General features: G+C 32.2%; 2 protein-coding genes and 2 long non-coding RNA genes across 18 annotated transcripts; all 4 read left to right on the top strand.

The window, feature by feature from the left end:
• Positions 1-2,815: 2,815 nt before the first annotated feature.
• On the top strand, positions 2,816-6,856 carry LOC131594460 (uncharacterized). 14 transcript variants are annotated; one of them, XR_009281395.1, is made up of 5 exons: positions 3,021-3,157; positions 3,265-5,588; positions 5,723-5,828; positions 5,921-6,440; positions 6,684-6,855. It is a non-coding gene; the product is annotated as an uncharacterized LOC131594460 (long non-coding RNA). The 14 variants fall into 14 exon arrangements; XR_009281393.1 differs by having other exon boundaries at positions 3,265-5,633; XR_009281390.1 differs by having other exon boundaries at positions 3,265-4,761; positions 5,153-5,225; positions 5,460-6,440; positions 6,684-6,852.
• A 25,157-nt stretch (positions 6,857-32,013) lies between these two features.
• On the top strand, positions 32,014-32,616 carry LOC131598788 (uncharacterized). Its single transcript, XR_009282390.1, has 2 exons — positions 32,014-32,289; positions 32,403-32,616. It is a non-coding gene; the product is annotated as an uncharacterized LOC131598788 (long non-coding RNA).
• Positions 32,617-37,474: 4,858 nt separating this feature from the next.
• On the top strand, positions 37,475-46,138 carry LOC131594458 (extra-large guanine nucleotide-binding protein 3-like). 2 transcript variants are annotated; one of them, XM_058866598.1, is made up of 8 exons: positions 37,475-38,739; positions 38,892-39,029; positions 40,108-40,212; positions 40,326-40,511; positions 41,841-42,018; positions 42,618-42,859; positions 45,008-45,177; positions 45,266-46,138. In XM_058866598.1, exons 1-8 carry the CDS (start codon positions 37,678-37,680, stop codon positions 45,840-45,842), a joined length of 2,658 nt encoding a protein of 885 aa, XP_058722581.1. In that variant the 5' UTR covers positions 37,475-37,677; the 3' UTR covers positions 45,843-46,138. The 2 variants fall into 2 exon arrangements, with proteins under 2 accessions (XP_058722581.1, XP_058722580.1); XM_058866597.1 differs by having other exon boundaries at positions 42,615-42,859.
• A 9,087-nt stretch (positions 46,139-55,225) lies between these two features.
• Positions 55,226-56,981, top strand: LOC131598787 (U-box domain-containing protein 21-like). Its single transcript, XM_058871357.1, has one exon. The coding sequence runs from the start codon at positions 55,509-55,511 to the stop codon at positions 56,823-56,825; it is 1,317 nt and encodes a 438-aa protein (XP_058727340.1). The 5' UTR covers positions 55,226-55,508; the 3' UTR covers positions 56,826-56,981.
• Positions 56,982-72,089: the final 15,108 nt, after the last annotated feature.

Below are 72,089 nucleotides of genomic sequence, written 5' to 3'. Positions count from 1 at the left end.
GATAGTTTTTGTCATCTCAAAACTTTCATTCGATCACAGTTAGCAATGTAGATGAAAGGTTTTTCGTTATGGATTGTATTCACATCGCTAGAGTAAAAAAAAAATATTTGTGCAATATTTGTGATCAATCTAGTTTAGAGAAGACAGTGCAAGATGACTTAATCATTATTTATTTGAACATTCAGTGTAAAAACTTGACATTGTAACATAACAAAATGTAAGTCTAATGAAGATATTCATTACTATATTATAAGCAATCATAAGAGAATATGATAACATAATAAGAATTGTGCACTACAAACACAGACAAATTCTCTTAGCGATAAGGGTTGTGGCTTAGAGAAATCTAAATAAAAATAACTTGCGATACAGATCCTAAAAATTTCATGTAGAATTTTTTTGTTTAGCATAGAGAAATTATGCAAAGAAAACAACTGTTACAAAAATATTTAGCATAACAAATTTGCACTATTCAGAAAACACATAGAATGAATAACAACCCCATATGATGTCTACTTTAAAACTCATCGAATCATGTGACAAAATGCATAGGAAGTATAGGAAATATACTATTTAAGTCTATAATTTATTTGTTAGTGTACATTAAATTTATAACAGTAGTGTTTAAGTTATCATTAAAAGTAGAAGTGTCAAATTGTAGTTTGTGTAAATTTCTATTGGCTTTTATTTTAAACTTTCACATTTGTTTTATTTCATTAGATTTTCTATTTAAGGATTTAATTGAGGTATTGGATTTTAACTTTAAGTCTCTTTGGGTTTTAGCATAGTCCCATGAATTTTGGATCTTTGGTTATATAATACTCTTTCTTTTAAATATATCTTTTACATATTTTGTCATTCAATAGAATATTTAAAATATCTATTTAATCACTTTGCACTCTATTTTAATTTATTTTTTAATAACTTTTTTTGTATTATAATAAAAGTAGATTCTAACCTTCTGTTTCAAAAACCGTAAGACATCATCTATAATGTCCTCGGTTTTAAAATAACCTAATTAATAATAAATGAGAGTTGAATACACTTTAATAACTATATTTGAAAAGCTATATTTGAAAAATTAAATTTAAAAAAATATGACCTAAATAACTAAACATTTTTAAATCCAACATTCATTTTTTCATTATGTTAATATAAATACAATAGTGTAATGGAAATCTCGACGTCTTAGGTTTTAGTGGATTCATTCGAAATGCTGATGGTATTTAGGTTTACGAATTTACGAGTAATATTGATTATTTCAGATTCTTCATGCTGAATTGATAGCACTATATCATGATTTATGTATGACATAAAAATTTGGCATCAAAGACCTGATATGTGTTATTCTGACTCCAATTCTCTATCAAATTTCTCTCAGAGTATGTTAATGTACGACATTACTATATGTCGTGATTCTTCACAACATTAAAGAACTTCTTTTTAGGAAATATCAAATTCAAATATTTCATATTCTTATGGAAGAAAATACTTATGTTGACTATCTAGTAAAGTATATGGTTGATAATAATGCGGCGTGTTGATCATTTGCAGAACCCCTTGATAGAATTGTCACTTTTATGATAACTCTTGCAGAACCCCTCATTAGAATTGTCACTTTTATAATAACTCATGCTAGTGAAACTTTATTTTCTAGATAATTTTCTTTTGTTTTTCTTCCTTTTCTCACTTGTACCCAATAAAAATACAATGTTGTAATCCATTACTAATTATTCTCATGTTCTTGCTCATGATAACACACTTTTATCAATGCAATTTTCATATTTGAAATGTAATAACTTTAACCTCGTAGTTACAATCTAATTTTTTTTGGTTGGACAGACATTTTATATTGAATTTCATGTTCAAATTCAGGTAAACATATTTCCTTTTCTCTAAAATATTTATAGAGAAATGATATTCTTACATATATCCTTTTCTTTAATATTTTGATTTATTTTCTTTTTTTTAAAATCACTTTGGTTAATGAAATATCAAATTTTGGTTAATACAGTTTAGAGTTTGGTTAATATATATTCTGACATAAACAAATAGTTTTAAGTTATATAGTAAAGTTGATTAATTGAGTGTTATAAATTGGTTAATATAGTTCATAATTTGGTTATCGAGTATTCTGATATCAAATATTAAATCTTACGTAGTAAACCAACTTTGGTTAATATTATATATAAAGTTGGTTAATACAGTTATAACTTGGTTAATGAATTCTCCAAAATATAAAAAAATAGTAAAATAAAGTTGGTTAATGAAGTGTAAAAGTTGGTTAATACATTTATAATTTAGTGTCAGAACATGGTTAATAGTATGTATTTTATTGGTTAATGTAGTAGTGAAAGTGGTTAATGAATTACAAGTAAAATAAGTGGTTAATGACGTGCATTTTTTGTAATTAATACAATTGTGAATTTGGTTAATATTGCAACCTTATTTTTTTAAAAATAAATATATATTTTTTAAAATTTTAATAAAAAAACATTATTCACCGCATAAATATAATGAATAATATATATGATGTAAGTATTTGGACGTAAGAAAGAGTGTAAGAGTAGCATTGCTGTATTTATTAGTATATGTGTTGAATACTAGATTAATAATAAAATAACAAAAAAAATATTAACATTAATCCTATGGTCTTTTCATTGATAAATAAATGTGTTTTCATCACTTCATTACGTTATTGATACATATTATTTCTATTCCATTATTCATTATTGTTGATTCCATTTTCAAATTCTTTTCTTACATATTTAAAAGGCTAAAATATAAACAAAAATATATATAATGAAGTTTCATAATTAAAAAAGAAAAAGAGAACTTTGATGATAATACATATATTTATGTCAGAGTGTTATAAAGGTTAAGTGATCAATTGAGTAAGTTTAAGGGATACACGCGACAAATTATTTAGAGATTATTAACATTAAATTTAATTTTGTAAATTGCTTTTACCAACACCTAAGAGCTGAAAATTATTAAATTGAATTTAAAAAATATTAATTTTTACTTATAAATTGATGAAAAAAACTCTATTAAATACAAAAGAGAAAAAATATGACTAAAATACTCATGTTTGTTTATATTTTGATCATCTTTTTTTCTCTATTTCTTGTTGAAGCTGGTAGAGGTGGAAGTGGATGTATGTTGTTTTTCATTAAAAAAAATATTTTTCTAATTTATCTTATACACAATAAATATTTTATTTCATTTTAGTAACATTTATTTTTGTTTTATTTGACAATGCAGATACAACCATTCCTTGTACTGTTGACACTTATGAAATAGATTGTCCAGAGAAACTTAATTGTATTCGTAGGTGTGTTGCAGGGTTTTGTGACTATTTGAGTACGAGTATATGAGACTTTCCCAAGTGTTTTAATTTGAATTGACTTTATGAAAAATTCATGTAAGATTATAACTCGAATAAATATGTTAAATATCTATATCACAAATCTATTGAAGTTCATATAAGAATAAATATTTAGAATAATATGTTTTATTCTATCTCCACGAATGTGTGCCTCTTTTTATAGAACTATGAATGCAATATTATTTTCATAAATTGTTGATAAAATTATTCTTCTAATAGACAAACCACGCAGAGAGAGATTATAGAGAAAATAATAACAAACATGTTCTCAACACAGCATTCATCAAAACAACGCAAATACAGTTTGAAATTAAACGTATATATGCTATTGAATATGGTTCTATAATTTCACCATCCCTTCTTAACACTAGAAGAAAAATGACATATACCAACCGCATCTTTTACTAACTATTTTTCAAGTCGTTGGTACAGGTATAATTAACCGTAGGTATAGGAGGTATAAGACTGGGTCAGCACGCGGGAATCTTCCCTCCTTCATTTTGGTTTTTATTTTTCATTTTTGGCAAATCCAAAAAATAAATAATTTAAGATAAAATTGTTCTTCCTATCGTGAAACCCTTCTCTTTAGGTTACGAGCTCCACCAAAATATCTTCTCTATCATGAAACCCTTCTTCTTTCATCTTCAATTGGTAACCCTTATTATTATTCCATAAAAAAACTCACCCATCAGCCACTATTTACCCTTCTTCTTCCATTGTTACCTTAAAACCCTTGTTTCTCAAACCCTTCAAATCTCAATTTCTCTCTTAAAAAACATAACCCTAAAAGCTCCTCCCTCAACCTTTTCCTTCATCTCTTTAGTTTTTCGATAATGTTAGATTCTCCGTTCCTCTAGATCTAATCTCCGTCTTGCTGTCAAACTCTGTTTCAGCGATCTCTTTTGACGTACTCTGTTTCACCATAACGTGTCACAGTATTCCGTTTCTCTATACTATCTCTGTGTTCTCTTTCTTTGGTTTGCATTTGTGTTGGACTATTGGTGGAGCTTTGTCTCTCTATTCTTGCATTTCAAGATGATTCATAGTGAATAAATGGATAAAAATGATTTTGGTTATGATATGTCATGCTTCAAAGTTGTACTGAAACATTTGAGTGGATGCATCAAATTATGTTTCACATTTGGCTTTTTTCATTTCTCAAATTTTGAGTTTAACAGTGTGATTGATAGTAAGTTTGTTTAGATTTTATTTGCAGTTTCTTACATATATCATGTTATTCATTATGTATGAAGTTTGGTAGATAGTAGATACCAAAGACAAATCAATTTTTTGGAATCATTGGAGACAGAATGTAAGGTCATTCTTGAAGATGTTCAGCCAAAAGATAAGCATTATTGAAGGCGTCCAATGTGGTGAGGTTTTTCCTATGATCTTATTCTATTGTGAATCGTTTCACTGTGGTTAGGAAATCATAGTATTATGGTTATCAACAAGGAGCAAACACTCTATGTGTTGAGTCACCTTGTGTTGTCAAGTCTAGCTTGCAAATCACGATTTCGAGATGTTTCTGTTTAAATGTACAGCAAATTTTTCCTTTCTGTTATATTGCTTTGGGCCTGATATGTTTCTCTCACTTTAATGAATTGTGTTGTTCTTTTTAAATGAGTTTTTGTTAGGTGATAGTTCATATGATGATTTGGTTCAGTTTCTATGGGTGCGGCCATTAAAATAGTTGATTTATACTGTCATGCTTTGTAATTTGGTTCTTATAAATGTTTTACTTTGATCTTTCTTTGGATGCAGTTATATGTAGATCTTCAATTTCGTAATGAGAAATTGACTATCTTATGTATTCTTCAATTTCCTATTTGCAAAGGTATTCTTCTAGTTAAGGTCGATATGTTTTGTTGGTCTTTGTAAAGCCTGGCTGTGGTATATTGTTATAATGTTATACAATTCCATATCTTTCCCTTTATATATGAGATCTCAAAGTTGAGAGATGACAAAATGTTGGAAGCTAAACTGTTTTTTTCTTTGACTCGAAGGTTCAAAAGATAAACTTTGGCTTTGATATTGCTTGTTCTCTAAGTGATTTCATTTGTTTGTTAAGGGTCTTATTCCTGGAGGTTCTTTAATTCACATTGATGCTAATTTAGATGCAACTTTGGATGTGACCGAGCATTATTGGTTCCCTATGCTGGCTGGTTTATCTGATCTAACATCGAATCAAAGACCAGAGGTTAGAAGTTGCACACTTGATGTCTTGTTTGATTTGATGAAAGAGGTAGCAAGTTCTCTTCATCATTTTGAGAGAGTATTTTTAATTTTTTATCTTCATCATTGAGTTCTATTTCTAATTTTTTATCATGTGAGACATGCTGGAAAAGAAGGTTTTGTTTCTAGTGATCATGATTGGTTTCATGAAACAAGCATACATTCCCTTTTGCTGCTGTGCAACCTTTTCAGCACATTCTATAAGGTAAAGTAAAGAACTAAAGCAATATGTTTTTTCTAATCTTTAACTTTGATTTCTGATTGGTCTAGTAACCTAACATTAGTATATGTGACAAGGTATATGACAGCTTCCAGGATCTATATGGTGAAATTTTGCTCAAAACCTAAGTACCACCTATAAGATTGAAATATAAGTCTTGAACTTGGAAGCAACATTTGTTTCTTGGATTTGAGTAATATCTCTAGATCAATATAACTGGGGCCAACAATGATGTTTCTCGATTACCTATGTTGACGAGAGGAAAACATTATCCTTATTGTTTATACATGTTCACATGAACTTCATATCTTTGATTGTTTAAATGATTTGCATCCTGGTGATCACATAGAGATTTAGTGAAGGAAAAACAAAGAATATCCTTATGGTCATTTCATTTACCATAAATAATATTGATATTCTTCTAAATTTTCTCTCTAATACCATGTTAATTAATAATAAAAGAGACTTTGTTTGATTCAAAACCTTATATCAGTTAGTAGATCATTTCTATTGTTATGGTAGGTTGGTGGAATGGTTTTGTAGGTCACTTGGAGTCATGTGATGGGAATGAAAACCATTGGTACTATCATATTAGTGGTATGTTATCAATGTTATTAAAATATGCTGATTTGTTGATTTAATATTTTAAATGTAGAAGTTATGTAATCCACCATTATCAAACCATTGTATAAATCAATTTTCCTTACTGTATTTTGATGAAATACACTAATGTAAGGATCCTTCCGATAGTGTATCTTTTAGGGCCTTAAAATAATTTTAGATGTAATATTATCTATGTTGAATTGTGTTATTATTTATCTTCTTTTTAATATCTTGCAGGTAAAGATTAAAGCTAATATAGAAGATTTGAAGATGGAAACTTGAAGATGAAAGTTATAGGCTATTAAGTAGGCACAAGTTGTTTTTAAGTTGAAACTTGTATGTTTATTAGTATAATCCTTTACAATAGTTTAGGATTGACATTATTTATCTATCACCAACTTTAAGTTTGTAAAACTGAGTTATTTATATATATATATATATATATATATATATATATATATATATATATATATATATATATATATATATATATCTATGTTTGTTTACTCTGTATATCGTTGGAATATATATAAAAAATATACAGGCACCTTTATTATTGAATGCTCTCTCTATATAAATTAGCATTGAAAGTATATATCAATGAAATAACAAAAATTGTAAAAAAAAAATTAAAAAAAGTTTAGATCTATACCAACAGAAATTGTCGTTGGTACAAGAAATTGAGACGGTAATTTGTCGTTGGTATAGCGAATTATAGTTGACGGAAGCAACTGTCCGTTGGTATAGGTTTTTTTACTTTTACCAACGGTTTTTGGACCTTTACCAACGGATTTTTGCCGTTGGTAAATGTCAATTTTCTTGTTGTGTAAGAGTAGTGGATCTAAATTTCCCTTGAAATATGATTTGAAAATTTATTTGACTTTCTTAACTCCATTTCCCTATCCGGGATTATAGGTCAGAGTAAGTTATTATAACTTATTTCACATCTTAACCATTAATTCTTTTAAATCTAATGGTTGAAAATAATAAGTAATAGTTTCTCTACACATTTAATTACTTATTTTAGGGGCTTCGGGAGGTATGGTGATTTTATGGAGGAAAGGATCTCTTGTTGTAAATTATAGTTTTGTAGACAAAGGATATGTGGGTATCAATATTTCGTGGAAGGGTGTGGAGTATAACTTGGTGAATGTTTATGCGTCTTGCAATAGGGCGAATAGGCTTTCTCTTTAGGAATCATTGTTAAATAAAAAAAAGTAGAAATCATGAGGAATGGTGTGTGGTGGGAGATTTTAATGAAGTCTTGAGAAAAGAATAGAGAATTGGAGAGGGAGGTAACCGACATTGTAAAGGAATGGAGGATTTCCGGAGCTTCGTTGAGCAAATGGATTTAATAGACATTAATTGTGTAGGAGTGAAGTTTTCTTGGTTCAAAGACAATGGTAAAGCAATGAGTAGATTAGATAGATTTTTACTCTCAAAGAAATTGGTAGAGAAGTGGAAGGTGGTTGACCAAAGAATTGAAAAAAGAGATATTTCAGATCATGCCCCAATTCGTCTCAATGTGGGAAAATTAGATTGGGGGCCAAAACCTTTTTGTTTTAATAATTCTTGGTTCAAGCATGAGGAGTTCAAATCTTTTGTTGTTCTTGAATGGAAGAAGTTGGAGGTTAGAGGGAGGGGGGATTTTGTTCTTTATGAAAAACTAAATGTTTAAGGAGCGTCTTCGGGTGTGGAATAGGGAGGTGTTTGGTTGGATTTATTTGAAGGTGGAGGATGCGACGGAGAAGATTAATATTCTTGATAAGGAGATTAAGGCGAATATGGGGGGCGATAACGATGATGAGGTTAATGATAGAAGGACGGCTACCAAAGATTTTTGGAATTACTTGAACATTAAAGAATGCATGCTTAGGTTAAAGTCTCGAAATCTTTGGTTGAAGGATGGAGGTAAGAACACTAAGTTCTTCCATAATTCTCTAAAGGAGAGACATAGGCGTAAAGCGATAACTTCTTTGGAAGGCGTTACCGGGAGAGTTGAAGGGATTGATAATATTAAAGAGGAGGTTAAAAGATATTTCTTTGAGTTCTTTAAGGAGGAAGATAATGAGAGACTGGTTCCGGATGGCCTTGATTTCAATGTCTTGGAGGAGGGGGATGTGTCTTGGTTGGAGAGGAGGTTTTCGGAAGAGGAAATTAGATAGGAGGTTTGGTCTTATGACGGTTGTAGCAACCTGCCCTGAAAATTAAAGTTTTAGAGTCGCCACCTATTCTGAAGGGCGAATAAGAAACCTTATGCAGCTAAGAGATCGGGGTAAGATTATTATAATCAGGTCGAGGAAAGGTGTTAGGCACCCTCAACCCTTTCCTATGGCTTTGAATCTAAGGCAACAGTTTATGGCTAAAATAATAGGATTTAATAGCTAAGGAAATGAATAGGGCGAAAATTGAGATTTGAACTGAATGGAGGTTTTAGGGAAGGGGACTCGCCTTGGTTATCCAAGTGCCTACGTATCTCCTTATGGAGAATCAGAGTCAACGTAGTTCGGGGACAGGGTTGTACGCCTTAGAATTTGGAATTTGATTTGATATGTTTGGAAATTGCTTCAAAGGCTTTTTGAATGGCCTATGATAATCTGTAGTTTGGTACTAGGAATTTGAAAAGGTTTGGGAAGTGTTTTAGGATTTGGCGTACAACCCTGGTTTTAATTTGTTACCATTAGTTGCAATAATCAATAGGTTTGATTACCATGGCTAACGGATTAAAGGGAGGATTGCTAACCACTATAATCGATAGATTCGATTATCACGAATAGCAAATGTGCGTATTTTAATTATCGTTACTCCTCATAATCGATAGATTCGATTACAAATAATAACGAATTTTTAAAAGTGATTTAATTATCGTTAATTATCGTTAATTATCATTGATTCTTGACCCAAGTGATGACCTAAAACTGATATAGCAAAAAGAGAGAAAAGAAGTTGTGTGGTTTTGAAAGTCAATTTTGAACAGGCTTATGATAGAGTGAGTTGGAATTTTGTTAGATATATTTTAAAGAGGATGGGGTTTGGTGCTCGGTGGATGAGATGGATGGAGTGTTGTATATTTACCAATTCTATGTCCGTCCTTGTTAATGGGAGTGCTACCAAAAATTTTAGTGTGGAGAAAGGTCTTAGGCAAGGTGATCCCTTGTCTCCGTTTGTGTTCGTTTTAGTCATGGAGGCTCTTACGGCCTTAATGAAGAAATCAAAGGAGCTAGGTGAATTCTGTGGCTTTAGATTCAAAGGTGACAAGAAGGTGGATATGTTATAATTTGCGGATGATACTATTATTTTGGCCGAAAGAGATACCGCGAATTTATGAAGTATGAAAGCTATCCTTAGAGGTTTTGAAATGTTGTCGGGCTTACGGATTAATTTTCACAAGAGTAATCTTTATGGACTTAATGTGGGAGATTGGTTTTTGGAAGCGGCTTCATCCTTCTTATCTTGCAAAGTGGGATCTCTTCCGTTCAAATTTCTTGGAGTGAGAGTAGGTGATAATCCAAGGAAACTTTCGATGTGGAAAGATCTTTTAGCAATGCTTAGAAAAAGATTAAATGTGTGGAGAGGTAAATATCTTAGTATGGCGGGTAGGGTGGAGTTGGTTAACTCGGTTCTTAATGCAATCCCGATTTATTCGCTCTCTTTCTACAAAGCCCCTAAGAAGGTGTTGAATGAGATTAAATCCATTCAAAGCAAGTTTCTTTGGGGAGGAGTTGATCTTAAAAAATCTATTCATTGGGTGTGTTGGGATACGGTATGTAAACCGCGAAAGGAATGAGGTTTGGGTGTTAAAAATGTGGAGATTATGAATGTAGCTTTGCTAAGTAAATGGAAGTGGCGTATTCTTACGGACAAGGAGGCGGTTTGGCAAGATTTGTTAGAAGCTAGATATGGCAATACGAAGCTTAAAGTGTTGATAGGGGATGTATCGGTCTTGAATAAGAAGGATTCTTGTTGATGGAGAGATTTAATTGTTTCGGATAATTATGAGAAGCTTCTCTTCGACCATTTTACGGGTGCAATTAAATGTAAAATTGGTAACGGGGCTTTTACACCTTTGTGGTATGCGTCTTGGGTGGGACAACAATCGTTGATGGAAGCCTTCCCCGATCTATTCTTTTTGTCAGAAAACTATATGGATTCTATAAATCTTGCAGGGGCTTTTGATGGAGGATGTTGGCGTTGGAATTATGCAAAGTGGTTCGGGGAGGGGAGTGCTGCAGCCAACGCTACAGCCAGGTTCGAAGAAACAGGTTGGTCGAATTCTGTTGAGGCGGGAGAAGCTGCTGAGCACGCTTCAGTTGGTGTTGGCAACAGTCCTGGTTCGGCCACAGCAGCCGGTCAGCCGTTGGCAGGTTCTCTGCAGCGTTTAATTGTTGTCCTCCAATAAGTTTCGGTGCGTGAGAATAGTGAGGACAGTTTCTCTTGGTCTTTGACTTCTAATGGGTGTTTCTCGGTGAAGTCGTGCTACGACCGCTTTATGGTAAATCTGTCCGGGCCTCCTATGGATGGTAATAAGGTATCGGCTCTAAACTATCTTTGGAAGTGCAAAGTTCCTTCGAGAATTCTTTTTTGCGGTTGGAGATTTATTCTCAATAGAATAGCCACTAGTGATCAATGGGTGAGAAGGGGTGTTTTGGTGGAAGGTCTTGATTCTTTATGTGCTTTATGCTTATCGGAGGAGGAATCTTTAGCGCACTTATTTTTATCGTGTGATATTACTTCACGCATTTGGAGAAGGGTGTATATGTGGCTAGATGTAACCGAGTTCATGTCTCTTGAGGAGTTTGGGGATTTTTTTCATAATTGTGGAAAAGTTCTTTGCTTTAATAAGAGAATGATCGCGACAATTGTTTGGCTTGCTACGGTTTGGTCTATTTGGTTAAAGCATAATGCGGTGATCTTTAAAGAGGAGTCTTTTAGTTTTACCGAGTGTATGTCGGAGATTGTTCATAATTCGTGGAGGTGGCTTTGTTCCTCTTATAAGAAGGTGAATCTTTATAGCTTTTATTATTGGAATATTCTTCCTCTCGAGTGCTTTGAGAGGTAGGAGCTTTCCGTTTTGTATCGGGGTGGAGCATCCCTCTTCATATATATATATATATATATATATATATATATATATATATATATATATATATATATATATATATATATATATATATATATATATATATATATATATATATATGAGACGTATCAAATGAGAACTTTAGCTATTATGAGAACTGAGAACTTTTAATAATAACCATACGATTTAAAATCAATAATGAGATTTGCATTGGTGTGATATGTATTTAAACCAGAATCTATGTATTAATTATTGTTTGTTAAAATTTGAGTGAAATCTAAGGCATTGATTTTAAATCGTACGGTTATTATTAAAAGTTCTCAGTTATCATAATAGTCAAAGTTCTCATTTGATACGTCCCCATATATATATATATATATATATATATATATATATATATATATATATATATATATATATATATATATATATATATATATATATATATATATATATAATTGTGAGATTTTGGATTGAACTCTAGTCTTGACAAGGTTAGCTTCTTGATTCGATAGAGATTAAACATGGTTGTTGAAAGAGGTTGGTTGTTGTTATTCACTTGTAATTATTAAACCCTTATTGAGTAAGTGAATAGTAAAACAGTTATAACCAATCCTGATTTTCTTCTTTTTCTTCCCTCTTCTCTCTCTATTGTGAAAACCTAATAAGGTTTCTTGTGTTTGTTCAAGAAACTCAATCTTTTTCATAGTTTTGGTTTGTTATGCTGAGAAATGTAGCACCCTTTGTATTCTTTAATTACGTATGCTTTATAAATTATGTGTTGAGGTTTAGGGTGTTACATTTTAAACCATGATCAAAGAAGAGTTGTGAAGTTATCTTGAGGCTCATAAGCAGAGAATGGAGGAGAGGAATGTTGACAAAGCAAAGGTTAAAATTGCTTTGCAGGCCCGTTTCGTTGGAAACAAAAGAAGGTGAAGGGAAAATTTTCCATGAATAGAGGTAGAGGAAACTATCACAACAATAGTGGAAGTGACTCCCAAAATTCCAATTCAACATTTTTAAAAGGTGAAAGCAATTGCAACATAGCTGGTGGATCAAACAATTCCAACAGTGGCAACAATAGAGGAAGATGAGGAAGAAGGAAAGATGATAAGAGCAATGTCAAATGCTAAAATTGTCAAAATCTTGGACATGCCTCCTATACACCACCATGTGGCTAGGACTGTCGATACAAGGGAGTTGGTTCTTCACTCGAACCAACGACTTTTGAAACCATTATTGTGGAGGACATTTGACGAATATGTGTTGTATCTCTCATAAGGTGTATTGCTCATAATAAAATGTCCCAATGAAAAAATGTTCTCTTATGTTGACCCCAAATTAATGACCAAATAATGGTATCATGGGCAATTGGTTCGAGTGAATGACTGACTCACTTGTGTCAAAAGTCCTCCTTGCATGGTAGTAGGTAGGAGACATGTCCCATTGAAAAAGTGGCAACGGTGGTACAAGTGTATGTGGATGAAAGAACTTGCGCTTGAGAGAAGGTATCGTGGATAAACTCACACTTGTGGGGGAGTGTTGAGAAAAATAAGTGTGAGTTGGAAGTGTTGAGAAACAAGTGTGAGGAAGCCTCACATTGATTACAAAAGTAAAGATTGGGCATTTTATAAGTGACAGAACTCACACACCTATTACTTTAAAATTTTGGGTGAATATGTGGTATGTATCTCACAAGGTGTGTCGCTCATAAAAAAAGTCCCAACTCAAAATGTCCCCTTATGTTGAACTTCTGAATTAATAATCCAGAAAGAAGAAAAACAATATCAACAGTAAGATTCATACTTTTTGTCATCTCAAACCTTTCTTTCGATCACGGCTGGCAATGTAGCTAAAAGATTCTTTAGCTATGGATTTTGTTGGTATGGACAGAGCAAAAAAAATCATTTGTGCAACATTTGTATCTAGTTTAGCGAAGATATGCAACATGATTTAATCATTTGCATCTTAACATTGAGTGTAAAAAAATGACAATGTAACATAACATAATGTAAATCTAATGAGGATATTAATCACTATTATAAGAAAGCATAAGAGAATAAGATAACATAATAAGAAGTATGCATTACAAACACAATCAAATTCTCTTAGCGATTAGGATTGTAGCTTAAAGAAGTCTAAATAGAAATAGCTTGCGCACAACCTAAACATTTCATGCAGAATTTTTTGTTTAGTATGGAAAAATTATGCATAGAAAACATCGGTTACAAAAAAAGATTTAGCATAACAAATGTGCAATATTCAGAAAACACATAGAATGATTAAGAACCCCATATTATGTCTACTGTAAAACTCATTAAATCATGTGAAAAAATACATATGAAGTGTGCTATTTAAGTCTATAATTTATTTGTTATATATTAAAGTTATAACAATAGTGTTTAAGCTTCGATTGACTTTTATTTTAAGCTTTCGCATTTGACTTATTTTCTTGGGTGTTCTATTTAAGGATTTAATTGAGGTATTAGATTTAGTCTTATGTTCGAATCTGACAATACCATACCATAATGAAAAGATACAACGGCCCGAGTGTGAGAGGAATGAGCTCGGTTTCAGTGAGATTTGTTCTTACTTTAAGCCTCTTTAGGTTTTACCATACCATATTGAAAGTTTTATGACATTCAAAAGAATATTTAAAAGGGTTACATATATTTTTAGTTCTTCTAAATATATCAAATTTCACTTTTAATCTCTCAAAACTTTTTCTTTAAAGAATGATCACCCTAATATTTTTTATCCACATTTTTTGTCCCTCCTACAAACGTCTGTTAAATAGAAGCTGATGTGGCGTGACACGTGGCAATGCCAACTAGGAAAAAATGTTGACATGGATGTCAGCTGCCATTTTGTCACCATTTTATATTTTTTATATGAATTAAATTTATAACAAAAAAAATTCGTCACTAAATCTGTCGCTAACATGAACATACAAAAACATAGAAATCATAGCTTATCTATAACTAATCCCTAGATAATTCAAACACAACATTCTTATTACCTAGACTTAGTCTTTTTTTTCATGATTTTTTTCCAAGAATGTTCATCACATTATAAGGATTTCTCTCACAAAAATTTAAGTTTTTTTTATTGAAGATGAATTAAATATCAATTTTTTAAAGAGTCAATTTTTTATGAACCGAAAACCAGAAAAACATTAGCATATCATTGAATTTTGAACTATTATTTTGCAGAGACTTATCTCACGACATATATAAAGTATAAAGTATCTACAAAATTTCATTGCATTTTGAATAAGTCTCGATTTATTTTAATTTTTCGATCGAAACACATATATGTGTTTCAAAGAAAAAATAAAAATAAAGCAAGACTTATTTGAAATACCATAAAACTTTGTAGATCATTTTTATGTGTTATTATGTAATTCCTTGTAAAATATTAGCTAAAAATTTAATCATATATCAATGTTGCGTTATCTCTGTTTCATGGAAAATCAACGCTTAAACATTCTTATTTAATTCATCTCATGAAACAAAAAAATATCAATTTTTATGGAAGAGGTCCTTATAATTTAATACAATAACATAAAAAAAATCTTATTTATTTTTATCTAAAGTATGGATGAAAACTTTTAGAAGGATCTGAAATTCTGGACTCAGACACGCGATGTCTTACAGGATGTCACGACATCACTATCTGAATGTTTTTAAACAAATGAACAAAGTGTAAACAGAAAACAACACAGGAAAATTGTTAACCCAGTTCGGTGCAAACACACCTACATCTGGGGGCTACCAAGCCAGGGAGGAAGTCCACTATAAGTAATATCAATTCAAGGTAATACAACTCAATATTACGCCTTTCACTTAATATCTACCCAATGCAACTTCAATCTAAACAACTTAGACCAGAGATCCTACTCACTCCCCCTCAATCACAGCAGTGATGAAGAATTAACAGACGAATAACAAAAGAAGACACTCTTCAAAAACACGACTTGATCTTGCTTAAAAGCTTTGATCAAGTACAATAGTACTCTTGCTTAAAAGCTTTGAGTACTTCTTACAACTCAAAACAAAAACGCCTAGACCAAGACAATCATCATGATGATTGTTTGGCTTACAAGAAAACTAAATCAAAAAGAGCTCTAACAGTTTCTCAACCAAAAAACCCCTGACTGCAACAGCAGCACCTGCACGGATTAAATAGCCTTCAGACAATACAGCAACTGGGCCTTGGATCCACAAAATAGTTTTTGCCCTAATTAAAACAAATCTCCATTACACAAGGAAATCATAATAGCAATCATCCAAGACGTCCTTGAAACAGATCAGAATCCATTATTACCAAATATAGCGCATAAGGTCTTATCAGATCATACAATCATAAGTAGTAATAGAAAATAACGAACAGCTGCGAATGTCATGACATCGGCCCTGACATCAGGTAAAGGCCTGCATAATGAAGGACTTCACAACAACAGAAAGCATGTCATGACACTGTTTTTGACATGATAGAACCACAATTAGTTTTACCAAAAATTACAGCCAATCAACAACATCTACAAACTCCCCCTTTGGCAAATTTTTGGCTAAAACACTAATAGATGCAAAACAGATATCAGAGCATACAGCAGCCAACAACAGAAAAATAAATTCTGTAAAAAAAACAGCAGCAACTTGATTCAACTTGATTAATCACCAAAAACCAACTACTTAATCAATTGTTACAGAAACCACTTGTCATTGTCAGGGAGAACCAGAGAACACCCAAATAAAGGGAACCAAAAAAAACCATGTCCAAGAAAAAACCAACAGATCATCAGAACAACAAGACAATCAATACAACCATTACAATCAACCCAGATCCTACAGCATCAAAACAACAAACACACATTACTCCCCCTTTTTAGCCACAAAAGGAGCCAAACATCAGATGAAGATTTAATCTTCATAGCCAGCAGTATCATCATCATCCTCCTCACTCATCTCTTCATCACTGGAGCTACTAGACTTATATTCATCCTCACTATCAGCATCCATATCAGCATCCATCTTCTCACCATCACCACCAGCAGCATGATCATCATCACTATCAGCAGACTGCTCAAGACTTTGTATAAGCTGTTCAAGCTTCATCTTCCTATTTTCCAGCTCTTTGCAGGTCTCCTTCAGCTCAGCTATAAGAGAGGCTTTGGTCACAGACTTGCTAGTTTGAGATGTTCCAGCAGATGTTGAGGCATCAGTCCTTTGAAGCAGCTTGTAGTGAAAAGTCAAAGCACTTTCCCTTTTGCAGACAGAATCTTTAGCTTTCAAGATGCCAGGGTATTGCTTTAGGATGATTCCACATATTAGGGATGGAAAGGCAATAGGAAGCTTAGTAGCAGAGGTACCTGCATGTCTCATAGTCTGGTCAAAAATATAGGTCCCATAGTCAAACACAGTCTTGGTCCCTATAGCATAAATGAATCTACCTAAACCAACAGCAATGGTAGAGGTGTGATTTGTGGGCACCCAATTGGCAGAACCAATTTTATGCTGCAGAGCATACTTGACAGTCAAGAGACTAGCAGACAGTTTGCTTTTGATGGGCCACTTTTTAACCTTTCCCCCAGTGATGGTGTTGCAAACCTCATTATCAGTTACTTCAAGCTCAGGTTGAGCTTCAGCACTTCTACCTAGATAGTGATTTATAGCAGTAGGGGAGAATTCTATGCATTTTCTTCTAACATAAACTTTATGAAAATCATCTGTTCTACCATCAGCACAGTCTTGGGACAAATTAACAATAAACTCCTTCACAAGCATTTCATAACATTTAGAGAATTGAGAAACAGTCTTAATCAAACCTGCAGACTTGATGAGCTGCATAACCTCTTGATTTTCCAGAGCATCATTTGCTAATTCTGTTTCTAGGGCCAGCCTTCTTTGATACACAAATTTCCACTGGATTGCATTAGAGGCATAGTGTAGATATATGTTATCCAAAGGAACATCACGAACCTTTGTAGCAGATTTAGTAACAGCAATCTTCTTCTTGGAGGGGATGTCAGGGACATCACTTGGGACATCAGCTTCAGAGTCAGAAATGCTTCTTTCCTTCCTCTTCTTCACACTAACTTTGCTTCCAGATTTTGAGGGTCCAGTAGGAACTTTCTTCATCTTTTCTTTAGTAACAGTCTTCAGAGGAGTAACCTGTGGCTTGAGAGAATGTTGCTCACAGACTTGTTTTCCCTTACGAGCCTTGACCCTGTTGGAGATGCTGGAGATGAGGTCATCATCAGCAATATCAATAGGATCATCAAGTTCATCTAGATCCACCACATCATGCACATTAGGGTTTTCATCTTTCTTAGCAGGAACAACAGGAACCTCTTCATCTTTCTCAGGAGCAAGAGTCTCATCATCTTTGGAATCAGATGCTTCAACATTGATAGCTTCAGATGTTTCAACATCTTTGGCAACAGGGGTCTCATTAACAGATGTCTCAACATCTTTAGTAACAGGAGTCTCATCATTTTGCACACCTTGATCATCATCGGAAGCAGGCATTTGGGCTAGAGGAACAGAAATTCCTTCAACTTTGTGCCCTTCATTCAAGATTCTGGTGACCATATTTGCAATCGCATTATGAACATAGGAAGAGCCCTCTCTACCCTGGACAGAAAAAGTTTCTGGAACAGATCCTCCGGTTGATTTTCTTGCATGCATCTTTCTTGGTTGACTGCGAACAGAATCGGAGGCAGGAATAGAGTTCAAAGGCACAACATCCAGCACAACATCTTGATCGCTCACAACATTTGGTGCCCTAGAACCTGATGCTGTTTCAGAGATAGGAGAAGATTTCTTTGAGGAAGAACTCTGAGACATGGTGAGAGAAAATGAGAGGCTGGGTAAAGAGTGATGAATGCAGAGACACAGAGAGATAGCGTGAGTGTGGAAGAGAGGTTTTGGAGGAATGGAAACTGTTTGGGTAACTTGCAAAAGGGGGGGAAAATGCACTTTAATGTGTAATGATATCCAAGATTTGGAGAGAGAAATAATGCTGGCCCCACCCCCAATTAATTGCTATAATCCTTCACAAAGACAAATGCCTAATTTGTTTCTTAGATTTTCAAATTTATTTGTATCTAAGGCTTTTGTAAAAATGTCAGTAGGTTGAAGGTCTGTAGCAACATGTTCCAAGCCAATTCTTTTGTCCTCAACAAGATCTCTAATGTAGTGGTGTCTAATATCAATATGCTTGGTCCTGCTGTGCTGAATGGGATTCTTTGAAATGTTGATGACACTTAAGTTGTCACAATATAATGTCATGACATCTTGTGTGACATTGTATTCTGTTAAAATTTGTTTCATCCAAACAAGTTGAGAACAGCTACTTCCCAAGAAGGAACATCCTCCTGAAGTACTTTTTCTGTCATCACCACTGCCTGCCCAGTCTCTTAGATAAAGGTGACCAAGTTTTTGGTGCCATAGCTTTGCTTCTTCTTCTTTAGAGCAAACAGTAGAATAGCTGGATTCATGAGAGACCCACAAGTAGCAGTTATCTTTGGATCTGACACCCCTCATTACAACTTCCTTTTCTTCATTAATAACGACACACTCAGCTTTGGTGAAGTTGACTTGGTATCCTTGGTCACAGAGTTGACTGATGCTTATGAGGTTGGCAGTCAGGCCTTTGACCAACAAAACACCTTCTAAATTTGGCACTCCTGAACAATCTAATTTTCCAACTCCTTTGATTTCTCCTTTAGCTCCATCACCAAAGGTTACATAACTAGTAGAATGACTCTTGATATCAACAAGCAGATTTTTGATTCCAGTCATGTGTCTGGAACATCCACTATCAAAATACCAGTCTTCTTTGGCTGAAACTCTAAGAGATGTATGGGCTATTAAAGCCATACTTTTAGGTTTCCATTGTTGCTTCTGGATGGGCATGATCTGCTTAGGTTTGTAAGAAGGAGCTTGAACTGGATATCCATATAGTCTGAAGCAGAAAGGCTTAATGTGTCCAAATCTTCCACAGTAATGACATCTCCATCTTTGAAACTTTCTCTTCATTTCACCTTTCTCGTGATGTTGAGTCACATGTTTTGACATCGGCTTCGACATCTCAGCTTCAGGTTTAGTTCTGCTACTATCTTGGACATATTTCTTTGCACCAACAAATCCTATACCAGACATATCTCTTGAATTTTTTCCGACCTGCAAGATCTCCTCCAACATATCCGTGCCACTATTCAACATTTTTACTGATTTTGACATCTGATCAAGTTTGGATTGTAGCAGGATAATTTCACCATTCAGTTCAGATATAGTTTCATTAAGCTCTTTGTTATTAGCTTCCAACTGGGCTATGTATTTCTTCTGCTTTTCACCTTGTTGACATACTTCAGCACTTCTGATACACAGCTTTCTGTAGGACATTGCCAGTTCTTCAAAGGTTAGCTCATCTTCACTAGCATCTTCATCAGAATTGCAAACTCCAGTAAGGGCTGTGACATGTTTGGCTGATTCTTCTTCAAAATCACTCTCAGAATCTTCATCAGACCAGGAGACTGACAATCCTTTCTTTTGTTTCTTGAGATAAGTAGGGCATTCAGCTCTAATATGTCCATACCCTTCACATCCGTGACATTGAATCCCTTTACTGTGATTGTATTTTTCTTCTGGTTTATCTCTTTTGCCAGAGTCATAAGATCTACTGATGTCAGATGAGATGTTCTTGACATTAGGTCTTGGCTTCTGATCCATTCTTCTTATAATTTTGTTGAATTGTTTGCCAAGCATAGCTATAGATTCAGATAGATTCTCTTCTCTACTTTCCTCTACTTCCTCTTGAGAGTTGGACACAAAGGCTATGCTCTTGTTCTTCTTTTCAGAATTTTCACTGATTCCCATCTCAAAGGTTTGAAGAGATCCAATTAACTCTTCTACCTTCATTTTGCTGATGTCCTGTGCCTCTTCTATAGCTGTAACTTTCATATCAAATCTCTTAGGTAGGGATCTAAGGATTTTCCTCACCAACTTTTCATCAGACATTTTTTCTCCCAAAGCTCCTGAGGTATTAGCAATATCGAGTAAATTCATATGAAAATCCTTAATACTTTCATCATCCCTCATCCTTAGATTTTCAAATTTTGTAGTTAGCAGTTGAAGTCTTGACATCTTCACTTTGGGGGTGCCCTCATGAGTAGTCTTTAGGATATCCCAGACATCTTTGGCTAGTTCACACTGGTGAACCAGTCTGAATATATTTTTGTCAATTCCATTGAATAAAGCATTTAGAGCTTTAGAGTTGCCAAGCGCCAATGCCTCTTCATCTTTGTCCCAATCTTCCTCTGGTTTAAGAGTTTTGTTGCCATCTTTATCAGTAATAACAGGATGTTCCCATCCTTTGTTCACAGCTCTCCATGCTTTGCTGTTCACGGATTTTAGAAAAGCCACCATGAGAGGTTTCCAATAATCATAATTAGAGCCATCCAGAATGGGTGGTCTCATTATAAATCCACCACCTTCTTTGTCCATCGAACCAGAAAATACTTTCCCTAGATCTCACCCAGTAAAAACAGGCAGGGTGCCTGCTCTGATGCCAATTGAAATTCTGGACTCAGACACGCGATGTCTTACAGGATGTCACGACATCACTATCTGAATGTTTTTAAACAAATGAACAAAGTGTAAACAGAAAACAACACAGGAAAATTGTTAACCCAGTTCGGTGCAAACACACCTACATCTGGGGGCTACCAAGCCAGGGAGGAAGTCCACTATAAGTAATATCAATTCAAGGTAATACAACTCAATATTACGCCTTTCACTTAATATCTACCCAATGCAACTTCAATCTAAACAACTTAGACCAGAGATCCTACTCACTCCCCCTCAATCACAGCAGTGATGAAGAATTAACAGACGAATAACAAAAGAAGACACTCTTCAAAAACACAACTTGATCTTGCTTAAAAGCTTTGATCAAGTACAATAGTACTCTTGCTTAAAAGCTTTGAGTACTTCTTACAACTCAAAACAAAAACGCCTAGACCAAGACAATCATCATGATGATTGTTTGGCTTACAAGAAAACTAAATCAAAAAGAGCTCTAACAGTTTCTCAATCAAAAAACCCCTGACTGCAACAGCAGCACCTGCACGGATCAAATAGCCTTCAGACAATACAGCAACTGGGCCTTGGATCCACAAAATAGTTTTTGCCCTAATTAAAACAAATCTCCATTACACAAGGAAATCATAATAGCAATCATCCAAGACGTCCTTGAAATAGATCAGAATCCATTATTACCAAATATAGCGCATAAGGTCTTATCAGATCATACAATCATAAGTAGTAATAGAAAATAACGAACAGCTGCGAATGTCATGACATCGGCCCTGACATCAGGTAAAGGCCTGCATAATGAAGGACTTCACAACAACAGAAAGCATGTCATGACACTGTTTTTGACATGATAGAACCACAATTAGTTTTACCAAAAATTACAGCCAATCAACAACATCTACAGGATCATTCCTTAAAAAAAATATTTTGAGAGATTAAAAATGAAATTTGAGATATTTAATAGATCTACAAATAAAAAAATTCTAATTTAATAATATCAAAAAGGACAAAATTGTTTCTTATAAAAAATCGAACCCAAGACTTTTAAACAACATCTTAAGTCTTTACCACTAGGCCAATACTCATTCATGACAAATAATTTCTAGTAATACTAAATAATTCTGAATTTAAAACAAAAATTACAAAATTTGTACCAACGGGGTCTCAAACCTAAGTCCGTTAAATGATAATCACTATACAACTAGACAAAAGATTAATTTCTATTGTTAATATTCTTAATGATGAATACTTAACTTAATAATTTAGAACAAACATTTATTTATTTCAAATAACATAAAAATAAATATTTACTAATTTCAAATAATACACAAATTTAAAAATAAAATTATGTATTTAATCCTATAGAAATAAATTATATTATATTTAATTGAAATTAAATAACAAATAAACAAATATTTACTTATTTCAACCAAATTCAAATTAAATAATAATTAATTAATGTAAAAGTAATTCAATTAACTGTTAAAATATTTAATCAATTTTAATTAAATAATCAATTAATTTTTAAAATTATTTAGTTAATTCAAACTAAATAGTGATAAATTAGTTTAATAATACTTTAAAAAAATATTAATTTATTTATTTCTATTTGATTAATTATATATAGGAGTAATTCAAATTGTCATGAATCAATATCTTCTAATCAATAATGGAATTTCTTAGTCACAAAATAATACCCATGATTTTTAGTAATATTAAATACTAAATATAATTAATCAAATAGAAATTAATTAATATTTAATTGAATTTTTATTTAACTAAATAAATAATTTTAAAAATTAATTAATTATTTAAATTAAATTGATTAAATATTTTAACAATTAATTGAATTATTATTAATTTAATTAATTATTATTTAATTTGAATTAGTTTGAAATAAGTAAATATTTATTTATGTGTTATTTAATTTCAATTAAATATAATATAAATCATTTATATTTGAATAAATATATAATTTTATTTTTAAATTTGTGTAATATTTGAAATTATTTAATATTTATTTGTATGTTATTTGAATTAACTATTCATCATTAAGAATATTAACAATAAAATTTGATTTGTCCGGTTAAATTTATGTTTTTTTGATATTATTAAATTAGAGTTATTTGAAAATGAAATTAAAATGACCAATTAATTTAGTATTTAAAAAAAATCCAATTTGGTCCGGTTAAATTTTATAAGGGTTTAAATCAGATTTTTTAATGAGAGACTAATTTTAGTTGTATAATTTTTGTGAGGGATCAAAATGAGTCTTCACTTTAAAAATAATAGTATTCATCCTATAGTCTTTTAATTTATAAATAAATAGGGTTTCATGACTTATATACGTTATTGATACATATTATTTTTGTTCCATTATTCATTATTTGTTTCCATTTTTGAATTTTCTCCTTAGATATTTAAAATGCTAAAATATGAAATTATATATATATATATATATATATATATATATATATATATATATATATATATATATATATAAAAGACTTTGATGATAATACATATATTTATGTGAGAGTATTACAAAGGTTAAGTCATCTGATCAATTGAGTAAGTTAAAGGGATACACGCTACATATTATTTAGAGATTATCAACACTAAATTTAATTTTATAAATGGCTTTTAGCAACACTTAAGTAGGGGTGCTCAAAACCAAACCAACCCAATAGAAAACCGCAAACCAAACCAATCCGAAATCGCAAAAAACCGCATTTGGTTTGGATTAGTTTGGGTCATTTTTTAACAAAACCGCACGGTTCGGTTTGGTTTGCGGTTTGTATTTTGTAAACCGAACCAAACCGAATCAAACCGCATTATGTTATAACCTAAATTTTACTTAACTCACATCCAACCCAAAATTAAACCTATTATACATTAGCCTTATGAATACGAACAACTTTCTCATCCTTACATATATAATTTCAGTCCCGATCTTCTCAAATCTCTAATAACATTATTTCACCTTCTTTGCTACATACATCTTCCCTCTTCTTCTATAATCTTTACTCTCCTATATTCTTTCTTTTTCACCTTCTCATTTTTATGTAAATGTTCTGTATTTCAGTTTCATTTTTATCGCACATCTTCTTCTCTAATCTCTCAACACTTTTTCTTTTTCTTTTTCACCTTCACTAATCTTTCGTCTCTTCTATTTTTTTGTTTCATTATAATAATTTTATGTGTATGTGTATGTATGGCTCAATAAAATATTTCGTCTCTTCTTTTTCACCTTGTCATATATATGTGTATGTATGGCTCAATAAAATATTTGTAAAAAACCGAACCAACCGAACCGAACCAAACCGCATTAGTTTGGTTTGGTTTGGTTCGGATTTTTTTTAAAAGTCAATCGAACCAAACCAAACCGCACTATTTTTTCTCTTGCGGTTCGAATGATTTTTTTCGTCAAAACCGCCCAAACCGCACCGCGAGCACTCCTACACTTAAGAGCTAAGAATTAATAAATTAAATTCAAAAAATATTAAATTTTTACTTATAAAGTGATGAAACAAACTCTATTTATTAAATACAAAGGAGAAAAAATATGACTAAAATACTCATGTTTGTTTATATTATGATCATCTTTCTTTCTCTATTTCTTATTGAAGCTCATATAAGTGAAAGTGAATGTATGTTGTTTTTTTTATAAAAAACAATTTCATTTTTTAATGTATCTTATACATAATAAATATTTTATTTCATTTTAATAACATTTATTTTTTCTTATTTGACAATGCAGATACAACCATTCCTTGTACTGACGACATTTATGCAACTGATTGTCCAGAGAAAATTTACTGTATTCGTAGGTGCTTTAAAGGGTTTTGTAACTATTTGAATATGAGTAAATGAGACTTTTCAAGTGTTTTAATTTCAAGTCACTTTATGAAAATTCCTAATCAGACTATAACACGAATAAATATGTTAAATATATATTTATATCACTAATCTATTGAAGTTCATATAAGAATCAAAATTTAGAATAATATGTTTTATTCTATCTCCACTAGTGAGTCCCTCTTTCTAGAGAACTACAGATGCAATATTATTTTCATAAATTGTTGATAAATTCATTCTTCTAATATATAAATCACGTAGAGAAAGATCATGGAGAAAATGATCATAACAAGAGAAATAATCATAGCAAGAGAAAATAATAACAAACATGTTCTCAACCTATCATTCATCAAAACAATATAAATACAGTTTAACATTGAAAGTATATATGCTACTGAATATGGTTCTATTATTTCACCATCCCTCACTATAAGAAAATTTATTATAGTGACAGACAAAATTCGTCACTATATATGATTAAGCCATCGGTAAAAACTGAATTGTAACTTACCAACGGCCATGCTGTGTGTTGCGCGACCAGCAACGTATTTTTGTGTGTTTGGTTGGGCCATGCTACCGATACAAATACCTTTACCTACAGTTCTACTTGTCTTTCACTATTTCTCTTAGAAAAGTTAACTTTTTTAGCTATAACTTCTGACAGTAGATATTATTTATAATAAAAAGAAGAAATTCTTTTGTTGCAAATCTTGTAAATGTTTTTACTCAATTATAAATAAATTCTTAATTAATATTGTAAAAAATTAATAGCATTTGCTTTAAGACAAAATTGATAACACATACATTTTTTTACAGAGAAATAATATTATGACACCAAATATTACACCTATACTGTAGTTACTGTTCACAAATACAGTGAATAGTAACTTTTTATTTTGACTTTTTTATAATTTTTACACTAAAACAAGTTTGGTTAATAGTATATAAAAATTTGGTTAATATAGTTTAGAGTTTGGTTATCGAGTATTTTGAAATCAAATATTAAATATTATATAGTAAATCAATTTTGGTTAATATTATGTATAAAGTTGGTTAATCCAATTTATAATTTGGTTATTGAGTTCTCAAAAATAAAAAATAATTAAATAGTAAAATAAAGTTGGTTAATAACGTGTAAATGTTGGTTAATACATTCATAATTTAGTGTCAGAATATGGTTAATAGTATGTATTTAATTAGTTAATTAAGTAGTGAATGTGGTTAGTGAATTATAAGTAAAATAAATGGTTAATGATGTACAATTTTGTGGTTAATATAATTGTGAAGTTGGTTAATGACACATCCTTATATTTATGTTATAAAATAAATTTTAAAAATAATATTATTTTAATTAAAAAACACTGTTCATCGTATAAATACGGTGAACAGTGTATACGGTGTAGTATTTGGTGTCATATTTTGGTGTCAAGGTAGCATTACTCTATTTTAAAAGCAATTACGATTTAAAATGTTATTTCAAAGTATGTAATAACATTGGACAAATTATAAAAGCACAATACCCTTTTGGCCCTATATGTAGAGAAGATGAAATTCAAAATTTTGTTTGACGGGGATAGACTTTTTTCTATGTGTTCGTCTGAATTCGAAATGCTCAATTTATAGGGCAAAGTGACGATGTTTCACCAATTTGTGACCCTTAATGAAACACACACTTTCAACAACACTTTTAATAAATGTTGCGTTGTTTCGCCTACAACATTTTTCAAACATTATATTGTTTTGCCTACAACAACATTTTAAATGTGTTGCCTATTTTGACTGCATTTTGTAACACTTCATAAAGCATTGCCTATTTTTGAATTCAAAATAGAAACTGCCTACTGTAACACTTCAGTACAAGTGTTGCCTATTTCTAAATTCAAAAATAACTTTCATTTAATATTTTTTATATCATTTTAGAAAACACCCATGGTGATTAAGTATTATTAATTACAACAATCCTCCACTTGTTCTAAATTGACAAGATCAATTCTAGAAAAAAGAGAAACAACAAATGTTAATATAGTTAAGTATCTTTCGATTTGAACTTAACCCTAGCAAGGAAAACATAAAATCCTAATAAAAAATTTAGGTAGAAATTCTTTGAATCGTTATCCCTTGTAATTAGACCGGCGTAACCTTACACACATTCTTTAATGGTTCTTCACCTACATTTATCACATAACACTATTTATGGCCATGTGTTTCCTGTTTAGTGAATTTTTCATGAGAGAAACTTCAATTCTCACTTTGAGACAACACCATCTTGAAATTTAAATAGGTGAAGTTCATATTATATCTGTCTTTCTTGAGATACATATTCTCGACAATGAATTTCATTAAGAGTTTGAAAACTCAATCCTCAATACGCAATAGTCAACATTGTCACATAATGTTGTACAAACATCCAAATTAACGACTTGATGTTACCCATGGAATCTTAGTATAAATTTTTTTAACTTCAGATTGGGTTGCTGTCGTTGTTGGAACTTCTATTTAAAGATTTTCAATCCCTTACCTCTTAAGGTAGTCTTTACTAAATATGTAGCCAGTGGTTTAGCAAAAGGATCAACCAAGTTATAGCTCGATCATATATATGTGAGTGAAATGATTACATCTTTAATCAACTTTCTCACAAAAAACTTTCTAAGTCCTAGTTCCTACACTTTCCATTATACACTTCGCTTAATTTTCTAGCTAAATTATCTTGACTATCATATTGTATCAACATCTTTGAACTATCGTCTTTTACCAATGGAACTTCCAATAGAAGGTCCCTCAACCATTTAGCTTCTTGGCCCACGCAAGCAATAGCCACAACCTTAGATTCCATGGTCGAAAGAGTAATAAATGTTTGTTTCTTGCTCTTCCAAGGAATTGTACCTCCAATTAGTGTAAATATTCACTCATTTGTAAATTTATAATCTTCAACACTCAATATCCAACTCGCATCGTTATATCCTTCTAAAATGGAAGGAAACATACCACAATGAAGGTTAAGGTTTTTGGTTTTCAAAATATAATCGAAAATCCTTCTGATGGCCTTCTAATGCTCACCATTTGGATAACTAGTAAATCTACTCATTTTACTAACTGCAAATGATATGTCGATTATTGTACATTGCATCAAATACTTTAGACAACCAATTGCACTTGCATATTTCAAATGAGTCACAACTCTTCCATCATTCTTTAGAAGTTTGGAACTACGATCAAATTGAGTGGACACTTCCTTAAAGCGTAAGTGTTTGAATTTATCAAGTATTTTCTCACTATAGAGTGTTTGACTAAGTTCATAACCACCACTATTTTTCTTTACTTTGATCCCTAAAATTATGTCTACTAGTCTAAGATCTTTCACCTTGAATGTGAAATTTATAAACCTCTCTTTGTTTCTAAAATTTCATTCATCTTGTTGCTAATGATAAACATGTAATCAACACAGACACAAAGGCATGTCACAGTATTCTCACACAACTTTGTCTACAAACATTTGTCACAAGAATTAGATGAAGGAAGTTTTTAGATGATCATGCATGATGATGCTAGATGGTTTATTTAAATGAAGTGAGAGATGAAATTCTAAGCAATTTAAAGTAGTATAGAATGAATAACAATTAGCACCTTAGTTATGTTCACTTGTCTCTGAAGGTAGAGAAAAATACAAGAAAGGGGGTTTGAATTGGGTTTTCAAATTTTTTCCCTTTTAGAAGTGTATTCGTTTAAAATAAACATTAGCGAATGCAATAAAGAGAAAATATTTTGCGTTAGAAAAGGTTAGTCCTGTCAACCCACCATGGTGATTTTGCCTTAGAAAATGACTTAATTCACCAATCATAGAAATGATTACAATTGCACGGACAAACTATCAGTGACTAACAACCAAACATTGATAAATTCTGTTAGTGATCCCTTAAGAATTCTGACCCAACTAGTCCCCTAAAGAAGATTTCCCATGATGACAAACAGTCACCGTCTTCTTGAATATAAAAACTAAGACTAGTCACTCAAGGAATAATCAATATAAATTGATTATCAGTTGTGTTTATAAGAGTGCTTCTTAAAAGCAAATTACGCAAAAGATTTAAGTACAAATACAACACGAAAGTGTTGAGAAAGATATGAGCAACAACTCCTTGCTTTTACAAGATTCTATATAAATGTTTATGATGAAAGTTAAATTGCATCTTGTAGTAATATTCTTTCTCTTCTTTCTTTGTCCTCTTCAGCTTCAGCCTCATAATGTTGCAAAAACTTTCGCTTTGCTTTGATTGAGCTTTGGATTATTTGCATTTGTAGTAGCATTGCATCTTTAGCATTTGCGATGAACAACATCTCCAGCTTTGGCATTTGCAACTAGAAGCATATTTGGATCTTGTAGTAGCAATCCACAGCTTTGGCTATTTGCCTTACAACAGCTTTGGTTGTTCACCTTCCAGCAGCTTTTCTTCTGATCTTGATCTTCAATTATAGTCTTCAGAGAAAGAGACGTTGTGAGGATATAAGAGTATTTTTCTTAAGAGCCAACGGTTACTTTCCAACGGATATAAGTGTAGGTGTTGGATAGTAGAATACGTTACTTCCTTAGCTTGTTGCTTGCAGCATTGACATGATGGCACGGAAGACAACTTTTGAATAGTATGAATGTCTTGATAATCGTGAGTTGTTCAGAAGACCCTTGTACTGAATCTTAAGAAAGTTTCTTGATTTTATCTTCAAATGATGTACTTCTGATTCTGAAGTAGTAAGCTTGGAAGAGTTCATTTTCTTTTCTTTGTTCTTTTGACGATGTATCTGATGAGTAGTTCAGAAACTACTTTGTTATGATAGAATGAGAACATTAGAGCCAATAGGAACATAACTTTGTCTTTCATAAATAATGACAGCAGCCTTTCTGAAGTACGACGCATGACTTCCTAGATCTAATTTGTATCTGAAGAGATAATTGATTTGTTGGTGAGAACACACAAACAGTACGAGCAATAGTATTAGAGTCTTTCAGAATAGAACAATGTCTTTAGTTAAAAGTGCAACAACATATCTGAGGAACACGTCTTGTATCAGCTGATCTTGACTATGTCTTTAGAGTAACGAGCAACAACTCTTCTAACGAACATATCTTGACATGTGATTTTTGAAGCAACAACTTGTGCTTTGATGTAGACTTTGTTTTCTGATCCTGAGATACTTGAGACTTCTGAAGCATCATCTTGTTGATAATTACACATGAGATCCTCTTTCTGATTAACATTCAGCATTCCATAGCACTATTGATGTTTCTTTAAGAGTGAAGTAGAGTTGTCTTTCTGACAACAACATTTCCGATGATTTTTTAGACAATAGTCCTAAATCATACAGAGCTTTGATCTGCACACTCAAGAAAACATTAGAAAAAAATTGTTTACATATAAAATATATGTGTTATTATCATCAAAGCTTAGAGATAAAGTGTAGAACCAAATCTTTTTCTAACAATCTCAAATCTTCACTTGAATATATGTTAAACTTTCTTGATCAATTTCAACATTGACGTGCATGATATTTTAATTTTTTCCTTCTTTGATAATCTTTGTCTTTGTCAAAAACAAAATTGTGTGTCCCCTTAAATTGTGTATCTTGTAATGACAAAGTCAAACTTTTGATGTCGTTATTTATGTGCTTGTTTTAATCCATACAAGGATTTGACAAACTTCCATGCTTTTTGTTTATTACCAGAAAGCACATAACCTTCGGATTACTCCATATAAATCTCCTCATTGAAACTCTATGTAATAACTTTAAACCCGTTGTTACAATCTAATTTTTTGGATAGGTAATCGTTTTATATTAAATTTGTGTTCAAATTCGAGTAAACATATTTCCATCTTCTAAAAAATGTTTATTTGTATATGTGTTGGTTAGTAGATCAATAATAAACTAATTTAAAAAATAGTAACATTGATTTTAATTTATTTCTTTTTCTAGGAGGGAGGCCTAAGCCAAAAAAAAAAAAGACTACACAAAATGATTCCTACGAAAGGAATCTCCTTTGATATCAAAAATCACTAACTGCCTAATGAATTCAGGAACAACCACTCCGAAAACCATAAACTCCCCACTAGAGGCACTATGAACCAAATTAAAAACTTGAAATTCCTCCAGTTTCTTCATGATTTGCTTCACCAAGGAGACACTCTCCATATCTTTGGCTATCCCTGTCTTTAACATTCTGATGAATATCTCTGAATCCATATTAATCTCTATTCTCGTTATGTCCATCTCTATCGCTAACTTGATGCCTTCGAAAACGCCCCACAACTCAGCTTTGACAACACTACAACTGCCTATGAATTTAAGAAAGCCACCCTTACACTCTACACTAACATCTCTAATTATATTAAAAGTAATAATAATCATCCTATTGTCTTTTAATTTATAAATATATGTGTTTTCATCACTTCAATATGTTATTGATACATATTATTTCTATTTTATTGTTCATTTTAATTTTTATATTTTCTCCTTAGACATTTGAAAGGTTAATATATATATATATATATATATATATATATATATATATATATATATATATATATATATATATATATATATATATATATATATATATAGGGCATATCATATGAGAATGCCATATTTATATGAGAATGTGAGAATGAATCTAAACCATTGGATTTTAAAATAAATGGTGGAGATTATTGGTGAATCTTTTTTTCTCTCTCCTACATCATTTATTTCAAAATGTAGGAGAGAGAAAAAAGATTCACCCATAATCTCCACCATTTATTTTAAAATCCAATGGTTCAGATTCATTCTCACATTCTCATATAAATATGTCATTCTCATATGATATGTCATATATATATATATATATATATATATATATATATATATATATATATATATATATATATATATATATATATATATATATATATATATATATATATATATATATATATATATATATATATATATATATATACACACACACACACACTAATAAACTAATAAAGCTTCATAATTAGAAAAACCTAACTTTGATGATAGTAATCAATTGAGTTAAAGGATACACACGACATATTGTTTAGAGATTATTAATATTTTAATTTTAATTTTATAAATGGCTTCTGGCAACACATAAAAGTTAATAATTATTAAATTGAACTTTTATTTATAAAGTGATGAAGAAACTCTATTTATTAAATACAAAAGAGAAAAAATATGGCTCAACTATTCAATTTTGTTTATATTTTGATCATCTTTTTTTCTCTATTTCTTGTTGAAGCCGGTAGAGGTGAAAGTGGATGTATGTTGTTTTTCATATTATTTTTTAATTTTTTAATTTATCTTATACACAATAAATATTTTATTTCATTTTAGTAACATTTATCTTTTTCTGATTTGAAATTTGAAATGCAGATACGACTATTCCTTGTACTGAGAACACTGTGGAAAAAGATTGTCCATATAGAGTTAATTGTATTCGTAGGTGCGTTTATGGATTTTGCGATTACATGAGTACGAGTAAATGAGATTTTCTCAAATGTTTTAATTTGCAGTGACTTTATGTAAATTCCTATGAGATTACAACATGAATAAATATGTTAAATATCAATATCACCATTCTAATGAATTTCATAAAAGAATAAAAATTTGGAATAATATTTTTTTAAGCAAGTTTCAATAAAAGAGAATAAAAATTCTCGAACCCGATTTCAAAAGCACCGAGATACTACTCGGGAAAGGAAAAATTACACACCAAATGAAACCTAAGAGAGATAAAACAAAGGCTTTTTACAAAACTTATAGAAGTTATAATTGGTTTGTGTAATATTTTCGATAAAAGACCACCTCCATAACAAAGCTTTGATGTTCCAAATGACATCCAAGACGTTCCAATCCTTCTCTCTAAAAATGATCATGTTCCTTAGGATCCACAAACTCCATATTGTTGCTAACCAAACACAACCTTCTTTTCCTTTTTTAAATCTCTTGAATTTACAAAAGCGATTCCACCTCAAAAAACTATCTAAAAGATTGACCGCATCAAAGTCAACAAAATCAATTAAACTGACCACTTCCTTCCACACTAAATCGACAATATGACACAAAAACAAAGAATGATACGAAGATTCGAGAGCAACTCTACAAAGAATGCAACAAATATCACTAGTGTTACTAAGAATACCTTGACAAACAAGCAAATATATAGTAAGAAGCCTCTCAATAAAACACCGTCATCCAAAAACTTTTATCTTGAGAGGAACATACATCTTCTAAAAATTTGGAATAATATATTTTATTCTATATCCACTAATGTATCCCTCTTTTTATAGAACTATGTATGCAATATTATTTTTATAAATTGTTGACAAATTCATTTTTCCAATAGACAAATCACAAGTTTTTTGTATCTATAAATCTAACATACACGCGTAAAATAAAATAAATAATCATAGCAAGAGATAAACAATAATGCATAACAACAAACATGTTCTCAACACAGCATTCATCAAGACAATGCAAATACAGTATTAAGTTTATGGATGTATTATTGGAGCTTCATCCAGATATGGATGCTCTTGTAACTCCGCCGTCATCCATTAAGGGGTCGTAACTCCTGTAATGGAAGAGGCTCTTCGTATGTAGATAACCGTTATGGTCGACTGGGGTAAGCGGCTCCGGCCTCATTAGAGTCGATGTCTCCTTAGATGTGGGACCGCTGTTAGGTCGAGTTGATTCACTGCTTTATGTCGGGTTGGAGATTGTGAGTCATCTGAGTAGGGATGCAGTCTGCCGACTTGAGGATCTTCGAAGTTAATCCTAGCTCTTATATGTCCTGCTCCTGGGCCGGCTTGCCTGATCGGCCTTGATATTCCAAATATGTACAATATCTTTTGAGATTTAACTAGGTTATGCCCATGAACCTTATTACAATTGATTGAGAGATTTTAACATTCTTATCCATCAAACTAAGTGAACTTTTTCACAGGCTAAGCTCATGAACTAAGAGCGAGATTATTTGGGCTTGTAACCAACTAGTTATATGCAAAAAACACATTTTCTGGTGATTTTAACTAAAAGAAGGGGTCCTCAAAAACATTTTGTGAATATGTGACAGTTGGATTAATAACTTATGAGTTACGGTAACACTTTTACAATACTCTGGGCCCTCATACACTTCATTAAGTGCACAACCGACCAGGCAAGCTTTCACACTTCTTCCCTTTCACAACTTTGAAGACTCAAGATCCTTTATACAATATCTTTGACTTTAACACTTCACTGGGTTCTTGAATCTTGTCCCTGATGAGACTTTGGATAACTTTAGGATGAGTAACATCTTCAGAGATAACTTGAAAGATATCACCATAGATCAACATGATCAAGCAAAAAATCATCCGTCGTGATTTCACCGAACATCAGAATTATCATCAAAACCATTACTATCACTTAAAGGATCAAGGAATCATCGTCTATAGTACCTACAAGCAAACTGATCCATATTTTTTAGCATATATAATAGTAGTTCACAAATATCCACCATTAAAGCAAGTCGTCTCCAAACCAGATTTGGCGGGGCAAGTGATTAAGTGGTCAATTGAGATATCAAAGTTTGACATATCTTTTGAGGCCAAGAAGGCCTTTAAAGCCTAAGTCTTTGTATATTTCATCGAAAAATGACAGCAACTACCTTAGAGTCATGCATGAAATGAACCGTATTTGTAGACGAGCCATCAATTAATAGAGGAAGTGGAGTTAGGTTCATCATTTAGAGTGATGAATGGATCATGGTACAAATGTCTCAGTGTTTCGAATTTTCCACCACAAATAATCATGCAGAAAGCTTTCATCACCAGTCTCACATTGGCATCAGATATTGGAGCAGGAAAAATCAAATTCCTAACTTGTGGTTTTCCAAGTCGATAGGGAAGAACAAGTTAAAGATCCACTACTGCACAAATACATAGCCATAATCAATAAAAAATGCATTTGTTCAAAGCATATGGGATTTTACATGCGCCAAGGGAGCAGGACATAAGGTCATGCGTCCTATCAAAGTTGGCAAGCACGAGAGAGACGTGAGTTAACCATTTTTTTCATATAGACACTCTTGAGATCTTCCACAATTTTTGTGGGTTGGCGCCTGAAGGATCCACCTCTTAGACGCTATAAATATCTTCCCAAAACATTGTAAGACTTTACTTCACATACTTCTCCTCTTTAGACATGTCACTGATTTTATATATGTAGGTCCTTAAGCTTAGTAAAAAGTGATTTTATTGCAAGAACTTCATGAATTTATCCACATATTTTTGAGGGGGTGAAATAGCCTGGGGTTGAGAAGGGGGTTGACCAAGTGACTTCAAACATAAGAGGAGTGTGAATTATGCTATTTAGGTTTTGAAAACTTTTTTTGCAAAAGATTGATTTTAAGGTTGAACAATTTAAGAAAGAGATGAAACATGAAATTAGTCAGGGGAAGATAAAGTGCACAAAAATAAAAGAGAAGAGTTAGATATATCACACTAGGATTTATACTGACTTGACCTTAAAAAAATCAGAGTAATCCTGTCCCATAGAGTTTTTTCTTAAGATTTCCCTAATAGCTTTGAGCTTTTATAATAGATTCGACTCACATCCACTTTACACCAAACTTTTACACAAATTTAACTTGAAACCTTTATATGACTTTCAATGTTATAAGAGAACTAAGATATTGAATTACAATTACAATAAAATTTGATTAGAAAAACAAATTACGCAACTCTTATATTAAGCCTTTCGCTCTCTAATAGTAAGTATATATAAAATATATATCAAGAAAGTGGGTGAGAAAGAAGAGTAACGAATCATATTTTTATGCCTTGGATGAATACATAAGACTCTTTTGTATAGAGAAAAAAATTGTCTCAAAGTGAAAATAATCCACAAGAAGAAGAACTTTAGTGAATATAAACCAAAACAAGTGATAAACAATCAATTTCATTCCTTTTGTGTTTTCTTTGATCACAACATATTTATTTCCTTTTTTTTATTAAACAATTTTTTTAGAATGAAGACATTATAATGGTGCCGTTCAGGGCCGGCCATCTTCAGGCGCAACAAGCCCTGTAGCGCCGGGCCCCACAATTTCTAAGGCCCCTCTTTCTGTAACTAGTTATTTATTAGAAAATTAAAACGTGTTAGCTGCTATAAAGACCTTCTTTTTCTTTAAATATAAAAAAACGAAACGGTGCTATTACATTTATATCACTTAATGTCTGTTTCAATGTTTTAATTTGGACTTTCTAGGATGAAACTATATGTTCCATTTCTTTTATTGCAGTTTATTGATGAAAAAACCTTAATCCATTAAATTTGTTTGTTTATTTATTTTTATTTTATATAAAATGGAATTATTGAGAGAGAAAAAAAGTAAGTTATAGAATATTTAACTTTAATCAACTAGTTCATTTTCAATAAAGATAATGAAAAAAAAATCAAAAAAATGTAAAATACTTAACTCATCTTATAAAATATTATTAATTAATAAAAATAAATGATTAAATCATGAAAAAATACCAGTTATCAAACATGTATTTCTTAAATAGTTTTTAAATCTTTAACAGTTTCTAAATTCTAACTTAATTGAATAAAGAGTAAATATTTATTTTTTCCAAACTGATAAAAATTACTACGTTCTTTAAAATTGACAATTTCCTTAAGAAAACATACATATTACATACACATATTCCAGACACATGTTGATGGTGTTGGAAATAGAATAGTATAAGCTGTTTTTAAATTTTAAATAGACAATAGTATAATTTATTGATTTATATATATAGTGTATTTACTACATAAAATAGTTTTATATTGTGATTCAATAGAAATTCATTGATTTGGAATATCATCAATATAATTTTAAAAGATAAGCGTGATTTAGTAAGATACACGTTATTGATTGATTGACAGCGTAAATTATTTTACACTATCCAAGTAATATATATTTAGGCCCATTTTTTAAATTAGAACAGGGTCTCTGGTTTAATTGGGCCGGCCCTGGTGCCGTTGAATCAAGGAGGACGACAAGAGACGAGAACACATACAAACTGATTAGATAATGACAAGATTATGTTTAGAGTATGTTGTGTGTTTTTTTAAAAATAAATTTAAGTAATTGATTAAATCCAACAATATCTTATTTAAATTTTCTCGATTTACTAAATTTAATTAAACCTCCACTTTAAAATTCAACACTATCTTTATTTAATAAGAATTAACTATTATTCTTAATACTTTTTAAACTAATTAGTTTGACTAATATTCACGAATATTTATTATACTTAATTTTATTGAAAAAAAAGTTATAATTTAAGAGCACTTGAAATATTTTTTAATTTAATCAAATGTCTTAAGTTCGAACTCACCCTTAAACACGCAGTGGTGTTCAGTAATTTGCACCAGAGAAACTCGACTTATATAAAAAAGAAAAAAGAAATACCGTTTACTTTGTGCCAACCGCAGCAGCTGACAACTCAACACTGATTTCAATCTCTTTCCCTTTTCTCACTAATCTCTCAAAAAATAACAAACTTGACGACTTAAACCCTTTTTCCATTGATTCCTTCAATTTTCCACTTTCCCCATTTTCTCTCTTATTTCCTTCCATTTTCTCGTTACCCAAACAACCACCGTAACAACCTTTCCGATGGCGTCGGAGTCCGCCGAAGAAGACAAATCATGGGAACACATCCTCCGCCGTATGCTTCCCGCCGGCGCGCCGTTACCTGACGAAGATCACCTCGATTACTCCATCGCTGTTGAGTATGAAGGTCCTCCTGTTCCCTATGATGTTCCGAGAGTCGATCCGCTTGAAATCGGAACCTCCGCAGCTTCGATTCGTACAGCTTCTATATCGTCTGATCGTTCCGGTTCCGGTTCCTCGATTCCCGTCGCCATGCCGGTTTATCCTCGTTACTCGAGGTTTAGTAGAGTTCCGAACGGTGGTTTCAGCCGCGAGTTACGAAGTCCGGTTGAGAGTCAAAGGTCGAGTTCTGTTTCGAGAACTCAATCTCAGTTCGATTCGCGGAGCGGTGAAGTTGAAGGCGATCGGTTTGATTTCTCCGGTGAAGTAGCCGCCGTGGACGACGGGAGTTCTGTTTCGTCGCCTACGGTTCCGAGTTCTGCTCCGATTCCGTCTCCTGGTGTTGAAGTTAAACGACCTACTGTTGTAACGTTTAATGAACCTAGGGATTCTGAGTCTGATGGTGGAGATAGTTATCTCTCGCCGCGGTCGGTTGCGACTGAGCCGGTTGGATCGCCTGTTTCTGCGGCGGCGCGGAAAAATGCTATGGTGAAACGTGGTGTTTGTAGTAGGTGTGGGAATAAAAATAGGTTGAAAGAAAAAGAAGCGTGTTTGGTTTGTGATGCAAGGTATTGTAGTAATTGTGTTTTGAAAGCTATGGGTTCTATGCCTGAAGGACGGAAATGTGTGAGTTGTATCGGACAGCCGATAGATGAGAGTAAGAGGTCGAGTTTAGGAAAGTGTTCGAGAATGTTGAGTAGAGTTTGTAGTCCTTTGGAGATTAATCAGATTATGAAAGCTGAAAAAGAGTGTGCTGCCAATCAGCTTCGGCCGGAGCAGCTTATTGTTAATGGTAGGCAGTTGAGGCAGGAAGAGTTGGCTGAGATTTTGGGTTGTCCGGTCCCTCCTCAGAAGTTGAAACCTGGGAGGTATTGGTATGATAAGGATTCTGGACTATGGGGAAAGGTGAAAATAAGAAAAATAGAGATCAAAAATAGCTAATTTTTAGTGTTTGGAAATGTTTTTGAATGTTTATGTTTATGGTAGTTGCTATTTTTGGATTGTTTTGTGTTGTTGTTGGTTTATTTTTTTAAAATCTGGAAGCGATGGGTTTTCAGGAGGGAGAGAAGCCTGATAAGATAATAAGTTCGAAGCTTAATATTGGAGGCAAGCTTCAACCGGAAGCAAGCAATGGGAATACTAGAGTCTACATGAATGGCCGTGAAATAACAAAGATTGAGCTTAGAATGTTGAAGGTAACCTTGTTTCGTTCTCCTTTTGTTTTGGCTTGGATTCAGTTTAGAATGGAATGTGAAAACATGGAGATTAATAGGTGTACGACTAGGATGCCTATGTTTTTAATATCCTTGTGAGTGTTTTCTAGCTAGGGCTTCCATATACCTTATTGACTGAGTATTCATCGTAGAGTTCTGCAATTTTTAGCAAACTGGCTGTCTCAGAAACAGAAAACGATATAAACCCTTTTCCTTCTATATTAGATTATAGCTATTTCTGTTACTAAGCACATAGCTTTTGAACGAGGCTTGCTGTAGTTAAATTCTTGTCAAGCACCAACATCGTTTAATTAAGAGGCAGTTAATGATCTAATCCATGTGCAGGGTAAAATAAAATATTATCAACAAAAGTTGTGTTTATAAAATCTTGGACAAGTGAAAACCATTAAATTTTTCTTGTGGACAGTTTCCTTTAAGATTCTTGAATACACAGTCGTACTTGTTGGTGACAATGCTTCTATTAGATTTATAGCTTAAATATCTCTTAGATTTCGTGTGTAATTAATTTATTTGTGGTTTTTCTGAGTCCATAAATTTTTTCGTTGCTATCTTTTATGTACAATTTGGAGCTGAAGTGTCTACTTTGACTTGGTAAACTTTCCTTTTTTTGTCTGCTTTTAATGCCTGTTTCCTCTTCTGCACCTCATTATATCTTTTGAAGAACATTTTTTACCAAAGTAATGTATGATCTTGTGAAGCGTTTCTTGAAAAAAAGATGGCATGAACCTTTCTGTAGACAATCATGCTCCCCTCTTTTAATATAGCTTGACAATGTCCAGTCAGTGAAAGAAAGATTGAATCTTCATTTTCTCATTACTATATATATGATTCATGTCAATTATATACCGTTAAGCTTGGATTTTTCAAGGTTGATCTTTTGTATCTAATCGCATTGAAAAGTCTGCAAATTGCATCTTGTTTATATGTTTATAACTTGTTGCTCTTGTCAACATAAAACTATGTTTAATTCATTGTTTCTATGTTTATATTGCTCTTGTCAACATCGAACTATGTGTAACTTGTCTATTTATCTTTTCAGCTTGCAAAGGTTCAATGTCCACGAGATACCCATTTCTGGGTTTATGATGATGGATCTTATGAGGAAGAAGGCCAAAATAATATTAAGGGCAACATATGGGGAAAGGTTCTCTCTTATCTGATAATAGTAGTATATACCTTCTGTGTATTTTGAGCTTGCAAATGTCTTGATTTGGTTTTTATTTTTTATACAATATTGGTTTGGTTTATGGTAGGCAGGCGTCCACTCGTTTCATCTGTTCATTATTCTCTTTGCCTGTACCATCTACTAATCCTCTTGGGGTCAAAGATAATCCCACTAACTATTCAACAAGGTCAGTGCCTGAGTATTTGGAACATGGTAGAGTTCAGAAACTTTTGCTGTTTGGAATGGAAGGATCTGGAACAGCTACTCTCTTTAAACAGGTATGTTTGTTGCTTCTTTTTCTTACCGTCTGTCTCATTGCTGCTTGTATTCGTCCATTTAATGTGGCTGGTTTGGGATACTTTCTCTTTCCTTTTTCTGCTGAATAAAGGGCTTAATGAAGAGCCGTAGTTTATTTGCTTGGTTCGTAGAGGAATGAATTGTTGTGGACTGCTACTGACTATAGTCTTCAGTAATACAATAGACTATTTGCTAATGATTTTAGATGTGGTAAGAATATATGAACAATATCATATAATATCTTGATATCTTGATGCTATTTCAGGATAATTCGTTGTAACATAAAATATCTTTATTAGGTATGATTTAGTAGATAGGTTAGAGTGTGACAGATGTTTGATGTATACTAAAAGCATAACAACAAAAAGGTTGAAATGGAACATTTAATCAAATACAACAGGATAATACGAGTTGTTCTGTTCCATTTTGTTCACGTGCCTAACAGTACTTTCAGATTGTTTTCTAAATCTCCTTATATATGTATCATGATTTGTTTCCTTATTTGAGTAGGATTAAGATTCTAGTAGTAGTAGTAATGCATTAAAATAAATAAAGATAAGTGTTCTGTCCTTTTTAATAACATCCAATTTATCGGTTGATAAGGTGATTTGGGGGGAGGACATAAGGGTTGGAGTGATAAGGAGGTCACCGGTTCAACTCCCCCGGCACTAACAAAATATAAAGTAACAACCAACATTTGCCATTCAAGAAGAAAAAAAAGGTTAACACCCAGGATACTATTCACATCAAGCTATAAGTTTGAAACATGATTTTATTTTCTTATGCATTATAGATTTATCGTATAAATTTAACAGATATGTTTTTATACATTCAGTCATGCAAGTAATAAATGATTCTAATTGAGTTTAAGCTATAGATGTAAACCTTACACTTGCATAAATATTTGTTGTATAATTACGTAGTTGCTTACATATGCATACATGCATACACAAATAGCTCTATGCATAAATGTCACGTGTGTTTTCCACAATCATAAAATGTCATAATGCATGCTCATATATGCATACACTTATAAATGTATATGTAGATGAGTAGAAGTTTTTGTCATAAACAAAAGATGTGTAGAAGTTCTATTTTCTATAGTTTCAATATTTTGAATGTGTGTACTTTGCTTTTATCTTTTGGATGAAGGACATGGGGACTTGCCCCCCTATTTTCCTATTTAGGTACTTTTTATGATGTGCCTATTTTATATTATTATCATAAATCTGTTTACTTGGTGTTTATTCTATAGTTGGGTACCAAATGTTCTCATGGTTTTAATTTTACCATCCATATCCTTTTAACAGGCCAAGTTTTTATATGGTAACAAGTTTTCTGCTGATGAGTTGCAAGACATCAAACTCATGATTCAAAGCAGTATGTACAAGTATCTCAGCATTCTGCTTGAAGGAAGAGAGCAGTTTGAAGAGGAAGCTCTCGAAGAGAAAGAGTCTAGTTCGTTAGAAGGTGAAGGATCTGGACCAGGTATGGGCATGGCTTTATTTTTCTTCCGTTTCTTCCTTCTCTGTGATAGTGCTGTTTCCCTTTAAGTTAAAGTGTAACTTGCTCACTTCAATTTTTGTTTTGCTCACTGCCTCACTGTTTCTCTTTTAAGTCAATGATTCTATTTTATTGCTTATGTTTTTAGTCTCAAATCTCAATTTACTAGCAATGGTTTTCTTGTGAGAAATGATAAAAAGTCTGAAAATGTTCACATTTCTTCTGTATGTTTCTTGGAAGTTTAAATCAAACCTTTAGTACTCTTGAGTCATTTGTCATACAGATGTTAAACTACATCAAATTTAACTCCAGTTCCCTCTTTTGTATTTTGTCCTACAATAATGAATATTTATTACAATAAAGACAATCCAAACTTATAACTGATAACAGCAACAACACCAAGTCTGTCTCACGTTCTGACTAGATGGTTTGACAACATGGATCAATCAAAGACCAAACTTTCAATAAAACCATTGTTGGGAGTTACTTTCTGTCTTAGTAGGAGTTCTAAATATGTCATTATGTCTTTGGTAAAGTCTGAGTTCTGTGAGTGAATCTAATTAACTCTGCAATGCATTTAGCAGAAACAGCAACTGATGAAAACAAACCAAGCATTTATTCGATCAATCAAAGATTCAAGCATTTTTCTGATTGGTTGCTGGATATTATGGCTACGGGGGATTTGGAGGCTTTCTTCCCTGCTGCTACACGTGAGTATGCTCCTATGGTGGATGAGATATGGAAAGATCCTGCTGTTCAGGAAACATATAAGAGAAGAGAGGAATTGCATAATCTTCCCGACGTTGCTAAATATTTCTTAGATCGGGTATGTTGCTACCATTTCATATTTTTTCTATTTTTTCTTCTCGAGCAGTATTTGGTGTGGTTTTGTCTTGTATATTTCCTTTCCCTTGTCGTTATGAACTATTAATCTTATTAATATTGCAACTAAAACATCAATTTTCCTTTTCCATTCTGGAGTTAATTCGATGCACCTGGCCTCAGTACTTGATAGAGCAATTATTGTACCTGTTATTCCTTGTTAGTTTTGTTACATTAGGAATAGATAAAATGTTCAAATATGTGCAAGAGTTGCAGTGCAACTTATCAGGTTACATAAAGAAACCTGAGTGGTAAGACAAGGCATATATGCTGAGAACTGAGAAGGACTTAAATTGAAACAGCACCATCAATTAAAAGGGAAGAAATTAAAAAGTGAAGGTCTTAAAAAGTGCTAATTTATTATCAACTAAAAAGAAAGAATTTAAAGGGATTGGTGGTTAAATATGTTGGCTCTAGAATAAAAGAACAAACTTCTTCTGGACTTAATGGTTGATTGTGTACTGGCTTGTTCTATCTAAGTCACTTGTACATTGGGTTTATTGTTTGGTAGCATTCATTTAAACATTTACTATATATAATGGCAACAAATTTAACTAATTGGGGAGGTTTTTAGTTTCATACATGATATTATTTTTATACGAACTTAGTGATCGAGTGACTCTCTCATGAAGCTCTAGCGTAGTGTAAGCACTGCTGCAAATTTATACTACATATTCTGACATTAGAATAAAAGTATAATTTGCATGGATATGGCTCTATAGTGTAACCTTACCTTGTATTTGAAGTGATTAATTGCAATTGGACTCAACCTCAAGAGCATGTCTGTAAAACACCTAGCTGACACATAAGTTAAGGCTCACTGGAAGACTCAATAGTCAATATACATTATTGTTTAAACCATTTATAACTTGGTCAAGATTCACTTATCCCATTGGGGATCTAAATAAATGTTGCACTTAGAAATTGCTATTGTTAAGGCGATTTTATCAGAAGTTTCATTTTATATCAGTCAAAGATTTTTTACTTTGTCAGTATATGTTAATATTTGAGCAATTACTTATTGAGAATTTTCTCAAGTTTGCGCTTGATTTTTACTTGTAACTTAACCATAAAATATAAATATACTAAATTTATTTTCCATAAGGAGGTAGAGAAAACAGACTCAAATCAAACTGAACCATAAAAACAGTATGCGAAAACCTAACCGAACTGGAGTTTCACCTGAACTGGTTCTGTAGTTTTAGTTCTGAACTGAACTGGTTTCTTAACTGTTTGAGATTTTGCATCTTTTCTTGATATTGAAAACCTAAATAATGTTGATTTACTCCATATTTGTTCATTATTTGGATTCACTGCTTGTAACTTCACATGACTGGTTCTGCACAAGATATTTAATGGATTTTATTCTAAACCAACACATAGCAGCATTAGTAAGCAACACGTCTTCCCTTAAACGAACAATGTCTTTGTTATTTTAAGGTAAAAGTCCCACCATATCTAAAAAGGAAATACTGTGTAAAAGTGATTTTCCTTAAATCCGCTGAAACAACATCACTATCTTATGATAAAACTGGGGGATATGAATGATCACATGTTTCTCATATTTCTTACACCAGAAACTTCGCTCCAATTCCTTGCCAAAGGAAGTAACTCTTTCAACAAAAAATCTCACTTAATGAAAAGAAGAAGGCATTCTGAGTTCATCTCTGTTGACTGCACTCTAGAAATGGGAAGATTGAAGTTTGCTAACTTCACTATGGATTGAAGATTGAGAACAGAACCTTCAAATGAATATCTGAAATACACTGTAAATTTGAAAATCATAATCTTGAGTTATATTACTCATTCCCTACTGTTTAGTCTATCTGTTTCGACATATAAAATCATAGCTATTTGTCATGTGTTTTTTCTTATATAAAATATTCCTAGGTTGAATAGGATGGGTTTCACTAACTTATTTCAAATATGATATGCCATCTTTTATTGTTTTGATTTGTCATTTGTCAATAGCAATAATTTTAAGAATGTGCTGTAAATATAGTAGTTTCTGTTTTGTGCTGTAAATATAGTAGTTTCTGTTTTGTGCTGTAAATATAATAGTATCTGAACATATGTGATCCTTCCTGCACAGGCAATAGAAATATCAAGCAATGAGTATGAACCTTCTGATAAGGATATATTATATGCTGAAGGAGTTACACAAAGCAACGGTCTTGCTTTCATGGAGTTTTCATTTGATGATAGGAGTCCTATGTCTGAGATATACAGTGAGAACTTAAATAACCCAGCTCCTCAAACCAAGTAAATCTTCTCTTCCATTTCCTTTTGTCTTTGTTTTGTGGAAACTTCTGAAAATGTTCTTAACTCCGTAATATTGTCCTTGGCCCAGATTTCAACTGATTCGCATAAATTCGAAGGGACTACGTGATGGCTGCAAATGGTTGGAAATGTTCGAAGATGTGAGGATAGTCATTTTTTGTGTTGCCTTGAGTGACTATGACCAAATGTGGCCTACTAATACTGGTAAGGTTCAGAACAAATTGTTAGCGAGCCGAGATCTTTTCGAGAGTCTGGTGAGGCATCCCTGTTTTAAAGATACCCCTTTTGTGCTTTTGCTAAATAAGTATGATGCCTTTGAAGACAAGATAAACAAAGCTCCTCTGTCAACTTGCGAGTGGTTTTCGGATTTCTGTCCAGTAAGGCCTCATCACAACAATCATGTACTAGCACACCAAGCATATTACTATATAGCTGTAAGATTCAAGGAGCTTTATTATTCCTTAACTGGCCAGAAGTTATTTGTGGGGCAAACTCGAGGTCGGGATCGTGTCTCAGTTGACGAGGCATTCAAGTACGTGAGGGAGATCATCAAATGGGAGGATGAGAAGGATGAATTGTATGAAATCAATCCAGAAGAGTCGTTTTACAGTACAGAGATGAGTTCTGCATTTGTCAGACAGGATTGAATTCCCAACATTTGATAACCCATTAGAAAAGGATATGCTAAACGGCAAGAAAGGGTCTCGCCGAGCAATGCATTTATGAAGTAGTGAGAGGTCATTTGGCTGACCTATGTGAATTATGTTGTTTTGTTTTGGTCTTCTAGGATCTTCCTGATCAGGTTCATTATGATTTTTTTCTCATGATAAATAAGCTAATTTGTTGAGAGGTTGTAAATGAAGAGGTAATTTGTTGTCTGTACAGCTTATATTGATAAGTGAGCAGCTTAAATTGAAAAATATATATTCCTTGTTTCGGTTAACCGGTCATTATTATTATTAAATTGAGACAAGATATTATCTTTGTCCATAAATATAGAATTCTGTTGAAAAACTTTCACATTTTATTTATCAGGCAATTTTTTTTAAATAACCATATATTAAAAAAAATAACGTAAATAATCATGTTTCAGAGAAAATTATACAAATATATGTTTAATGCAGAAGACATGGTTATTTGTGTAATTTTCTCCGAGACGTGGTTATTTGCGTAATTTTTTTTAATACATGGTTTTTAAAAAAAAAATTCTTATCAGGCTTTTCAAATTTTTAGTTGAATTAATGATTACTTTATTAAAATATATCTAATTTGTAAGGATTAAGTACAAAAAGTTATTATTTTTTCCTCTTATAACCATTTTTGTAATTGAATTTGCAAGGATTGAGATAAGGGTTTGGGTAATTTGTAATTGATAGTCATTTTGGTAATTGAATTTGTTAGTGAAGAATGGAGAAATATTTAAGTGTTCACAATTTCAAATAGAAGTTATTTGGACATACATAAAAAAACAGATATCATTTAATTATTTTAAATATAAATATTTTTTTATTATCTTAATTATTTTAAATATGATAATATACAGTATGTTAATCCACACAATATTGCCACCTTATAAAGATCTTATGATGAATGAAATTAACTGAGTATGTAACTATTTATAGGGATCAAATTGTCTTTCTGGGTTGAAGCCCTTTTTTTTTCCTAAGTAAATATCTAAGCTTTTGAGATAATTCTAATTTTTACGTGTCAATGTTGCTTTAAATATTAGAGTCAGTCAGCAGTATCTAGCTCAACTTTCAAAATGTTTGTACCTATGAATTTTTTGAAGTTGTGCGGCCCGATCTAGTTTTATCGGACTTTACAATGGATGAGTACACTAATTTGATAACTCTATCGGTGGTAGGTTAATAAGAGTCGCAATGTTTGTTTGAGTCTAAAAGGTATGAAAAGTCCGTCCTCTATGTACAATGATTGCCAGTTAATTTAAGGTCTTAGAGGCTTAGAATCACACCAATTTATTTGTTATTATGGTACATGTCTCATTGTCTAGCTAAGGACAATAAATGACATCAAGCTCCTTGTCTCTGTCAGAGGTCGGTCGTTATGACTGCTAGTTTGTTCTTAAACTATGTTTGCATATTGAAGTGTATCAACTACTAGGGAGTGAATATGGTTTGGGTAAACATGATAAATTCGACCAAATTCATTCAAATTGATCCAAAAAATTGGGTTGGGTCGAGTAGGGATGGCAATGGACAGGATATGAGTACTCTAGTATTCATCCTCATATCTGTGGTTGAAAAATCTCCTTATCTAAGTTCATATCCGTTTGGGTAACAACTTTAGCATCCGTACCCAGTCTCTCTGGGTATGTGAGTACCCATACTTGTATCGTTACCCACATTTCTAATAAAAAAATAAGTATATCAACTATAAAATATCAAATCATTTTAAATTTTTAAGAATATTTAAATGTTTTCAAAAAATTTATTGTTGAAAACAAGTATATCAACTATAAAATATCAAATTGTTTAGGGTCGGGTAGCCCATATTGACAGCTCTACCCGTCGGGCATGCCTGTTTTTCCCGCACTTTTGCGCGGCAAGGTTTTAGGCTCGCTTTGTTTAATGTGTCTGCCCCATTTTTTTCAAGCTTATGCGGACATGGGTTTTTTCATACAATTTTATAACTTTTAGGCCTATTATTCAATGCTCGCGAGTCTTCCCCGCTCCGCCCTCATTATTTGCGGGATAGGGCAAGGTTTTAGACCCGCACTCTCAAATATGACTGTCCCACCCTATTTTTTTGCGGACATTTGCAGGGCGGACATGCCCGTTTGCCACCTTTAATTATAGGTAAAAACCCACACCTAATCCTAAAAAATTCATAGTTTTTTTTTATAATAGAATTCATAGCTTATTGAGTGATTTTTTTTTTTTTTTGTAATTTGATGAGTGATGACTTTGATGTATTTAATCTTATTGCTTAAATTACAACTCTCTTAAATATTTTTTATTTTGTGAGTTATGCTTTTAACTTATTTAGGATATCATATTTTGATTATTTTTATGCTAAATCTTACAAATTGCAGGTATTTTATGCAATTTTAAATATTATCATAATCTAATTTTAGACTCAGGCTTTTAACTTATTTAGGATATCGTATTTTGATTATATATTGCTAAATATTGTAAATTTTGGGTATTTTATACAATTTTAGATATTATCATAATGTAATTTTGGTTTTTGAACTTATGTTTACGATGAATTTTATAGTGCATTTAGATATTTTATATTTAAAAGAATAGCGGTAATAAGTTATACTATTTATTAATAAAAATGGTTAGAACACTTTTAGAAAAATAATATGAGATACCATTTATAATTATATAAGAAAGAAAAAAATTGGATGATTCATTACCCAACTCAATGCTACCTATATATTTTATTGAAATCGGCCCAGTAATAATGCATGTGATTATTTTATCTCACTCAAACTAATGTATTAAATTCAATTCAAACCGAATCATGTACACCATTATCAACTATCAAACTTATGTGTCTACTTAGCGTCGACCTTTGACCCATTTATGTAGAGGTCATTCCATGCATCGGTTCGTATTCGACCCATTGATTTTTTATTTAATTTAATTTATTATAAATCAATGCAAAATACAAATATTATTAATTCTTAAAAGGTATGTATATAAAAATTAGATGTATATAACAATAAAATTTTATAGTTAGTATTTTTATTGTATTTAAAAATATATGATACGTTGAAAAACATTAAATAGTTCTATGAATTTATGAAAACGTATATATTTGATTTACTCAATAAAAATTACTATTGATTTGACAATTATATTAATGAAATTTAAGTTACTTAAAAGTATTATACATAGTAACTAAAGTTATATTTTTGTCAGGGCCGGGATGTGAACTCGAACAAAGAATAGAATATATGTCAGTATACAAGACTGCTCAGAGACCGGATCCGACTACTCAGTCAGGTCTTATTCGGGTATGAAGTCGGATGAGATTAGCCAGTAAAAGACTTGTCGGGATGTAGTCCAGGGCCGGTTAAGCTAAATAGGATGTCGGATATGGGATCAGTGCGCTAAAGTTGATTTACATGAAACCGAACCCGAGGAGAGTAAGAGTCGTAACTGTAGCTTGATGATGACACAAACGTTATATGGTTTTAATTACATGTGTTTATGGCGACAACGACCATTACAGTTCCATGAATGGCACACCTTTAATGGGGTAATGAGAAGCTGTTGGAGGCCTATATAAAGGCACCTGCATGAATGGAAAAAACATCTGAAAAGCACACAGAACAAACACAAACAAAAACATACTGCCATACATTTAAGGATCTTCCTGACCATAGCATGGAAACTAACTTTTTAGTGTTTTAGCAAGAACATTTGTCGCCTATAGTAGGGCCTTGGTAAAATTTTCCTAAGGCCACACAAGAAAATCTTTAAGAAATCAATTGTTGTACCAACAACGTGATGTCAAGTGAAGGTGATCCACCGGACTTAGCACATTTGGTGGGTTTGATAGAGGCCCTTCGACAACAAAATGAGACACTGCAAGATAGTGTCCAGATTTTACAGGCACAAAGTTAGGCGGATGGGGATATGGAAGAGGAGCTTCTGGATCCCCAGTCACTCTCCGAGGCGATATGGGACGAGGAAGTTCCAAGAATTTCAAACCACCATCGTTGATGTCTTTCGATGGTAAGTCCGACCCTCAGTTAATAATCAAATGGCAATAGCTGGAGCTTCTGACTCGCTAAAGTGCAAATTCATGGATGGAACCTTCAAGAATGTAGCTTTGAGGTGGTATATGAGTCTCCCGCGATATTCTATCGTTAGTTACCAGGACTTAAGAAATAAGATGGCACAACATTTCTCAACAAGTAAACATCAAAAAGTATTGACGACTAACTTGTTTAATGTTCGACAAGCGCAATTGGAATCTCTTAGAGAGTATCTAACGCGGTTCAATGAGGAAACTATTAAGGTTTCTCATCAAAAGGTTAAAGACGAGCATGGACATGGAAAACTTGGAATACTTGAATTAAGGTGATGCGTTAAGAAAAAATCATGTAATTCAAGTGCTGTAACCGGTTAACACGGAAGTGTAATCAGTTACAGCTTGGTGAAAAACACTTCTGGAAAGAGAAAAAACACTTGTATGAGTTGGCGTAATCGATTACGCATTCGCAGTAATCGGCTACTAGTAACCGGTTACACCTAATTGTGTTTTTGCAATTTGTGTCAGATGTAACCTATTACAGCAACCACAATTTTTTGCTTTTTCTTGCTTTTGAATTGTATGTTTTGTGTGTCAACCACTTTGTAATACTTGTATAAATGTCTTGGAGACATCCTCATCAATAATAATGAAAAATATCATTCTCACACACTCCCTCTCTCTAATTCTCTCCCCTTTCACTATCTCTTTCTCCGCATACTCCATTCTTTACCAATCTTGTGATTGAATGTTCCAACACAATTGAGGCAGAATATGTTGTTGCGAATATCTCTTGCACGCAAATTATCTGAATGAAACATTAGTTAAGCGATTACAGAGTTAATCTTGATGCTATCCTGATAAAATGTGACAACAATAACGCCATTGATAGAGTGATATATTATTAAATGATAGAGGAGTATAATAGAATTTATATTATTAGTTATCAATATTGTTATTGGGCTTTTACTAGTATTTGGGTCTTTAAGTTTATTACCCACTAGAAGTATTATGTATTGTAGTCTCATTGAGACTTTAGGGGATCAATCAAAAGAAATCAAATTATTTTTTTTATCTCTATTTCCTTAGTTTATTTTAATGTCTTTCTCTTTTTATTGTTGAACCCTAAATTGATAGTTTATTTCAATGATAGAGTGATATATTATTATTATTATTATTCTTAGTATTATTATTAGTATTATTATTATTATTAGTATTATTATTATTATTAGTATTGGGCTTTAATTGTATTTGGGCTTTTAGTTTTATTATCCATTATGGAGGTTATATAATGTAGTGTCTTTGACACATTTGAAATATCAATGAAAAGAAATGAAGTTTAATTTTTATAGCTTAGTTTTATCTTTCTCTTAGTTTTACAGCTTTTTCATAGTTTTATTAGGTTTAGGGTTCTAGCATCCTAACATTGGTGCTTTCATTCTTGCACTCAACCTCTTCTATGGCATATTCTTGCTACATTCCATATCAACAACAACACAACACCTTCATTCCTCCATCCGAAAACCAATATCACACATGTTATTACCCATCCATAAATCTTCCATTTCCAACCTTCATTCCATACCAACAACACCACATCATTTCCGATTCACATCAACAACCACCTTTCACCTTCTCTTATCCTTATGAGTCCATGGTCACACACACAACACCTTCATCACCTAACCATATTTCAACACCTTTACCTCAAGATTTCTATTCACAAGTTGAAACTTTAAAACAATATATAACCGAAACTCATGAAATCTCTAACAGATCTAGAGATGAGTTGAAAGAACAAATTCAGAATCTTTCTAATTCATTCAAAAAAACACAAGAAAAATGGAAAGAGAAATATGTTCTGAGCACTATGAAAAAACACATGGAGGAAGAAAATGAAGGAATCAAAAAAGTTTTTGTTTCACAAATTTCATCCTCAGTGATATCTCCGGCAACAACTCCGGCGAAAATTCCGGCACCTTCTCCGGCGAAAATTCCGGCGGTGTTTTCTCCGGTGAGAATTCTGACATCACCTCCGGCGACTCTTTCAAAGATAAATCCGACATCATTTCGGGTGAAAACTCCGGTATCACTTTCGACAAAATTTTCCGATTTGCAACTGCCTTCGGCCAAACCTCCAGATCTACAACTTTTACCGGCAAAGCTATTGGATCTGAAACGACCACAGAAACAACCACCGGAAAAATCACCGGATCTGCAGCAGCTGCCGGCGAAACCACCGGATTTTACGACAAACACAGGTGGAAACTCCGATTTTTCTTTCATACTTTCAAATCTGAGACATTATTTTTTCGTTTTTGATCCCGGTGGTGATAAATTGTTAACGGTATCTCTTCTCCGGCGTCATCCACGTGGTTTGAGAGACATAGTTAAAGCAAAATGGTGAAAAAAAAAAGGTGAGTTAGAGATGAGTGAAAGAAGATAAGAGGTTCTGTGTCAAAAAAAAAAAAGAGAAACACGAAACAAATTTTCTCTCTCCAATTCATATTCTCTCCCCAATTCTGTTCTCTCTCCAATCTCATGGGCAGTAAATAAAAAAAAAATAATAAAAAAAATCAATCATTTAATGCCAGCTAGCATTTATTCAATGTTATCCTATTAGCTTGTCCTCCACATTCTGTTATTTCCTAAACTTCTAACCATAACACCCATAAAATTGCCTCCCTCCCACTTTCCATTATTATATTTTCCATTTTGATCTTTTCATTGGTTTCTTTTCACAAGCTATATGTTAACTTGTGTGAAAAAAATATTTTAATTTTAGTGTTAATTTTTAGAACCTTGAGGACAAGGTTCAAGTGGACCCCGCGGCAATGATAGAGTGATATATTATTATTATTATTCTTAGTATTATTATTAGTATTATTATTATTAGTATTATTATTATTATTAGTATTATTATTATTATTAGTATTGGGCTTTAATTGTATTTGGGCTTTTAGTTTTATTATCCATTATGGAGGTTATATAATGTAGTGTCTTTGACACATTTGAAATATCAATGAAAAGAAATGAAGTTTAATTTTTATAGCTTAGTTTTATCTTTCTCTTAGTTTTACAGCTTTTTCATAGTTTTATTAGGTTTAGGGTTCTAGCATCCTAACACCATAAACCTCACTAAGAATTTAGTACTTCATTCCAAGACGAAACATATTAATCTTAGACACTATTTCATTAGAGATCATGCTGAAAAAAAAATTGTGTGATTGAACATCTGTCTTCGTGTAATTTATAGAATTTTTTTCTTTTAATATTTTATTAGAAAAGTATTACTCATTCAATTAATTTTGTTAGTAAAATAAACCAAGCATCATTTAAAAGAAGATTTTGAATTTTGATTAATGAAAATATTTTTTAATTTTCTGAATCATCGGCAAGCCGGTGTGAGTTTATGTGATTGTTGATCTTTTTCACACCTTAAGTGGTTTATGTTTTCTTGTGTTAGAATTATTCTTATTTTAAAATTTTTTTTGAACTTTCTTCAAAACAAATATAAAAACACTAAAGTCAACATGATATGATACTAGAAAGTATCAAAATACTAAAATAACACATGCAAAGAAGTAACATAATTGTTTTTTTTTTTCGTTCTTAGGAATAAAAAGGTGTTGGCGCGTGGAAAGCGTGTGTCACCAAGTCTAACACCCTTAAAAGTAAGAAACCAATGCCATAGACAGTTTCAAACCGTTTGATTTGGGCTGTGCCAGGTATTTTAGTCTAAACATGTTTAGGTATATTTTAATCTCCAAGATTAATGAATAAATTAATATAGTCTCTAAAATTAGTGATATTTAAAAATAACTGGTTCTAGAGACAAAATGCATTTCATCAACATCACTAAAGACAAAAACAAACAGATAAGAGAGAGCAAGATATTGATTTAAACCAAAAATTATATATTTGTAAGGATTAATTTTATATTAAAAATAAATTATAATTTAATGTAAAAGTTATTTTTTATTAATAACATACAAAATAAAAATTGAAGAGATGGAGTGAATAATAGTAAAAAGTATCATACGAAAATAAAATTTAATTTTTATTCAATAAAGTAACTTATAATTTAAAATAAAAAGAGTAAGTAAAAAAATAAAAAATCACAAATAATATTTGAAAATATTTTCATCAATCAAATTTTAGTAAAAAAATCTATTTGATATGTTATTTACTAAAACAACTTATAACTTAAAATAGAAAAGGTAACTAAGTTAAATACACTGACTTTTTAGTAATCTATTTTCCATATATTACGTTAAATACACAATAAAATTTTTAAAAAATATTATAGGGGTAAAGCAAATCTCCCATATATTACGAGAGATATTGTGTATTTAACTCTTCTTATTATAATTTGATTACTAAAATATATTGTATATTTTAGTAATCAAATTATAATAAGAAGAGTTAAATACACAATATCTCTCGTAATATATGAGAGATTTGTTTTACCCTCATAATATTTTTTATAAATTTTATAATCTTTTTTTTTGAATTTTTGAATTTAAAAGTTAATAAAAAAATATATTATAGAAAATAACTCTTCAGTTAGGGGATAAAATACATAAAACTTAAACATTTTAAGAGAATCTAAAAATTTTCTTTTATAGGAGATAAACAACTCTTGCCAATGTTACAAAAGTATTGTATATAAATAAATATCATATTTAATGTTTAAAACTAATAGTTATCTAAATCACAAAAAATTTACCATCTAAATAAAATTTAAATAGACAAATATTGTGGTCCAAATTTCTATCCATAAATCCCACCACAAGTTCATATTTATAATTATGTATTAATATAAACAATTTATTGACATTAAAAAATGAACAACTTTTAAAATATAATAATAAAACAATTTTAAATATCATTAACATTCTTCAATCTTAGTCTATATTAATAACATTCTTAAAAAATACAAACTACATCAATCTTAATCCAACGGTGGAGATGTGTTGAATATACATCTAGTCCAAATCCCAACCGTTCATTCCTATTACCTTACCTCATAATACCATTCTCTATATTTTACCCATTCCTCTCTTTGACTCAAAATTCTTCAATGGTCAATATTCAAATCATAACTCCTCTACTATACAAATTAATCCAAATCTCATTCTCTTTCTCTCTCTTCAATTTTGAATCTTTCTCATTAGAATACTTCCTAAGGTCCAACCTTTGAAGTTGAAAACTCCCTTTGTATGAAAAGTACCTTTTGGTCAATAGCAACATACCCACAAAACACACATGAGAAATACATACATGAATGAACATACACCCATAATTATTTTCAACCAAAGTTTCAAACTTGATCAACAAAAAAAAAAAACCCAACAAAAATTGTTTTTTTTTTTTGTTGTTGTCTATATATATGTGCATGAACATACCAAATTGAAAACCCATTAATATTTTCTACCAAAGTTTCAATCTTGAATCAACCCATTAATATTTTCTACCAAAGTTTCAATCTTTATCAACAAAAAAAGCAACCCAAAAATAAAAATTCCATTTTTTTTATTTCTTTGATAACTAAAGTTTATAATTTCTTTTCAATTTTTTTTGAGATGGTGTTAGGATGGGGAAGAAGGAAGAACAACAAAAAGAACAAAGGTGGAAAACCAAACATGGAAGTGGTGATACCAAATCAATATAAGTGTCCAATAACTCTAGATTTGATGAAGGATCCGGTTACATTATCAACCGGAATCACTTATGATAGAGAGAGTGTTGAAAGATGGTTTGATGAAGGAAACATCACATGTCCACTTACAAACCAAGTAGTGAGAAATTTTGACATGATTCCAAATCATTCTCTTAGGATAATGATTCAAGATTGGTGTGTTGAGAATAGACAAAATGGTGTGGAGAGGATTCCGACTCCGAGGATACCGATTAGCCCGACCGATGTTTCGGAGCTTGTTTTTCGGGTTAAGGAATGTGCAAGAGGTTTGGATCAATATGGTTGTGTTGAGTTGGTTCAAAAGATGGAGAGATGGAGTAATGAAAGTGAGAGGAATAAGAGATGTATAGTTGAGAATGGAGCAATAAGTGGTTTGGCTTTAGCTTTTGAGGCTTTTGCTAATGATTCTATTGAGAGGAATTTGATTGTTTTAGAAGTGATTTTGTCATCACTTAATTGGATGTTTCCACTTCAACTAGAAGCTCAAGAGTCTCTAGGTTCAAAAGCTTCTTTGCATTGCATGGTTTGGTTTTTGAAGCATCAAGATGTTAAGGGAAAAGAAAAAGCTATAATTGCATTGAAAGAGATTCTTTCTTTTGGTGATGAGAAGCATGTGGAAGCACTTTTGGAGATTGGAGGAGTTAATGAGCTTTTGATTGAGTTCATTAACAAGAGAATTAGTCCTATAATCACAAAAGCTTCATTGAGGATTGTTTGGTATTTGGTTTCATCCAATTCTAGCTTCAATGAAAAGCTAAAATTTTCATTAGTTGAATTGGGTTTGGTTTCTTCAATTTTGAACATTCTTATTGACTCAGAAAAAAGTGTTTGTGAAAAAGCTTTTACTATTTTGGATTCTTTATTAAGCTGTGATTTTGGAAGGGAAAAAGCTTTTGAGAATGACTTAACAATTCCTTTGTTGGTAAAGAAAATATTGAGGGTTTCACCATTGACTACAGAGTTTTCTGTTTCTTGTATTTGGAAGCTATGCAAATATGAAGAGAAAAGCTATGAAGGAAAAGCTTTGATAGAAGCACTTCAAGTAGGTGCTTTTCAGAAGCTATTATTGGTGTTACAAGTTGGTTGTAGTGATGAGACAAAAGAAAAAGCAACTGATCTTCTCAAATTGATGAATCCTTATAGGGCTGAGTTAGAAGAATGCATTGATTCAGATTTCAAGAATCTTAAGAGATCATATTAACTTTTTAAGTTTTGTAATTTAATTTTTTTCTACCTAGATAATTAATATTACTGTTTGTATAAATGTTTTTTTGGCTTAAGAAATGGATCAATTCAATTTGTGTCATGATGTTCATAAAATCTATAAATAGATAGGGAATATATATATATATAATTGTATTTTTTTTTATATTAGAGAAACGATGATTGCATAATTATTTTTGTACATTTTTTAATACTCCCTCTGGTCCTATTTATAAGAGAAGATTCTCTTTTTAAATACATTGAATAAATAATGTACCTAGATAACATATTGTCCAGATACATTATTTATTCAATGTATCTAAAAAGAGAATCTTCTCTTATAAATAGGACCGGAGGTAGTATATTATTAGTCTTGCTAACTAGTGCCCTAAGGACACATGTTAAAGATACTTTGATTAAAATTTTTGACTAAAATAAAGTCATATTTAAAGTTTCGAAAATTGATTTCACGCATTTCAAAAGAATATTTTTATAATTGATTGCCTTTGAGACACTTGTTAGCATTTGTCTATATTATTTGTTATGTGCTTCAAACTAGAAGTACGGGAAAATTGAATGAGTTTGAGTTATGGTGTAGTGGAGTGAGTTTTTGATACAACAAAGGGTAGACCTGCAAAATTAGTCTTCAGCGTCCAAGTTAATGAATAAGTGAGAAAGTAGTTTGAGTGTGTGAATGAGAGAATATCTGAAATGGCGTGTGCTGAAATTTAAATAGTGTGAGCGATTATGTGATCTTGTATCTCATATGGAAGATCGTCCAATTATATCCGACAGTGGTGAACGCTTTGAGTCATCGATATCTTGGTATGGACGTTCTTAATTGAGTCTCGTAATAATTAAGCTTTAGTGCCCTTAATCATGTAGTCGGCCCAAAACATTATTTATTATTAAGTGAAATTTTATATTTGCTCCACTAAATAACTTTGATCCACTTCTTATTTAGTTGGAATGACTTGGAGAAAGTATAAATTGTTTCTTCATGATGAAGGAATTAGGAAGAATAATAATGATACAAAAGTTTGGATAAGGAAAAACCTTGATGTTGGTTTTGTGTCCTATGATTCTAATTTAAGTTTGAAATCATTAGTGTGGTGTTAATATGGTTCTTCATGTTAGAAGAAATACATGATTGAAGTGTGGAAACAATTAGGCATGTTTGGCATGAAAGCTTTCGTAATTGAATTGAAATTGTATGATCCAATTAAGGATTATTGCATGGTTCTATAAATTAGTTAGAAGAAAAGCATGATAGAAAGTTTGAATAAAAACTTGGCATGTTTGGCATGAAAGCTAATTGGAATCATAAAATATGACAGAAATTAAAGGTTTGATATGTTTGTTAATAAAGTAGAAAAGAGGAGCTTCTTTTTCATCTCCAAAGTGTTTTCCAAAATTATACTTTTTGAAGGGAAAAAAACTACTGAGATCACATTGAGATATGATTGAACAATTGTACGTGCATAGTCTTTAGACTGTTGTGCAAAATTGCAAGTATACTTAACCATAAGTATAAAAGCTAGCCAAAGAGAGTGTTAAGAATATACTCATTCAATTTTCTACTGCTTACGTGTTTTTATTGGTATGATATTCCCGGGAACATGAGAGAGAAAGTAGAGAGAGAAATCAGAGAGGGTAGTGGTAGCCAACCTTGGACAACAGTTGGTCCTAAGAAGAATGGTGTGAAAATGCATGGGAAAGGTTGGGATCTGGCTAACAGAGGTAAGAGAGCATTTGGACGTCCAACGTCCTCCTTTTACTTCACATCGTTCCCGGAGAAGATGAAGGCAAAGGATATGTTCGTTCTTTTTGAAGGGTATGGTCACGTGGATGAGGTAATTATCCTCAATCGTAGAAACAAACATGGGCAGAGATTTTGGTTTGTTCGGTTTTTTGAGGTTGTTGATGATTCGTTGTTGGCTACCAAGCTTGACAATCTTTTTGTGGGGAAGCAAAAACTGTTTGTCAATATCCCAAGGTTTCAGAGGAATGCTAATGAAGATGTGAGGAAGATTTCCGAAGGTTCGAGACACATTTTGGGACAGCAGGATCTGAGGAAGAGGGTGGATGCAAACTTTAGAGATGGGAGGTCTTATGCAGGGGTTGTGACGAAGGAGGCCAAACAAGTGAGTGGTACTTTCACCAAACACCAGCTGCAGTTCGATCAGATCGAAGAAGAAGATATTCAAAGGTTTAGTAAAGCCTATGTAGGGAAGGTGGTAACGGTGGGTTCGACCTATAATATCCAGGATGTATTCGACATGGAGGGTTATTTCGGAATCAAAGCGACTCCTTTGGGAGCTAGACTCTGTTTGCTCGAAGAGAGAGGTGAAGGCTCTGAATTGACCGATCTTATCGAGAGCGGAGCGTCTTGGATGGAGAAGTGGTTTCTGGAGGTGAAAAGGTGGAAGCCGGAGATGGTGGATGAGGAAAGAGTTACTTGGGTGAGATTATTTGGGCTTCCTTGCCATGTTTGGAACGAGAGCTTCTTCAGATTCATTGCATTACCTTTTGGTTCGTTTATTCGAGCTGATAATGACACTGTCTGCCAAGCTAGGTTGGATGTTGCACGGTTCTTAATCAGAACTAGCTGTTTCTCCATTATCAATGAATCTCTTTCTGTAAAGATTGCAGGAGTGGTGATGAGACTGAAAGTGGTAGAAGACACACAAGGTCCGCTTAGGGTTTGTGTTGCTTCGAATCATAAGGAAGATGATTCTAGCTCTTTTTCATCGGCAGAAGTCGCTGATTCTGAGTCCGACCGAGAACTGGCGGCTGATGAGGATGTTGATGAGCAAGGTCTACAGGCGGAGATAGGTGGTGATGGTCGAGGGGAGGGTTTCGAGGCTGAACCGGTCAAAGCAGCTTTTTCTTCCAACATTAATGGAGAAAAGACGTCTTGCATGAATATGGGAGGCACGACTTCTGATGCTTTGTTGGAAAGACAAATTGGTCCTTTTTTAGAGGAGAATAAAGAAGGTTGTGCTGAGTCAATAGGGGGCGTGGCAGGTGCTGTGGGTAATGCTGTTTTGTTGCAACATGAAAAAGGTGTGGGTCCCTTGAATTTCATTAATTCCACAACAGAAGGAAAGAGTCATATGTCAAGCAATTTGAGGAGAGAGACACGGAGGAAGGTATCAGAAGCAGTGGGCCAATTTGATCTAGCAATTAAAGGACTTGGGCCAGTTACGCGTAAGGCCCATTCTTTGGGAGACAAGCCTGTTTTGTTGAAAGAGGGAGGTATTTCCGCTCGTGTTACTCACGTGAAGAATAAGGATGAGGTTGACTTTGTTCAGCCATTTGGGGTACATTCTGAAGGACAACATTTTCATATTTCCAGATCCACTTTTGAACCTTTACGAAGACAGGAAATCCAGGAGGGAAAAAAACCTTTTGTGGCGGTGGATAGTGGATTCATTTCGCAGCATTCTCAGGCGTCCTCCGATTCAATTTCTGACTCTTGCTTGGTGAAGGAAAACGGCAGATTGAAGCCGGGTGATTCTGAGGATGTGGCGTTGAAACTCTGGTCTAAGGCGGTGGCTTTTGGAATCTCTGGGCACGAAAGTAACGGTGTGTATGTGGATGCTATCAAGGAGTTGGAATCCAGGGATGGCTTCTCTTCCGTTAAGCAGGTAGTTCCATCGACCCTTTCTTAATGAATGTTGTATCGTATAACTTGCGAGGATGTGGTTCTGCTTTGAAGAGGAAGCGTTTTAGTCTTCTGATTAAAAAGGAGAATTTTGATATCTGTCTTGTTCAAGAAAGTAAACTTCAGAAGGTTGATGAAAAATTGATTTATGAATTATGGGGTGGATCAGATGTGGAGTGGTGCTTTAAAGCGTCGGATGGGAGATCGGGGGGGTTGATATCTCTTTGGCGTCGGGGGTTATTTGAGCTGAATTTCAGTTTTGTGGGGGAAGGGTTTACGGGTCTGAATGTTTTGTGGAAGGGTGTTAATATCTATATTATTAATGTTTATTCAGCCTGCTGTATTCTTAGAAAGAGGAGGTTTTGGAGTGACTTGTTGAGCTTCAAGGAGAAGTTTCCGGTGGGTGAATGGTGTGTAGGGGGGACTTTAATTCAATTAGAGTGGAGACCGAGAGAAGGGGTAGTTCGAGGGCTATTAATTATACTGAGATGGAGGAGTTTAATTCTTTTATGAATAGGATGGAGGTAGTAGATGTGGGGCTTGTTGGAAAGAATTTCTCATGGTTTAGTTCTGATGGTTCTTGTTGTAGTCGAATTGATCGCTTTTTATTGACGGATGGTTTGTTGGATTTATGGAATGTGGAGAATCAGGTGATTGGGAGTAGGGAGCTTTCTGACCATTGTCCAATTTGGTTTAAAGGGAATATGCGTAATTGGGGGCCTAAACCGTTTAAATTTTTTAATGCTTGGACGCAACATGCTGATTTTTACTCCTTTGTTGAAAAATGTTGGATTGAGGCTCCAAGAGGTAATCGATCCATTTATACTTTTAAGGAAAAACTTAAGTTTCTTCGTAGTAAACTTCGAGTGTGGAATGTGGAGGTTTTCGGTTTTCTAGATCTTCAAGAAGAGAAGGCTTTTAAGGAGCTAAATGCGTTGGATTTTGCGATGTTGGATGATAGTCCGGTGGATATCGATTCTTTGGCCATCCATCGGTCGTTGGCTTCTAAAAAAGTGTGGGAGGTGGTGCGTAATAAAGAGAGTTTTTTACGCCAAAAGGCTAGGGCTCTTTGGTTAAAGGATGGAGATTCCAATTCGCGTTTCTTTCATAAGGTTATCAAATGTCGAAATAGAAGGAATTCTTTTGGGGGTTTGAATGGGGTTGATGGTTGGGTAGACGATGTGGGGGTGGTTAAGGAAGAGGTGAGAAGGCATTTCGAAAGTAGATTTTCTGAAAATTCTTATTCTAGACCGGTGTTAGATGGGGTTGATCTTGTCGCTTTATCACCGGATGATAGTTCTTGTCTTGAGAGGGTGTTCTCGGAGGAGGAGGTGAAGGATGTTGTTTGGAGTTTCGAAGGTGACAAAAGTCCGGGACCGGATGGGTTTAACATGGGCTTTTTCAAGGTTTGTTGGCCGATTTTAAAAAGTGATATTTTGGATTGTGTCAATGAGTTCTTTGAATTTGCAACACTTCCTAAAGCAATTACCGCCTCCTTTCTGGCTCTTATTCCAAAAGTGGATAATCCGAGTTGCTTGGATGAGTTTAGGCCAATTTGTCTTATTGGTAGTTTGTATCGGATTTTTGCTAAGTTGCTTGCTAATAGATTGAAATTGGTGATTGGAAAGCTCGTTTCGAATTGTCAATCGGCTTTTGTGGCGGGTAGGAATATGTTAGATGGAGTGGTGATTGTTAACGAAATTTTGGATATGGCAAAAAGACATAATTTGGAATGCATGATGGTGAAAGTTGATTTTGAGAAGGCGTATGATTGTGTGTCTTGGGATTATTTGAGATATTTGATGCGGAGGATGGGTTTTGGTATGAGATGGATGAGTTGGATGGAAGCGTTGGTGTTTAATAGCACAATGTCAATCCTTGTTAATGGTAGTCCGACGAGAGATTTTGTTGTTTATAGGGGTCTTCGGCAAGGGGATCCTCTTTCCCCTTTTCTCTTTCTTTTAGTGGCGGAAGGTTTGTCGGCTTTGATGAGGAAAGCCTCGGTTTTGGGTGATTATGGTGGATTCAAAGTGGGTCATCATTTGCATTTTGAGATTCTTCAATTTGCGGATGATTCGCTTTTAATTGGGGACGGATCGAGGAATAACCTTTGGTGCATTAAGGCCATTCTAAGGGGGTTTGAGTTGGTTTCCGGTCTTCGGGTAAATTTATCCAAGAGCCGGTTGGTGGGGGTTAACTTGGAAGCGAACTTGATCCAAGCGGCTTCAACTTTTCTCAATTGCGAGGTGGGTTCCTCTTCCTTTTCTTTTCTTGGAATACCGGTAGGTGTTAATCATAGAAGGAAGGATATGTGGAGACCGATTGTTTCTAAGATGCGTAGAAGATTGGAGTCGTGGAGATATAGGCATCTTTCTATTGGTGGAAGGGTCACTCTCCTAAATTCGGTTTTATCTAGTATGCCTATCTATCTTTTCTCTTTTTACAAAGCTCCTAAAGTGGTCATAAAGGAAATTATCAAGATTCAAAGGACTTTTCTTTGGGGTGGGGTGGAAGGGGAGAAGAAGGTGTGTTGGATTGGGTGGAATACGGTTTGTCGTCCTAAGAAGGAGGGAGGTTTAGGAGTGAAACATTGTGGGAGGTTCAATGTGGCGTTACTAAGTAAATGGAAATGGAGGATTTTGGGTGACAAAATGTGTTTATGGACTAACCTTCTTTATTGTAGGTACGGTGACACTACAAGGACTATGCTATCAAACTCGGTCATTCACAAAAGAAATAAGGTTTCGCTTTGGTGGAAGGATATATGCAAGATTGGCTCGGGAGGAGTGGGTCCGTTGGAAAATTGGTTCTCTTCTTCCATTATTTGTAAACTTGGTAATGGAGACATTATTGATTTTTGGCTTGATAGGTGGGCGGGGGGGTATCCCTTTTTGTGAGCGCTTTCCTTCTCTCTTTAGTGTTGCCGATCCTTTGTGTTCTAAAGTGAGTGATAATGGCTTTTGGATTTCCGGTTCTTGGGTGTGGCGGATTAATTTCATTGAGTCCTTTGGAGGGGATGTGGATGGTGAGAGTGTGGAATTGCTTTTACCGTTTTTAGTTGGAGTTGAACCAAAAATTGGTGTGGATGATTCTTTTGTGTGGTGGAAAAATTCAATGGGTTTTTCGGTAAAGAATGCTTATCTTATGGTTTCGGAAGGAATTGTTCGGGGGCCGCCACTTGTTGATGATTTATTGAAGGCTTTGAGTGGTCTTTGGAAATCTAAGATTCCAAGTAAGGTTTTAATTTTTGGTTGGAGACTTTTGTTAAATAGACTCCCGACGAAGGATAATTTGGCAAAACGGAAGATTTTGGTGGATCCGTCGCTTTTGTTGTGTCCGCTTTGTGGTTTGGAGGAGGAAAATATCGAGCATATCTTTGTTACGTGTCCGGTTTCTCTTCAATGGTGGCATTTGTTTTGCGATTGGCTTCGGATTGATATTGCTACCTTTTCGGGTAATCTTTTTAATCGCCTTTGTTCTTTAGAGTCTTTTTGTAGAATCAATTATAAGATCAATAGTAGTTGGATTTTTGGGTTGGCTTTTTGTTGGGGGGTTTGGAATTGTAGAAATGAGATTACTTTCAATAATGTTTTGTTGCGTAATTTTAATGCGCTTGGGATGATGAAAGTATTATCATGGGAATGGTTTTTATGTTCATTCAATTCTAGAGAACCTATTTATTGGGTGGATTGGTGTGTCAATCCAACTATTTGCTTCTCTTTGTAGGTGGTGGTTGGGGTTTCTTTTTGCTTTGAGAATGTTTTAGGATTCTCCTCTTTGTATTTGTGGGTTAGCACCCCTTGTGCTTTTAATATACCTTTGATTATCAAAAAAAAAATAAAGTAGAAAAGAAGAAAGATATTAGAGTTTGACATGTCATTGCGTTTAATTCGAGGGTTGAAATTAATATTTGTACTATTGTGTAAAGAGAATAAATGATATTAATAGAAAATAATTTTATATTGTCAATCAATCACGACAATGTTAAGTGTTAAATTTTATTGTTACTTTTTAAATAAATTATATCACATGGCTAAATGATGAATTTTTATTATGTGATAATGTAAAACTATTTTATATTCTGAGTGTACTATTTTTTAACTTTTGTCTATATGTATGAAATCCAAATCCAATGATCACATATGTGTCATGCCAACCTATGAAGCCCTTATGTTTGAATAGGTAACTAAGGTCACTTTGAAATTAAGTAATTACAAGTTTATTAAACTTGAAAAAAAGGGGGGCAAGCTCCTACTAATACTATGGTATGGCGGCCCAAAAGTTAAAGTGGTGAATTCATAGTCATACAATTAGAATTTTAACCATTGTGTCAAGCTTCAATGCACAAGCAACATTAGGCTAAAAGAGAAAAAGTAAAGTTGTGAAGAATTAATGTCATTCCCATGTTCCTCTTAAACCAACTAAACACTTAATGATGTTGGGTCCTTGACATGAAAATAAGACATATAAGATTGGACTCTATCATGGTCGAGACTTTAAATTGCAGTCGCTATCTTTCATATTAAAATTAAAGAAAATTGCAATTAAATATTACTCAATGAAATATTTATCGTGAAATTACTCTTTCTCTCTCACGTAAACAATCATGTTCATCACCAATTAAATATCACCATCAGTTTTTTCACTCACTTTTGTATATATATTATGTATATACTTTTGTATATACTTTGAAAAGCACCAATTCATTTGAATTGGAAATCATATTTCAAAATAAAATTGAAAAAATCTATAATTCAACACAGTAGTTAAGTATTGAAGGAGAAATAAGAATGCAAGGGTGTCATAATTTAACAACGAAGAAATATATCATTCCAATTATTAAACGAAATTGTAAATTCATACAAAGATAAAAAAATTAGAAACAACATTAGAAAAAAAAGAAAAATAAAACAGAATAACACTAACAAATAATTATCAAAATTTATCTATCAAATATTATAAATTATGAATAAATATAACATAAATATATTATATCTATATATTGTAAAAATATTATTATAGAGAAATTAAAAAAAAAGTTTTTGTAAAGTTTTAAAATCTAAATTATTAGAAAATTAATTAAAATATTTAAATAAATGTTTTGAATGGATGGATATCCATCCACTATAAAGATGTTAATGGATGGATTGGATTGGATTTTAACCTTAATGGATGGATTGGATTGGATTTTTTAGATGAAGATTTAATGGATTGTTAATGGACTAATGGATTGATTGCATCCATCCATTAGCAATCCAATCCATATCCATCCAATCCATCCATTTTGCCACCCCTAATCAATAGCTTGATTGCTCACAAACCTGCTCACTAGTCCTACTAACAAGCTTATATTTGTCCTACTTTGGCATAAGTATCTCAATGATTCTACCAGCTGTTTAAACATGGTAGCATCTACCCTGTCTCCTTCATCTACATCTAATTCTCCAAACTTCAAGTTTGTATCATTTGGTGTGATTGTAGAGTAGTATTCTAACATATTAAATTTTGTCAATGTTTCATTTGCATACTTCGATTGATGCATAAACAATTCCATTGAGGTGTCCAAGAATTACAAGCCAAGAAAATAAGCTAGCTTACTCTGGCCAGTCATTTCAAAAGCAAGCTTCATCTACATAAAAGAATATAATCAGAAAATTTTCCCCTTCTTTTCCTTTAACATATTCACCATGTTTAGAATTGAACGTTTTGAATCCATTCTCTATGAAAAACTTGTCTATTCTTTTATTTCAGGATCTTGGTGCTTTCTTTACGGAAAACAAAGCTTTATGTAACTTTTACACTCTATCTTGTTTCCCATTGAATGCAAAATCATAAGGTTATGCTATGAACATTTCTTCTTATTCTAGAAAACTATTTAGAAAAACTGATTTAACATCAAGATGAAATAGAGGCCATCTTCTATAGAAGGCCAAAGCAATTACAAGTTTGGTGGTGTCATGTCTTGCCATAGGGGAGAAGCTATGAAGCACGGACACCCCAAATTTGACCCCGACACTGACACGGCGACACTGATAAAATTTTGAAAAAATGAATAAATTAAACGTAATCACAAGTGTCGATGGAAGTGTCTGATACCGACACGGACACGGACACGCCTGTTTTCAGAGGTGTCGGTGCTACATAGGGGAGAAGACTTCATCATAATCAATTCCTTACGATTTATCTTGAATTTGAACACTCATTTTACATCAATAGCCTTCTTACCAATAAGCAACTGGTTTAATTCCTAAGTTTTGTTCTTTTTTAGAAGTTAGCTCTTCAACCACATCATTGTTTCAAGTTTTCTCCTTCAATTTTGTTTGATAGTCAATTGGGTCAGCATCCGCAAATACTTCAAGATGCAACATTTCTTCATCAACACCTACTTCATTGACATAAACTAACCCACACTAACTCATAGGGGTGTTCATGGGTGTGGGTCGACCCACGAACCCGCTAACCCAAACCAACCCAACCCATAAATTACCCAAACCCATTCATTTACGGGTATACCCAACCCAATCCGCAACAACCCATATAGTTTTGGTTCGGGTATCGGGTTTGAGTTATGCAATTTGCGGACCCGTTGACCCAACCCATTAATGTAACATTAGTAATTTCTTATTTTTTATTATTATTTTAAATAAAAATATAAAATTATTATCTTAGTACTGACCATAATTTTTCCAAAATAACTTTATTCTCCACCAATAGTTCTACTAAATTAATGAATTTATACAATTCTAAGACTAAATTGATTTCTTATTTAGTTTTGTATCATTTTCAACTTACGTATTTTATAAAAAAATGTGTCTTGTGGAACTTTATACTATTATCTAATGTTATGTCATGTTGATGAATATTAATATTATTAGATATTATATGATATGTTTCATCCATTTTGTGTATTAGAAATGAGAATAAATGTATTGAATTGAATTGTGTTACAATATTTTTAAATTGAAAAAAATTAAAAAAATTAATTTGAAACACAACCCACGAACCCGACCCAATCCAACCCATAAATGAACGGGTTGGTTCGGATTGGTTTTGATAATGAAATTGCGGGTTGGATGAGGAACCCAACACATTGAAATTTGAACGAGTTGGGTAACTGGTTAGGCCAAACCCGGTCCAACCCAACCCATGTACACCCCTACTAACTCATTTGAACTTATAGCTTATAACTTATAGTTTATAAGCTCGAACGATAACTTAGACACGTTTAGTAACATTCTTTTCATCACGAGCTTATAGCTTATTTTTACTAACTTAAAGCTTATTTTTTATATGTTATTTCAAATAGTGTTTTAACTTATAACTTATAGCTTATCTTCTTTTTTTTTTTCTTTCTTTTTTATCCTTATTAGTTTAACAAAAATCATCTTTTATTCTTCAGAATTTATTTTAATTTAAAATACAATAATTATATTAAAATAAAATAATTATATGTTAAATATCTTTTATGTCATTTTACATTTATAAGTTAGTTGAACCACTAATTTTACCAAACACTTCATTTAACTTATCAGCTATCAATTTCAACTATCAGCTATAAGCTATAAGTTATCAGTCATCTACCATCAACCATAAATTATATGTTATCAACTAGTTTATCAGTCAACTGCTATTTTTACCAAACATATCATAAATACAAATATGTTGATATGACAAAAAAAATAATAAAAAAGTTACATCATATTCAAAACTCTATAAATATACAATGTTAAACACCTAAAAAAAAAGTGTCCAAATAACGTTTTTAAATTTGTATTGTCTTCCATTCTCATTGAACATTTCCATTATCTGTTTATTTATTTCTCTACTTTCAAATCACCTTTGCCAAACTATGATAAATTTATTATACTTAAACCAAACTAATTATAATATGTAAGAATTGCCAAAGCAATTAAATATACACAACAAGCTCTAGTTTAAGTCCAAAACTAGTGTGGATGGATTGTATCACTCAATTTCAAATCACTTTTGCAATTTCACATAGCCGTTATTTACACCAATATCAAGAATGTGAATCATGTGACATGGACATTTGTTTCTATATTCACACTACAAGATGATATAAGCAGTTGAAAAAAAAAACCTGTTCACAAAGATTGAACTCGTCTATATCTACAATATAAGAAAGTTCAATGCTCTGGAAAGGACTGAAATGCCCCTTTGCTTTGTTGCTAAGCCAAGTGGCTACCTTCTTTGCATTCCTTTCCTTCTTACTTTTCCTATTTGTCTTCAACATCTCAATCTCTACTTTTTGAAAATTTGCTTTTTGGAACAAACCAAAATCTTTTCTCATTGCTATCTTTCTTGAAAACACAACAATGCTTACCTTTACTCAACATGTCTAATCATTTTAAAACCTAAAATCTCAAACCTTGTGTGAGAGAATGTCACTAAAAAAACTTCATATCACTATTAACTCTTGCATTTAGAATCTTTACTCTTAATATTCTTAATATTTGTCTTTTTGTCACTATTTTTTTCTTCTTAATATTGAAACTTAACTAAATAATTCACATATAAAAGATTATAACGTTCAATATTAACCTGACCAATTATTGAATTATAATATATAAATTTATTTATAAAACATAGAAGCATTGTGTATATTATATAAAGGGAGTGGTGGGGTAGGGAGGATGTAGTACATGCAACAGACCGCACCACGTGATTCCAAAGTAATGGTAGGGATGATATAATACACGCAAACTAGGTAAAAAGGCAAAAAGTTAATGTATAAATTATTTTTTGTTAGGAGACAATAAAATAAACTGACAAAATATATTTTAATGCAAATGTGCCTTTCTCATTTTTAGATTTTTTTTGTTAGGATACAATAAACATCAACATTCATCTTCCATTCTAAATTATTTTTTTTTATCAATTAATATTTTGATATTTTTTATTATTCTCTTTATCTCATTTGTTTTTTATTATTCTTTTATCAACATTCATTTTTTATTATTCTGTTTATCTCATAAAAAATGTCATATTTAAATAATACAATGTTTTTAAAGAAATGATTAATAAAATTGATGGAGAAATATTTAAATTTTGAGTATTATATAACTAAATCACTGTAATTCATCTTTTATTATTCTTTTTATCTCATAAAAATAATATCATATTTGAATAATAAATTGGTAAAATTTTGAAATTAATTGGTAAAATTTTTTATTATAGTTTTGGTGTTTTGGTGTTATGAGTATATATAATATTTGAATTTGTGGGAGTGCATAGTATTTTGGTGTTGTTTTATAATATTATAGTTTGTAAACAATTTTGGTAAAACAATTTGCTAAAAAAATACATTGATTAGTTCTTGATTTTTGTCTATTTTTGTTCTATGAAGTAAATAAATTATATTTTTAATTTTTTTATCTCTTTTGTCTCCTTTTTTTATTAATATTATTCATAATAATGTAAAATAATTTATTTATTATTTTATTTATGATCATTAAAACACTTTATTTTGAATAAAGATATGAGATTAAAATTGATGTGATATTTCATTATTGAAAATGTACAAATAGAGATACTCAATATATTATTACTATTAAGAGACCAACATGTTGTCATTTCAATGTTAGATCTAGAAAGACTAAAATACATTGAGACCTACATTTAATTTACTTTTGCAGATATCATGTACTAGTATTCTATGTTTTTCTGGGCATACAGTTTGACAACTCATATCAACAAAAATATATTTTTCTGTTTTTTTTTTTCAAAATTCTACTATAGTTAAATCCTAACCATATGTTTGCTATAGAAACCTTAAAAAAGAGAAGATATAATTTCTTATAAGAAGAAATTAAAATAAATTTATTTTTCAATATGAATTTAAAATATTTGCTCATTTTAATTCAATGATTTTCTTTTTAAATTTATATTCTTGATTCAATTATAATTTGTATTGAAAATTTTATTGATCGAAATTATATTTTGTATTGAAAATTTTATTAAATATGTTATACTTTGCTAATAACATATTTAATAACAAATTATATTTTGTATTGAAAATTTTATTGATCGAAATGTTTTTACGGGTACCAGACATTTTTCTATACATTCAATTATTATTATTTTACGGGTACCGGATATTTTTCTATACATTCAATTATTATTTTTTCATGGGTACTAGAAATTTTTCTATACATTCAATTATTATTTTTTCACGGGTACCAGACATTTTTCTATACATTTAATTATTATTTTTTCATGGGTACCAGATTTTTTTCTATACATTCCATTATTATTTTTTTACGGATATCAAGCATTTTTTTATTAAAAAATATAAATCTGAAACAAATGCGCGTCCCGTACCAGAACCCGTGCAAACGCACGGGTTAGTTACTAGTTATTTTCAACAAATATTCAAACAATTGAATGAGTGTGTTAGTTAATTATATTAATTCTTGAATCTTGTATCTTGTGCCCTTAAACTACGCGTCATGACTTAGAAAATAAAGAAAAACATTACAACTCATAATAAAGAGAATTTAGTTTGCCGTTTTGTTGGTTCTAATTCTACTACTGAAAATAACCAATTCTAGAACTTCATTTGCTACAACTTGAGTTCTCATTTTTCAACTAAACGTGTTGTTGTTACCTTTGATTCTTATGGTTTTGATGACTATGGTTTTAGACTTTTTATTTTTGAGGATTATTAAATTTTGAATGAATTACGATTGAGGTTTCTAGAAAATTTCTATGATTTTTAGGGTCTATTTAATACTTGATTTTTAGAGGATTTAATAGTTGAAGACCGAAGAATTGTGTTTATATTTTAAAATGTATTTGATATTTTTAACAAGATCAAATAGTTACTTGCATCTAAAAAAATATTACTTGAAAATGTTCATACTTCAGAGAATGTAGTTTATATGTTGACCAAGATGATTATCAATGACAAGTCCATACATTGCTTGGACTAGTTACATGTTTCTCAGTGTTAAGTAGGAGGTGTACTGATAGGAAGATTCCTATCAAGACTATAAAACTAGGGTTTTCTAACTAAAGGGGAAGAACACTACAAGCTAAGAGAATAAAAGATAAAATAAACTTTGATTTTTCATTGATTGATTTCTAATGTGTCAATGACACTACATATATAATGTTACTAATGGGTCAATAACTAAAATGCCCAAATACTAGTGGAAACCCAATTCAATAACAATTGAACTAAAATACCAACTAATATAAAACCTTAAATTAATAATTCTAATTAAACTAAAAATATTAAAATATAACTAAATACTCTCTATCATTGCCGCGGGGTTCACTTGAACCTTGTCCTCAAGGTTCTAGAATTGGGATAATAATAGAGATTGCATTGCCAGAAGAAAAAAATCCAGAAACATTGACCAGCCAACATTTATATTTCCTCTCTGATCAAGGATAATAACTAAAGTGCTTCTAATTTGGTATCCCCAAAAAGTTATCACCACTAGTAACCTTGCTAGTTCCTTTAAACAAATGCTTCTTGTGTCATGCATTCCATTTACTTTCTCCCAAACAAAGTACCATGGAGTACAAGCAAAATCAAATGTGATGAACTGGTGAATGAGCAAAACAGCA

The sequence above is a fragment of the Vicia villosa genome, linkage group LG4 (assembly GCF_029867415.1).
Source record: "Vicia villosa cultivar HV-30 ecotype Madison, WI linkage group LG4, Vvil1.0, whole genome shotgun sequence".
NCBI lineage: Eukaryota > Viridiplantae > Streptophyta > Magnoliopsida > Fabales > Fabaceae > Vicia > Vicia villosa.
Note: the sequence above shows the minus strand (reverse complement) of the source record. Positions and strands in the feature narration are given on the sequence as shown.

Excerpts from the sequence above, each read along its gene's own strand:
- LOC131598787 (XM_058871357.1), top strand. The coding sequence starts at position 55,509 with ATGGTGTTAGGATGGGGAAGAAGGAAGAACAACAAAAAGAACAAAGGT.
- LOC131594458 (XM_058866597.1), top strand. The coding sequence starts at position 37,678 with ATGGCGTCGGAGTCCGCCGAAGAAGACAAATCATGGGAACACATCCTC. Across the intron at positions 42,860-45,007 it reads CTAAATATTTCTTAGATCGG|GCAATAGAAATATCAAGCAA; the intron begins GTATGTTGCTAC and ends CTTCCTGCACAG. Across the intron at positions 45,178-45,265 it reads AACCCAGCTCCTCAAACCAA|ATTTCAACTGATTCGCATAA; the intron begins GTAAATCTTCTC and ends TCCTTGGCCCAG.